Source organism: Schistocerca gregaria, chromosome 9 (genome assembly GCF_023897955.1).
Source record: "Schistocerca gregaria isolate iqSchGreg1 chromosome 9, iqSchGreg1.2, whole genome shotgun sequence".
NCBI classification, from domain to species: domain Eukaryota; kingdom Metazoa; phylum Arthropoda; class Insecta; order Orthoptera; family Acrididae; genus Schistocerca; species Schistocerca gregaria.
The window spans coordinates 220,463,190-220,535,278 of record NC_064928.1 but is presented as its reverse complement, the minus strand read 5'-3'; the positions used below and the strand labels follow the sequence as shown (position 1 = coordinate 220,535,278).

Genomic DNA, 72,089 nt, shown 5'->3' with positions numbered 1-72,089 from the left:
ACAATGAATCCTGAAACATCCTGGCAGATTAAAACTGTGTGCCCGACCGAGACTCGAACTCGGGACCTTTGCCTTTCGCGGGCAAGTGCTCTACCAACTGAGCTGTGGCTAAGCCATGTCTCCACAGTATCCTTTCTTTCAGGAGTGCTAGTTCTGCATGTTTCGCAGAAGAGCTTCTGTAAAGTTTGGAAGGTAGGAGACGGATACTGGCAGAAGTAAAGCTGTGAGTACCGGGCGTGAGTCGTGCTTCGGTAGCTCAGTTGGTAGAGCACTTGCCCGCGAAAGGCAAAGGTCCCGAGTTCGAGTCTCAGTCGGGCACACAGTTTTAATCTGCCAGGAAGTTTCATATCGGCGCACACTCCGCTGCAGAGTGAAAATCTCATTCTGGAAAGAATCCTGTATTATCATGCATTGGAAATATGTCTAATGTTTGTCTTTAAAATGAACGATTGTATATTAATGAACTTTATAGTGAGCTGTCACTTGAAAAAGTCACAATAGGCCAATAGGTATATTTAATAAAATTCAAAGTGAGAAACTTCATTTCTAAAATACTGTAGGGTTGTAGATGCAATCAAACAGAAAATATTGAGGAACTATTTGGGGCTTTATTAAGTGTGTGGCTGTTTTCCAAATGTGTGTCAGACAAGATTCACCAAAACCAATCTGGACTGTGCTAGTGGATGAGCTACGCGATGCCAATTTCCTTGTGTGCCAGTGCATATTCAAGGAGACAAAGGTGCATGCATGAAAATCAGTGGAAATGGTCCACATGTTGCCCTATTTTTCGGTCAATCTTCCATGCATCCATGTTTGTGCTCAGCAATTTATGCTACAACTATTGTGACAAAGCATGAGGTGAAGAAGAAAACCTGAAGATGACTATCAGTAAAAGCATCTCTGAATGGCATAGGTACTGCATGCAAGATCAAGAAACAGAAAGTGATTGCAATGACTTAGTTCATAACAAGATTTTGGTTTTCTGCTTGGAGAAACTGCAAATCTGTCTTTCTTGGCAAGATATTGTTATACACAATGCATTTTCCGCAGCAGTTAGGCTGGCAATAACATTTGTCACCAACACATATACCAATTAGAGCTGTTTATTCCCTATTTTACTAATCATCCCTGAAATTGGGAAATAATCAAGGGATTGTTTTGGTGCTTATGTGAAGAAGAAAGTACACAGGTTCCTTGGCATGCTACATTTTTTACCACTGCCACTTACCATGAGCTGCTGAATTAAAAGAACCATTAACAGCTGCATTGGCTGGTCCCAAGGCGAAAGTCATTGTTGCAATGGTCACAGCCAATGATCAGTGTGTAAGAGGCAGCCAAGAAGACTCTAGCTGAAGTTGCTCTTCTTACACACCCCACAAAAGATGTGCCCCTGGCACTGGTGGTGGATGCTAAGCAGGTCACGCTCAGTGCAGCACTTCAGCAATATGTCAGTGAGATGTGGCAGCCACTTGCCTTCTTTATGCACAAACTAATGCTGGTGCAACAAAGGTGGAGTGCATACAATCAGGAATTCTTGGCCACTTATACAGTGGTGAAGTTCTTCCGCACACAGCTAGAAGTACGGATCTACGCAATATACACTGATCACAAGCCTCTCATTCATGCCTTCCATCAAAACGATGATAATTGCTTGTCAACACAACTTAACCAGTTCAAGTAAATCGCTCAATTCACCACAGGTATACAACACATCTTTGGGTCGGCTGATGAGCCGACCAGTGGAGATTGCACGCTCAACGGGCATGATCAGCTGATTGTCCGAAATGTCGAGGAGGATCACGTGCCGTCCATTCAGAGGGCTGTCTCACACGCTTACTCCTTGCTGCGACAGCAGTGTGTTCTTTGAACTTACTGTGTTATAGTTGAAAATTATTATTGTCTTGTTTGCCTTAGTCAAGGTGTCCATTGCTGTTGAGACTCCAATAAATATTACTCTCTTTCCATTTATTTGTATGGTAATTCAGAGAGAGTACAGCAGCATAATGAGAAGATTGTTGTAGATGACAAATTCATGTAATATATGAAAGCAAGTGGTGGTCTTGTAGTCCTACAATACTCAGCTTCAGTAGTGAGCGCAACATGATAAGTGCTCAAAGAATACAATTTTTGACAGAAGATATCATGTCACATCTCTAAAATAACAGATAATGACCGTCACATATGTCAAGACGCACAGATCCCTCTTCTGTCACCACATTCCATGCCAAAGATTTCAAACATGTGACCATGTGCTGTTCCACAATGACATGGTAAATCCCACATTGCAACCTCCTAATTCGGGGCCATGCACTCAAAATAGAACCCATAACTTTCACATTTTGCGTAATGAGAAACCTACCACTGTCTCCCTTAACCACCTCAAACCAGCATAGATACTGCAAGACGAATCTCCTCCAGTGTCGTTGGATGATGACGACGTCCACCTCGACAACCCTAACACTGACACATGCTACGGAACACTTTAGTTGCCACAACAACTGTGCAATACTGCCACATCTCCACATGCCTGTCTGACCTCCCAGACCCGTAACACAGCAACAGCTGCACCAGACAACTACCACAGCACCTTGCCCCCTACCATGTGTACAGGATTTGCCATGCCGCTTCTTCCTATGCCAGAAATGGCCTGATCATACCTCGTGCAAGCTCTGGCCGTGATGTGACTGGCCATAAATGCTCTCACATGCTCAGCGAGAAATGATCCAGTCGGTCCCTCTGCAGTGGTCCAGCTGGTCACACACTCCTGCACCACCACAAATAGTGATGCTGCCTGGTACTCCCACATCTGTTGACACAGACTGGTTACCACCCCCACAGCTCTTTACACTGCTGGCTGCAGTTCTGTGAGGACATTCATTCTAGAGTGACCAAATGTTTTTGACACAAGTGGTGTGGAAGCTCTTTGGCTTAGTACAATGCGGCTTGAGTGTAAGCTGGATAATGCACCTTTTGTTTCCTGAGAACCGTTTTGATTTGTAGAATATTTCCCCAGAAAATGCTACTGTACCTCAGTAATCAATGTGCATGAGTATAGTATACCTCCTAACCATTTCAGAATTAGTTTTACTGCAAAGAATTTTTAGTTTGAAGTTCATTTTTGTACTGTTGAATTTTGGGATGTTCTCATTACCCATACATTGTCTGTGCTGCATTTTTATTTTTTATTTATGGAAATTAATGGGTATTGTTTTGTGGGGATTTACTATTAATCTGTTTATGGTAAATCATTCAAACACTTATTCTCTTTTATATATTTTGTAGACACAGTAAGATCACAGATAATGATAAATGTGATAGATCATGATCTAAAAGAATTTTTCTAATCCTCAAGTCACTGAACCAGAGCAGAGCCTGTCCCTGTATTTCCTGTCAAGATGAAAGTGTCGGCCATGAGACGAGAGAGATACTCCACCAAAGTCCGACTGCTTTCATGCAAAATAGGGATCGAGAGGCCCTAGCAATGAGGATTATGAGAGTAACATTCTGAAAACAGAAATGATTAGGCTTTCTAGTGTAATTACTCTAAGTTTGTACAAAAGTAGAATCTTAAATTCTTCATCTTGATAGCAGAGAAAAATAGGTAAGCTGCCCACAAACCTTAATTATTGCGAGTTTCTTTTTACTTATTTACAAGATATAGATTAAGTCTGGGAACACTTTCAATTATTTATTGCACAAGAACTAAACATTGTACAGATGTCATACATATTGCATTTTGAAGGGAAACTCTGAAAGTAGTTTTTTTTTATGAACATTTGATATGTGAACCATGAGTGACCCAGCAGACATCAATACAGTAATTGAATTCTTGCCGTACCCATCTCAGCATGGCATCATCGACTGTGGCCAGTCGCTCCCTGTATTCTCTCCCGAAGCTCTGCTACATCATGTGGTAGAAGCAGTACATACACCGGATCTTCAATGTGTCTCCACGGAAAAAAGTTATACAGAGTGAAATCTGGTGATGGGGGAGGCTATTTCATGAAACTGCTGTCCCTTTCTGTAGCACGGCCAATCCATCAATGCGGCTGCTCCGTGTTCAGGTACCCACAAGCTTCATGATGAAAATGAGGTAGAGCCCAATCCTGCTGAAAGATGAACGGAGAGTCAGATTGCATTTGAGGCATTAGCCTTTGCTGCAACATGTCCAAGTAGGAATATCCAGTGACAGTGCTCCCGGCGAAAAAGAATGGCCCATACAGTTTTCAACGTGACAAGGCACAAAAAACATTTACCTTTGGGAAATAACGCTCAAATTCAATGCATTAATGTGGATGCTTTGTACCCCATGTTCGACAATTTCACCTGTTCACTTTCCCAGTAGTGTGAAAATTGGCTTCATCACTAAAAATTAAGTAATCAACAATGTCGTCCCCATCCTCATTCACTCGTTGCAAATGCAAACAAAACTCAAAATGCTTGTCTTTGTTGTCATCATTGAGCTTCTGCACTAGCTCCAATTTGAATGGTTTCATAGACAGCTTCTGTCACAGGACTTCCCACTCTGTCACTAGAGCCATTTCGAGTTCACAGGATGCACAATGCATCGATTTCTTTGGACTCCTTATGAAATTCTCTCGTTTGTGCTCCACATTCACTTCACTCGCAATGGGACATCTGCTTCTCTTTGCTGAATGCAAGCAACCCGTCACAACGAATTTGATGCGCCTGTGGTAAAAGGCCTTCCTTGTTGGTGGCTTCTTACTGTATTTGGTTCTAAACATCTGTTGAACAGCTGTGGCACACTTCTTTGTGTCGAACTCCCAACACACAGAAAGCTCACTCTGCACCTGAACGCGCCACGTTTGCGACGACCGCTGACTGTCTGCAATTTGCCAAACTACGCTGTGGTGGTATACATGGAAAAAGAACTATCAGGGTTTCTCTTCAAAATGACATACGTGTGATATTTGTAAAGTTTGGTTCTTGTGCAATAAATAATTGAAAGTGTTCCCGAACTTTATGTACAACCTGTATTCTACATCTGTATCGTCTACTGCAGAATCTTATAAGCCTTCTGATAGTCAGGACGTACAGGATGTTAACTAACATGACATCATCCTTTGTGGAATGGATAGAAGACTTAAGAAGCAGCAACAGAGTTCGTTCATACATATGATCAATTTTTTTAGTTTCTTATTTACAGATTCGTCTCTTTTTTTTCTGGTATGACATAAGCTCACTGGCAGTTGTATACATTTAAAGCAAAATGATAAAGCAGGTAGAATTCGAGGTATAAGCACGCACTCACCTGTACCATGTCCCATCAGAATTTCTGCTTCTGTGATGTTATATTGGAGACTAGTAGCATTAAGCATCTGTGAGTGAAGCATTCCTGAGGAGTGAGAAAATGCATACCACTCTGTCAGAGTTATGCTGTGCCTCACTTTCGGAAGAGTTTCCAAAGAACAAAATAAAGCCTGATGTTCTCCAGTTGCAGCAAGTCTCACCTCACGATCTCCATCGGATTCTTGAGACCACGTAGTTATCAGTCCTTTAAATGTAATTGTGTATTCAGAAAGACACAATCATTTTCTACGTGTTTTTAAACAAAATCAAAATGTAATTAGTAGGCAGCCAAATCACAAAGTAAACTTGATAAATCCATTTTGTTCTATTAAAGAATATAAATCAAACCTTTCAAAAGTGGCAAAGAAATGTCCTTAATTGTTTAATACACAAAATGAAATGTTGGTTTGTATTCGCAAAGGTAAGATTGCACAGCTTTATTCTGCGCACTGATGTAAACTTCACATCTGTCACCAAGTTAAAGAAAAAACAGCTAACAGTGCATCACCTATTGGTTCTCTGACGTACTACACTGCGCTGATTAAACATCTGAACCACTAAGCTGAACAGACAACTTTAGATAAAACTTTAAACTACCATATGTTTTTTTTTCTTTCTTTTCTTTTCTTTTCTTTTCTTTTCTTTTCTTTTCTTTTTTCTTTTCTTCTCCATACTCTGATTTTGATGAAATAAAGCCTATATGAGTATGTTGCCCCACGGTATGCTGAAATTATCTGTGAAAACCCTATGAGTATTCATCTATCTGTTTTGGAGACTAACATGTTCAACAGACAAATCCAATGGTTTAACTGATTTATTATGGGTCTAATAATTTCTATGTTGTGAATGTATATTGTGAGAGTCTGGCTCTGAATAGTGCCATTTCTATTCCTAGATTGAGGGATTTGATGTGCTCTGCTTCATGAGTAGCCACTATTGCCTGCATCACCTTCTCTCTTCTGTGTTTTATAAAACATTTTGCACTTGTTTGTAACACAACAACTTGGTATTTGAAGTGTGGTATGATTTTTCTCTCCCATATTAAGATATCTATCTCAGCACCATAATTCTGGTTTTGCCACGTGTATTTCAAAGTCATGTTTTTCCATATTGTTAATTGTTTCTTGCAGCTGTCTTTAGTAGTAGTTTTGAACGTATTACAATTTTGTCTGCATGTGTGTGTGAGATTACACTCTCCCTTTGGGATATTTTTACAGTTTATTTTGCTGATAGAATAAACAGTAATGGACCTAGCAGGGCTACATGACATACTTCATTTGATAGGAGTACTGTCTGTGATCGGGAAAGATTGTTTAAAATTCTTATTTCATTCCACTGCATTATTGTTTGTATGATTTGTTTCCATATGTTATTTTTGCTTAGGTTTTGTTTTATTTTTTGTCACTATTATTTTGTTTTTAAAGGCAAAGGCTTTTGTGAAGTCTTATAAATACTACTTTAAGCTTTTCTCCCTATTCAAGGGCTTTCAACACTGTCTTTAGTAGCAGTTGTATTGCAGTCAGAGTTGATCTTCCTCTCCTGAACCTCATTTTGTTTTGGGTAGGTGTTCATGTTTTTTTTATTTTTGTGAGTATTTTCAAAGATAAGTTTTCTAATGCTGTGCCTCTGTATTAGCTGTCATCTGTGATGTGTCTGTTCCATTTACATAGCACATTTATTATTAATTGTCTCCAATGTTTTGGAATGGAGGCTGCCTCTGTGCACTTATTGTAAAATTTGTATTATTTGGGTTTGTCTTTTACATATTCATACTCATATACAGTCTGTCAGTACCTACAGCCTTTTTGTTCTTGATGTTGTTATGGAAACTTTAACCTCTCTATAGTCAGTGGAGACCATTCCACAGTTGTCTGTGCTGGTGTTTCGTGTCTGCCCTCAGATCTATCTTTCTGTCCCTCGTTATAAAGCATATTACCAAAGTGTATCTCCCATTCTTTCATATCAATGTAGTGTGATTACATGTCTTTCCTGGAATGTAGTAAAAGGTACAGGACAAAAATATGGAAACCCGGTGAGAAATATATACTTGAACATTAATGCAGGTGCTGGCCAATGCTTGTAGGTTGCGTTGTATTTGACCACTAACGGCACCTGCACAACATCCTCAATTTATTTGCATGTGTCAGTCATGCTCAGTACAATGTTGTGTGTAACTGTGAGAGCATTGTATCAGAGCTAAGTGAATTTCAAAGGGGGGGATTGTTGTCACTCATGTGATGGGTGATTCTGTACCAAGGCACCCAAAGTGTTTGATACTTCAAGAGGCACCATATTGAAGATTGAAACTGCATACAGGGAAATTAGAAGAATGCCATCCGCACAGTCGCAACATGGACAAAAGTGTGCACTGGGTGATCGTAACAGACTGTCAATGAAGAGGATTGTGATGAAAAATAAGAATATGACAGCTGCAAAAGTCACTGTAGAACTGAATGTCACACTCACAGACTTTGTCAGCACCAAGAGAACATAAAGTGAGCTCCAGAAGTAGGGAACTGCAGGGCAAGCTGGAATTCCAAAACCACTTATCAGTGCTGCAAATGGTTGACAACAGGAAAAGTGGTGCCAAAGCCATAAGACCTTGAGTATGGATCAATAGAAGAAACTCATTTGATTGGATGAGTCTTGTTGCACACTTCTGGCCAGATTTACGTCTCAAGAGTGAAACATGATAGGGTTTTGGTGATGATTTGGCAGCCATATTGTGGTATTCCATAGGCCCCATGGTTACTCTGCAAGGTCGCATTACTGTCAAGGATTATGTGGCTATTTGGTTGATCAGGTCGATCCCATGGTAGTGTCTGTTCTCCAACAATGATGCTGTGTTCTGAGATGACAGGGCCCTAGTTCACACAACTCACATCGTACAGGACTGGTTTTGTGAGTGTGAAGATGAATTCTTGCATCTCTCCTGCCTGCCATAGTCACAAGATCTTAATCTTATTGAGCCTTTATGATCTACCTTCTGTTATCATTACCTGAAGCTGCACCTATTTTGCAAGAAAAATATTATGAGAGTTCCATGAAAACCATGTATGGTCTGCATTCATACATCCTGAGATGACTAGAAGCTGTTTTGAATAGTAATAATCAATATACATTCTCTGTGAAGTGCTTGGCAGAGGGTACTTCCCATTTGCACCAGTCAATTGGCGTAAGAAGCATGGTAATAATAATTGTTTAAACGTCTCTGTGGATGCTGTAATTTGCTAATATTACACTCGCAATCCTTACGGGGTGATATGTAGGGGTTATAGCAAACTGCTGCCTGGCACTGCGATTTTCTTTGCTCAAATTGTCAATAAAATCCTTTTCCATGCTATACTCAACAAAATGCGAGGTTCTGCATTTCACGTCTAGTTAGCAATAATTTTTTGCTAACTAGGCAATATACAGGGTGCTCATACACAATCTGAAAAGCTTGTAAGGGCATTGCAGGGTAGAATGCACTGAGAAATAATTGTTGAGAAAAAGAATGTGATACTTTACACTGTTTCAGGGTTATATGCATTGAAGTGAGCCAATCGCGATGTTGCACGTGCAAATTCACCAGGTAACAAATACAAATGTTTTATTCCACCTTTGAGCATATTTACGTGCAATTAGTGTCATCAGTGTTAACATAATAATAATAATAATAACAATAACAACAATAACAATAATAACAATATTAATAATAATATAAACTTGGACAAATGTCATTAACTACAATATAATAACATCCAAGGTGGATACAATATATATTTATGCAAATGTCAATAACAGTAATAAGTTTCCTAACATCAATTACAAGATAAATGAACTGCCTACTTCAGCGAATGACAAACAAATAATCAAACATAATTAACAATAAGTACATGAAACAGTAATAAAATAGTTGCACAGTGTGGCATATGTATAGTCTGGTTAATTTATTGCTCATTCTCATAAGGAAAGTGGGTAATTTGTCACATACTCAAGAAACTCTTGAGCAGAATAAATTACTTTACCTTTCATCCACCTCGAAATACTAGTTTTAATCCATCTCGAAAGACTAGTTTTTTCTACTGGCACTGTGTAGGCATTTTCAGGTAATTTGTTGAAGTAAACAGAACCAAGATATTTGTAACTGTTTTGTATCTTTGCAAGCCTAGCATATGGCATATTAATTATACATCCACTTCTTATGTTATGGTCATGAACTGCCCTCCTTTAGTCAAATCTATTCAGATTCTCTTTAACTAATACAAGGAAGTTGTAAATATACAGGCCAGGCACTGTCATTACACTTAGTTTCTTAAAATAATCTCGATATGGTTCGTATGGACTAAGTCCTGCTATGCACATTTTGGTTTTCTTTTGCCATGTAAACACTAATTTTGAGCCTACAGAATTGCTCATAATAATATTCCATAACTCAGGTGGGAATAGAAGAATGCAAAATATGCATATAACAGAAGTTCTTTACTGACACTGCCCTTCAGCTTGTACAGCAGATAGATGAAACATGCCAGTTTGCCACACAAGTTCCCTGTATAGGTATCCCAGCTGAGCTTTTGGATCTATGTAAAAAATTCATAATTTAACTATTTTGTTATCGTGAGTGGGAGCATTCAGATTGAATACAATAGCTACAGTTTTACTATCATTCTTCTGCAGTACCAAGTAGTGCATATCTCCATTGTCACTGCCATGATGTGTCGCACATCTTCAACGTTGGTATCACACGTGATGAATGTTGTGTCATCGGCATATGGCACTGCATCACATGATACAACTGCGGGTAAATCATTTATACAAATAATGAAAAGGAAAGGTCCAAGAACAGATACTTTAGGTACACCCATTACAACTTGGAGACATTCTGACATTTGATTATTTACTTTAAATGTTTACCATTGTCCAGGTAAGACTTCATTAGACATAGAGCATTCTCTCTCACTCTGTAATGGTAGAGCTTTTTTATGAGAGTATTGTGGGAGACCATATCGAAAGCTTTCCTGAGGTCCAACAGTGTTGCACACATAATATCTTTATTTCCAAAACAATTGTATATTTTTGCAACCATACTCTCAACTGCTTTGACTGTATAAGAGGTTGAATCTGAAACCATAATGTGAGGAGGTAAGTACATCATTATGTTCAAAATATTGACTCACCTGTTTATACATGCAGTATTCTATTATTTTTGATATTATGGGTGTAAGTGACATTGGTCTCGTGTAACAATGAACTATGCAACAACATAAGGAGTCACTCTTAGAGCTAACAAGTACAGACCTCATTTCAAAAGTGAGACAAATGCCAAAGGGAAAATCTTGAAGCGTGGGAATTGACTGTATTTGTTTTAAGTGGCACATTATAAAGTTTATAATGTAAACTGGTATATGAAGCAACGATCTATACCCGGTTTAACGTAAGATGTGATTCTGATACAGCAAAGGTCCCTCCCTCTCTTCTACTCAAAAATATGAATTGGCGTCACCATTACTTTTAACGTGTCATAATATGTAAAAAGTTAAAATTGTTCATTTCCATAATTATAAATTGATTAATTACCTAAAGATATATGAAATATTTTAGTTTCAGAATACAGTTCAGTTAAGCCCCTTCAAATGAGCACGTCATCGTGCAAGCAACTGAAAAGTCACCTGTGCTAAAGCATACTTTTAGTTCTACTTTATCGGTCTCAACAAATTACTTTGTCATCTCTAGATGCCCACAAAATTAAGGATATTATACAATAAATCATTAGATCTTGGCCATGCATCTATGCAAATGATGAAATGATGACTGAAATTTTTCCTTAAATATATACTACAGTTGTTGTTACAACTGCTATGAATAAATAATAAATATTTTAATTTAATAATAAGAATTTGTTTACACCAGTGAACAGCACACTGCTTTGGAATAACATCCAACAAAATGTAATTCAGAAAAATATTGTTTTTGAAAAGTATATGTCCAAAACTTTGAGAATTACACCTGTCACGCAGTTACTTTTAGAACTACACAGAAGTGCCAAAGAAACTGGTGTAGACATGTGTATTCAAATGCAAAGATATGTAAACAGGCAGAACACGGCATTGCATTCGGCAACACCTATATAAGACAATGAGTGTCTAGTGTAGCGTTGATGACTGCACGACACAATGCTTTACGCCTCGTCTGGGTCTCTCCACACCAACATTGGACTGTTGATGACTGGAAACACGTTGCCTGGTCAGACGAGTCTAGTTTCAAATTGTATCGAGCAGATGGACGTGTACGGGTACAGAGACAACCTCATGAATCCAAGGACCCTGCATGTCAGCAGGGGACGGTTCAAGCTTGTGGAGAGCTGGAGGCTCTGTAATGTTGTAGGGCTTGTGCAGTTAGTCTTCCCGTGATATGAATCTCACAGATGGCATGTACGTAAGTATCCTGTGTGATCACCTGCACTTATTCATGTCCGTTGTGCATTATGACAGATTTGGGTAATTCCAACAGGACAATGCGACACCCCATATGTCCAGAATTGCAACAGAATGGCTCCAGGAACACTCTCCTGAGTTTAAACACTTCTGCTGTCCACCAAACTCCCCAGGCATGAACATTATTGAGCATATCCGGGATGCCTTGCAACGTGCTGTTCAGAAGAGATCTCCACACTTTCCTATTCTACGGATTTATGGACAGCTATGCAGGATACATGGTTTCAGTACCTTCCAGCACTACTTCAGACATTAGACGAGTCCATGCCACGTCGTGTTGCGGCACTTCTGCGTGCTCGCGTCAGCCCTACCCGATATTAGGCCGTTACACAGTATGAAATCTGGCGGTGCACTCACTACGGTATTTGAACAGCGTTTAACTTAGTACTGTGATGCAAACTCTGCTATGCGGATGTGTAAATGAAGCGACTGCTGATTATTTTAATCGGCTTCGCCGACGTTCGGGAAGTCTGACTTCCTTCTCCTTCTTTCCCTCTCTGTCTTGCCTCACTGAAGATGCTGTGGTTTGCCGGAGCGACCTGTACACTCATGATTTATTTTTAACCTCAAGCCCCCTTCAAATGAGCACGTCATCATGCAAGCAACTGAAAAGTCACCTGTGCTAAACATAAGTTGTAGGTTCTGTAATTGGTAAACAAGGTGTCTTCAAAAAGTAACGGGAACATTGTTATTTCGCCTGTTATATTAGACAGATTGGCGCGATTTTTTCGTTGTTACGTTAATAAACATATCTGAAAAGAGCTTCCTTTATCGCATATTTAGTCTGTTGTGAGCATCAAAAAGGTTATAAGTCTTTTAGTAGCATTGGCGATTATTTATTTTTGTATAAACATGGATCGGAGAATTTGTATTAAATTTATGTATAAAAACGGATTACAGTGTATCAAAGAGTCTGTTACAAGTAAAACGAGGGTTTACGAGTGATATAAACGACTCGAAGAAGGCCGTGAAAACGTTAAAGATAATCAGAGCCCTGGACGTCCCAGTACGATGAAATCGTGGGAAAAGTGAAAGTAAAGTTTACGAACGATCGTCGAAAGGCAGTCTGAGAAGTTGCTGATGACGTTGGAATATCCTTCACAGCCCTGAATCTTTTTTCGTTTTAATTTGATTTATAGACTACAATTAAGTCTGCGACAATTAAAAAAAAAGGACACACATGTTCGCGCAGCATTATCCTGCTGTTCACCACAGCTAAGTTGAGAAAAAAATGGAGAATGACACTCAAAATCAATTTCCTTGTTCTAAACCAAGTACTGTGACACTCCATTTGTTCATCACCGATCTGCACACCACTCACTGATTGGTTATATAAACACATTCTTCCTTTTGGGGCTAGTACTCCACCTCGTGTTCTGAGTGAATTCCAGAACATGGGTACACCATTAGAACCCAACTGCTTTATTTCCATTGCACTAAAACTGTTTTGTCAGTACTTCGAAAAAGTTGTAATGATTCTCGGATCATGCCTGTTATCAAACTGCAACCAGAGAAATGCTTAAGTTGCAGGTGTTTCAGAAGTCTTGATTTGCATTTTTTGCTGCGGAATACGTATTTGTCAATTCTGATGTACAGGTACAGAATATTTCAGAGACATACTGACGCCAGCAAGGCATAGTGCTTTTCTGTATCACTGGAACCTGAAAGAAAAATATCGTATCACCAACTTGTGATGTACGCCAAAATTTTAAAAACGTCGTAGAATAAATAAACATGCACATACCCTCAGTACCGTAAGTTTCTGCATAAAAAGACAGTTCTCATCAAAACGCTTCTCTCTCCACAACCGGCTCCGCTACGTCATCGATTCAGAAAGTCTGAGGAACTCTTTTGGTATTACATACTGTTGTGAACTTGCATCATGCGATAGCTTCATTGACAGTAATTTGGCAAAGCAAGAAACATTTCAGATTCATTACGGCTTGCCAGGCATCTTTCTTTATCGCTGCTTTCTGTTGAAGATATTTTTCTATCACATTTCTTAACGTAAAAATGGTTCAAATAGCTCTGAGCACTATGGGAACTTCTGAGGTCATCAGTCCCCTAGAACTTAGAACTACTTAAACCTAACTAACCTAAGGACATCACACACATGCATGCCAGAGCCAGGATTCGAACCTGCGACGTTCTTCGCGATTCCAGACTGTAGCGCCTGGAACCGCTTGGCCACTCCGGCCGGCTTTCTTAACGCAGATTTAATACTCACACGACTCTGCGGGTGAATGATAAAATGTAAACGAAGTGCTAACCTCCACACTATCGATAGTTCTCATTTATTCCACAATAAACAGCGTAACTTGAAAAGGAATACAAAGGACGGTATTCACTTGTAGTTATTACACCTCTTTGGATAAAAAAATCTGCAATATCGCCGTTCGCTTAAACGCTATAACGAAAAACAACGAGATATCTTACTTTGCTTTTGCGACAACACTCGCCCGACAAGTGACTTTGTTTGTACGTAAGTCCGGCTGAAAAGACATGCCATTTTGTTTTTAGGTCACTATTGCTTCGTAAACCATGCTATTAAATAAAATTTGTATCAGGACCGTGTCTCATTCACTTGCGGGTTTCGCCATCTTGGTGCCATATTTTTAAATTAACGTAAACCATACGGTTTAACATTCTTGTAAACAGTGCATAACATGTCACTGTAGACCGACGTCAGGGTAGAATGACATAGGAGTAAAGTTAAAAATGAGGTATATTGATATATTTAATAGATCGGTACTTAATAAAAAACTGTTCCTGAAACAATCTTCAACAGTCTCTATTACAGTTTCTCAGCTCAGTCGCACAAAGGGCGAAGACTGGAAGTAGAGTTACGAATGTGAGCTCATGAAGCAACAAAAGTATTTACCCTTAAGGAAAATAATATTTCTCGTCAATACTATCACAAAGAGACCTTCATTTATTCTGTGATACTTCAGTGCGTGCAATCAAAGTACGCTTCTGACACCTTAAACAGTGTTCTCCGTATTTTGACTGTGAGTGTAGTTCCAAGCAGTACAATAGTGTCACTCTTCGGAAGCATCACTGTTGTCGCCAAAAAGGTCTTTTTCGTACGATATTTCTTTCCCAAAACTAACTTACTTCTTTATTTTTCTCGGCTATTAGGAATGCAAGTTGTCTCATCTCCTTCACAGTCACACCAACAGGCGCGACTCCAATAGTTTCAGGTGGTGTACCAGTTCACGCTCCAATACTGTGTTGTAAGTTGGCTGGAATCGATCTTCTCAAACCTTTCTGAACACCTCTGTAGATTTTGTTCGTATTCCTAGTTCGTCTTCCAAGCGGAGCCTGGGGAACTCTGCGGTCACTCCATCTCGCCGCTGGTAGCACCAACTACGGCCTGCTGCATCTGCACCGCATCCAAAGACTGTCTTGACGATTTTCTTACTTTATTGTCCACCAACGGAAAAGGGAAATTCATTTCCTTATATCTGGCCTACGTAAATGTATTGCATTTGTGTATGGTCGCACTCAGTTCATGTTAAATGTTTCGTTTAATTTGTGTTATTATAGAATGACCTACTGCTATTGTTGTTAAATTTAAAAAGATACTTAAAGTAAATAGCTTAATAATATCAGAGATCACACAGAATAGCACTAGACACCACATCAGGATAAAATGACAGTCTATATCGTTTTACCGTGACACACCGTATGTCACTGCAGCATGAAACGCCTTCTTTGATTCATTCGAGAAACGTTCAACTACTGCGTGCTCTAGCAGAATCTTCCACCTCTCAAAACATAGCTAAAAGTATGCTTGCTTTACATAATGACTTATACTTTTCTCAAACATATAATTACCTACAATACTAATGAATGAATATACGCGAATAAAAGTAAAAAGTTGGAGACTTACCTACAAGTTTTTCGTTCACAGTACCAAGACGAAAGTTGGTAGCACGTCGCCATTATTCGTAGAAACGGGGTTGAACATCGGCCTTCCTACACAGCTTAGTGCAGTTGGCACCACTGAACTGGATGCACGGCTGACGAGAGTCGGTATGAGAACAGAGAAGTGGAACCAAGCAAAGAAAATAAATTTACAAACTGATCCGCACATTCCTCCAGATCGGGCTTAAAAGGGACATCAACTGGCTCCTGTTACGACATTTTCCCCCTTAAACTTGTAACAACAAACTTTCTTCCAGATTGTTTAATTACGACCCAAACCGGGGCGAATGCAAGTGGCTCAGGAGTCGCTAGACGATAACAATGTTGCAGAATTATTGAAACGTGTTACAACAGGTGATTAAACTGGGCGTACAAGTATGACGTTGAATCTAAGACTCAATGGTCCCATTGTAAAAGCCTTCTGTTTCGCCAAAAACGAAAACAGCTCGACCTAATGTGAAGGCTAGGCACACTGTATTCTTCGATGTTAACACTATACAGCACCACGAATTTTTGCCATAAGGTGGAACGAGCAAGAAGAAGTTCAGCACCCAGATTTTTGGCGAAAAAACCATGGTTTTGCATCACGATAATGCATCTAATCACACTTCGTTGCCTATTCGTGAATTTTTGGCCAAAACAATAACGATGCCTCAGCATCCATATTTCTAGGCACGGAACCATTTAAAGCTTTTTTCTGGTTGCAAGAAAACCCTTAAAGGATCGTCTTTTGATAAGCACAGACGAGATTAAAAACACATCGTGGAGAGAAATAAAAGCCATCAGGGAGAACGAGTACCAGTAGCGTTACAGTGATTGGAAAAAGCGTTGGCATAAGCGAATGACATCTAATGGGGCATATCCTGAAGGGTTCAACATTCATGTAGAGGAACAAATTTATTTTTTTACAATTCCCCTTTATTTATTCAACAAACCTCGTATGTAAAAATATAAACGCTTTTAGTTTTTGGGGGTGGTGGGTCATGACCCCTTCACTAGTGGTTCCCAACCCAGGGCTAATTAGCCACTGAGGAGTAAAATGAAATTTTCTGAGGAGTGCCCGCATCTCGTGGTCGTGCGGTAGCGTTCTCGCTTCCCGCGCCCGGGTTCCCTGGTTCGATTCGCGGCTGGGTCAGGTATTTTCTCTGCCTCGTGACGACTGGGTTAGGTTAGGTTTAAGTCTTTCTAAGTTCTAGGAGACTGATGACCATAGATGTTAAGTCCCATAATGCTCAGAGCCATTTGAACCATTTCTGAGGAGTAAAAACAAAGGGGTTACATTGTGTTCCAAGTGTGAAACAAAGTTTTTATTAAGTGATCATAACTATTGTCATTATACATAAGACTGTTAACACCGATTATACAAGTCGTCAAACATACACTGAAGAGCTATAGAAGCTGGTACACCTGCCTACTATCGTGTAGGGCCCGCACAACCACACGTAAGTGGAGCAACACGACATGCTATGAACTCGACTAATGTCTGAAGTAGTGCTGGAGGGAACTGACACCACGAATCCTACGTGGCTGTCCATAAATCTGTAAGAGTACGAGAGTGTGGAGATATCTTCTGAACAGCACGTTGCAAGACATACAAGGTGTGCTCAATATTGATCATATCTGGGGAGTTTGGTGGCCAGCGGAGGTGTTTAAATTCAGAAGAGTGTTCCTGGAGCCAGTCTGTAGCAATTGTGGATGTGTGGGGTGTCACATTGTCCTGCTGGAATAGCCCAAGTCCGTCGAAATGCACAATGGACATGAATGGACGCAGGTGATCAGACAGGATGCTTATGTACGTGTCACCTGTCAGAATCTTATCTACACGTATCAGGGCTCCCATATCACTATAACTGCACACGCCCCACACCATTACAAAGCGTCCACCAGCATCAACAGTCCCCTGCTGACATTCAGGGCCCACGGATTCATGAGGTTTTCTCCATATCCGTACTTATTCATCCGCTCAATGCAATTTGAAACTAGACTCGTCTAACCAAGCAACATGTTTCCAGTCATCAACAGTCCGATGTCGGTGTTGACGGGTCCAGGTGAGGCGTAAAGCTTCGTGTCGTGCAGTCATCAAGAGTACACGAGTAAGTTTTTGGCTCCGAAATCCCGTATCAATGATGTTTAGTTGAATGTTCACACGCTGACACTTGTTGATGGCCCAGCGTTGAAATCTGCAACAATTTGCGTAAGTGTTGCACGTCTATCACGTTGAATGATTCACTTCAGTCGCCGTTGGTCTCTTTCTTGCAGGATCTTTTTCCGGCCGCAGTAATGTCGGCAATTTAATGTTTTACCGCGTTCCTGATATTCACGGTACACTCGTGAAATGGTCGCACGGGAAAATCGCTACTGCGAAGATGGTGTGTCCCATTACTCGTGCGCCGTCTATAAAACCACGTGGTAACTCACTTAAATCTTGATAACCTGCCATTGCAGGAGCAGTAACCGATCTAACAACTGCGCGATACTTGTTTTAAATGGGCGTTGCCGACCGCACACGCACTCCGCTGCTCGACTCGCTGCGGCTCGCACCGTTTGCGTTGTGCTTTTCTTTCTCGCTTCTTTCCAAACTAGCCCATCGCCATGTCCGGACGCGGAAAGGGAGGCAAACTTGCTGCTGTGGCAAAGCTTCTGCTCACGCTGGCAGGAGACGGCCGCGGCAGCAACAAGAAGAAGAATCGCAGCCGACCGCAGCACAAGAGGCAGTGCTACCGCTGCCAGAAGATGGGTCACGTCGCCAGGTCGTGCAGGGAAGCAGTTGCGTGTTTGAAATGTGCAAAGGCACACGACACACGTGACTGCGACAAGCCTTCAGAAGTCGCGCCGACGTGCGTAAACTGCGGCGGCTCGCACGCCGCAAACGCACGCAGGTGCGCATATCTGAAGCAGCGGAGACCACCAACAACAACCGCCAAGAAAGCGGTACACGAAGAAGAGGCGGCCGTTCCGCCACCCCCACCCAAGGGGGGCAACGGGGCGGCCGCAATCGCGCCCAGCGCCGCTACCGACGACGCCGTGGCAGCCCTCAAAACCGCGATGGCGGCAGAGAGAGCGGCCATGCAGAAGGAGATCGTCGGTCTCCACCGGCAGCTGCAAGAGTTGCGAGAGGAGCTGCGACTTTTCAAGAAGGCGCCGCCTGTCCCTGCGCCCGCCGCCCCCGTGAGGAGGCCAGTGGGGGTAGACGCCGCCACACAGACGTCCACTGACTCGCCTCCTGCAACGATGCAGGCGGCTTCGAGCATGGAAGTCGACGTCTGGACGCCTGCGCTGTCCACTCCCTCGGAGACAGACGTGGAAGAAGCAGCACAATCCGAGGAAGAGATACGCCGGCTTCTTCGCAAGTCGAAGAAGAGGAAACCGTCGAAGAACTGCCCCTTCCGCTTCCGGACGAGCGGAGCGTGCAGCCCTTCCTGAAAAAGATCGTGGCGTCGCTGAAGGACGGGTCGTATCCTCATGGGGACAACCCGTACCCCTTCACGCCGGCACACGCAAAACCATCACTGCCTCACCAACCGTGCGATCTTCGCCACACGCGAGGCATGTTGCGTGAGGTGGTAACAAGGAAGGAGCTAATACTGCTCAACAGCCGCCCCATCTTCACCCCCTCCGACTGGGAACACATCTACCAGGTCGCAGAGAAGTGGGTGAAAGAGGAGTGGCGCTCCGGCAGGCGTAAACCTGCCCCAGAGGACATGCCAGCCACCAACTACTTCGCTGCTTTAAATTCAGCGGGGTAGCCAGAGGCCCTTTCAAATCGTGAGGCCATCCACACCACAACACAGAGGAGAAAGGAGGAACAGCAGCACCGCTGCTTAGCCTCCATCATCTCCGGACAGAGGATGTCCGAGAATTAAGCGAGACGAGACGCAGCCTCGTATTCTGCCTGTTTACAGATTCCTGTATTTGAATACGCATGCCTCTACCAGTTTTTTTTGGCGCTTCAGCGTATGTAATGGCTATTAAACTGCTGTGAGGCCTAGACAGTATAATAATAATAATAATAATAATAATTATTATTATTATTATTATTATTATTATTATTATTATTATTATTACTGCTACTGCTACTGCTATTACTTGTGGCAGTGCTCAGACACACTTAATTGCCAGCCTGAAGTCTTCCAATGTCTGCCACTGTAGAAGCATGGAGTTCAGCACTAGGCGATTTGGGAACAATACGTGCAGCCGAAACAAGGCCCCGGGAGTAGACAACATTCCATTAGAAGTACTGACGGCCTTGGGAGAGCCAGTCCTGTCAAAACTCTACCATCTGGTGAGCAAGATGTATGAGACAGGCGAAATACCCTCAGACTTCAAGAAGAATATAATAATTCCAATCCCAAAGAAAACAGGTGTTAGAAGATGTGAAAATTACCGAACTATCAGTTTAATAAGTCACAGCTACAAAATACAAACACCAATTCTTTACAGACGAATGGAAAAACTGTCAGGAGCCGACCTCGGGGAAGATCAGTTTGGATTCCGTAGAAATATTGGAACTGGAACACATGAGGCAATACTGACCTTACGACTTATCTTAGAAGAAAGATTAAGGAAAGGCAAACCTTCGTTTCTAGCATTTGTAGACTTAGAGAAAGCTTTTGACAATGTTGACTGGAATACTCTCTTTCAAATTCTAAAGGTGTCAGGGGTAAAATACAGGGAGCGAAAGGCTATTTACTATTTGTACAGAAACCAGATGGCAGTTATAAGAGTCGAGGGGCACGAAAAGGAAGCAGTGGTTGGGAAGGGAGTGAGACAGGATTGTAGCCTCTCCCCGATGTTATTCAATATGTATATTGAGCAAGCAGTGAAAGAAACAAAAGAAAAATTCGGAGTAGGTATTAAAATCCATGGAGAAGAAATAAAAACATTGAGGTTCGCCGATGACATTGTAATTCTGTCAGAGACAGCAAAGGACCTGGACGAGCAGTTGGACGGAATGGACAGTGTCATGAAAGGAGGGTATAAGATGAACAAAACAAAAGCAAAACGTGGATAATGGAATGTAGTCGAACTAAGTCGGGTGATGCTGAGGGAATTAGATTAGGAAATGAGACACTTAAAGTAGTAAATGAGTTTTGCTATTTTGGGAGCAAAATAACTGATGATGCTCGAAGTGAGAAGATATAAAATGTAGACTGGCAATGGCAAGGAAAGCGTTTCTTAAGAAGAGAAATTTGTTAACATCGAGTATAGATTTAAGTGTAAGGAAGTCGTTTCTGAAAGAATTTGTATGGAGTGTAGCTATGTATGGAAGTGAAACATGGACGATAAATAGTTTGGACAGGAAGAGAATAGAAGCTTTTGAAATGTTGTGCTACAGAAGAATGCTGAAGATTAGATGGGTAGATCACATAACTTATGAGGAGGTATTGAATAGAATTGAAGAGAAGAAGAGTTTGTGGCACAAGTTGACTAGAAGAAGGGATCGGTAGGTAGGACACGCTGTGAGGCATCAAGGGATCACAAATTTAGCATTGAAAGGCAGCGTGGAGGGTAAAAATCGTAGAGGAAGACCAAGAGATGAATACACTAAGCAGATTCATAAGGATGTAGGTTGAAGTAGGTAATGGGAGGTAAAGAAACTTGCACAGGATAGGGTAACATGGAGAGCTGCATCAAATCAGTCTCAGGACTGAAGACCACAACAACAACAAGTGCAGCGTTAGGAAGAGGAATGTTGCAGAGGAAGGATGTTTTGTAATAGGTGTCTTGTTGGGCGCAAATGTTCACGATGGTGGGGATACCAATCAATAATATCTGATTACACTTAGGGTAATGGTTTCAGAAAGGTTGGGAACCACTACCCTAGACCTGTACCTTCTCTCCCCCTTCTTCCCCCCTCCCACCCCCTCCTCCATCAATTGGATATGCGCCTGGCAGAGTTTGGGATTTACTTTATGGAGATCTATGTCCATCACCTGCTTTGCTGGGGCCGTTGGCACAGTCTGTATGCCGGCGTGTTGAACACGAACATGCAGAGTGACTCTCATCTTAAAATACGTATGTCTGCAGGAAACTGACGTAAAGCGATTCGATAAAGCTCTGTTTGCAAATGGCTCTGAGCACTGCTGTAGTCATCAGTCCCCTAGAACTCAGAACTACTTAAACCTAACTAACCTAAAGACATCACACACATCCATGCCCGAGGCAGGATTCGAACCTGCGACCGTAGCGGTCGTGCGGTTCCAGACTGTAGCGCCTAGAACCGCTCGGCCACACTGGCCGGCTCTGTTTGCAGTTATGCCTTTTTTTATACAAATGGTTTGACTGGTTTATAGTGTTTGTGAAGGCAAAATGCACCCACAACGTGAACGACGTTTGTCCTAGGAATAAATCCAGGGCATCAATGAACAAGACTTGATCACTGAGAACGATTTGTAGCTGGCTCAAGTGTACTCCATCTAATACTATAGAGGGGACTGCTGCTACACATTGGAAGTGGGAACACTTGCATCAACAGATATTTACACCCATGTGTCGATTCCCGTGAAAACTGAATGTGGAAGCACCGGACAAAGTGTGCTTAAATCAATGCCGATCGCTCACAGTTTCCAGTAAATGCGGAAAATGGCTATAAGAAGTAAGGGGTTGTCTTCCGGCATTGAAATATGTAAACACTGGCACAAGGCCATACATACCGAATCAGATTCGTGCCGCCTTGACGGAACGAAGCGGCTGGCTCGCCTCAAAAGTATCGGTGTTTGCTACGGATATCTATACAGCTAAGAAACTAGAAGTTCTCGAATTTCACACCACCTCCTTAAGACCAACCTTAGCTGTAGTCCGCGGCCAGAACAATACATCACTCACGTAAAACTCAAATACATGGGAAAACAGTGGAGACTGAAATTGAAACAACTTTATTGTTATCAGTCACTCTTTATTTATTTCCACAGCGCGCTTCCAAGGTTGAAACATCCATCAGATGGATTTACTTGGATTGATATGACATGTCTGTGTCGTCTTATGACTTTAGAGTAACATGTGGCACTGTCTAGTAAAGGAAAACAAATACTGTTTTAAAATTTCATGGCATACTAAAATTGTCCACTCGAACACGGGGCCCTTAAATTCTGCGGGCAAGCGCTCTACCAACTTAAAGAAGAAAAGGCTACATACATCAATCGATAAAAACCAGCCTCTATAGGGTCACTTTGTCGTATACACGTATCAAGATGAAATTTATGCCACATACTTTGCGGTGCAAAATGTACAACCCTCTAAGTCAATGAAACCAAAAGATACGACCATTTATGTTACATATTTTGCTAACTCGCTCATCAAAACCTATAGGGTAGGCTACTAAGTCTTGGAATTCGCAGGAACGATATATTGCCAGTACCAGTACCGATAACAGGCAAAAATCGTCGAGATTTTAGACTCCCGGAACGGATGAACTGTCTGTACACATAAATAAGTTTGCACCGAAACTTCACGGTGTTAAGTCCTACTCGCAGCTAGTTTTTTTGTTGTTGTTTTTAAAAACTTTGTGCGAACATGACGTCATTTTGACATCACACGCATTAATCGAAGACTTCCAAAAGTGATATCGACTTTCATTAGCGTACGATGCTGGATGCTTGGGAAACACAATGTTGCATTCCTGCATTCCGTTATTTCGTATCGCAACTTGACGTGTTATGAAAGTATGCTGTTTCAAGGCAATGGCATATTGAATATTTTTAAATACACGCCATTTTTGGTGCGATTTGTTGTAATTAAACTCCATATAATGGCTTATTGGCGGTTAAAGCTTCCATTCCATGAGATCTTAAAGTTACAATAAACAAAGAAAGCTATCGCTAGTTCATCGCAGTGCAGTGGTAATACGCGCTGAGTTACGGAATGTAATGTAACTACACGGAAGCACCAAAAACAGTGATATGTAGACATTCACAATGCGGCGCTGCGGTCGGCAACGCCGTCATAAGACAGGTGTCTGTCGCAGTTGTTAGATCGGTTACTGCTGCTACAATCACAGGTCATCAAAATTTAAGTGAGGTTGAACGTGGTATTATAGTGGGCACAAGAGCGATGGGACACGACATCTTCGAGGTAGTGATGAAGTGGCGGTTTTCCCGAACGACCATTTCACGAGTGTACCGTGAATATCACGAATCCAGTAAAACATCAAATGTCCGACAGCACTGCGGCCGGAAAAAGATTCTGCGAGAACGGGACCAACCATGACTGAAGATACTTGGTCAACGTTACAGAAGTGCAACCCTTCCGCAAATTGCTGCAGATTTCAATGCCAGGACATCAGCAGCTGTTAACGTGCGAACCATTCAACGAAACATCATCGAACGCCCACTCGTTTACCCTTGATGACTGCACGACACACTTTACGCCTCGCCTGGGCCCGTCAACACCGACATTGGACAGTTGATGACTGGAAACATGTTGCCTGTCGGACGAGTAGATGGAGACAACCTCGAGAATCCATGGACCCTGCATGTCAGCAGGGGACTGTTCAAGTTGGTGGAGGTTCTGTAATGGCGTGGGGTGTGTGCAGTTGGAGTGATATGAGACCCTTGATACGTTTAGATACGATTCTGACAGGTGACACGTACGTATTCATCCTGTCTGATCACCTGCGTCCATTCATGTCCATTGTGTGTTGCGACGGATTTGGGCAATTCCAGCAGGAAAGTGCGACACCCCAAACGGCCAGTATTGCTACAGAGTGGCTCCAGGAACACTTCTGCTGGCCAACAAACTCACAGACATGAACATTATTGAGGTTATCTGGGGTGCCTTGTAACGTGCTGTTTGGAAGAGATTTCCTCTCGTACTCTTACGGATTTATGGACAGCACTGCAGGATTCATGGTCTCAGTTCTCCCCAGCACTACTTCAGACATTAGTCGAGTACATGCCACGTCGTGTTGCGGCACTTCTGCATGCTCGCGAGAGCCCTACACCATATTAGGTACGTCTGAGACTACAGTCGACAGACAGCTCTTTTCGATTCAGCGTGTTACGTGAATATGACGTCACGTTTGCACGACGTCTTGTGAACTGTTGGTTACCACGCTTTGCAGGCTGTGACATCAGACGCCAAACTGGATCACTCCACAGTAGCCGGTGCATTCAGAGAAGCCAACAGGAAAAGACTAGCGGAAGACGGCCGCCTTCTAAACGGAAGAGATGCGAAATTCCCAGCAGGGAAGCCGAGCCAGCTGCTTACGCAGCTTACTCCCTGTAAGACAGGCTCATAGCTCGGCTGTCAAGCATTTCGTTGCCACGCAAAAAGTGGTCAGTTAGTAATTAGGCTCGTACATGTGATTTATTGTGTAACAGAGTTAAAGAAAATAGCTACAGAAAAGCGATATGTCAACGGTGGTCGTGTAAGCTGTAAAAATGGGGGTCATCGAAAGCGATGCCAGTGAAACAAGAGATCCGTCTGCTTCAAGACTGGCCGATACAGACCCAGAGTCGGAATCTGACTATGTTACAAAGCATTGTCGCATTACGTATCTAGCAATGCTACTACCGATGGTTTCCATAATAACTCACATTGCTGACGTTGCGCTGGATGCTAACCTGGCATATTCTTATTACGTCAGCGCCGAGTATGTTCACTTCCTGTTAACACTTCTGTTTATATTGTTTCCAGCATTCGTCAACACCGTGGTTAGCGCAAGAATGTAAGTACCTTTATTATTTGTTTCGTTCTCATAAGGTTAATTATCCCTGGCGTCAGCCAAACCAAAATTATGATAGACGATATTTGCAACCTACATGACAAACAAATGCTAGGAATTGTGGTTTTTGTACCTTTCACTTTTAAGTTGCCCTAAGTTTGTCATAACTGAATTTGTGAAGTTATCTTCTTTTTCACCACAATTAGCAGTGTTGCCGTACTTCCCGATGACAGATTCTTATTCTATAACACTACACCAAAAGAATCTATTTGTTAATGCAGCCGTTGATTTTTCAAATAATACTGGTTCTTAAATTTTTATAATTCAGGTGGGTAATGATTGTTGTCCTCAGTGTTCCTCATCTGCTTCCGTAAACTTGCTATGTTCCCTACTATGTTTCTATGTCATTCAATGAAGTGGCAACGTGTAATATAAGGCACTCTACGGTATAACATTAAGTTGGAAGGCATTTTTTAAATCTCATGTAAACAAGAGAGGTGTAACTGAGTTGAGAACTAAAGGAAGCCGGCCGAGGTGGCCGAGCGGTTCTAGGCGCTTCAGTATGGAACCGCGCGACCGCTACGGTCACAGGTTCGAATCCTGCATCGGGCATGGATGTGTGTGATGTCCTTAGGTTGGTTAGGTTTCAGTAGTTCTAAGTTCTAGGTGACTGATGACCTCAGATGTTAAGTCCCATAGTGCTCAGAGCCATTTGAATCATTTTGAACTAAAGGAAGTGTAATGGAATGGTTGCTGGAACAATCACTGAAGAATCTTCTATTTGATGCCGTATGTAGAACAGGGTGATGTAATAAATGAATGACCACTATTCTTGAAGGTGGTTACAATTTTGCAGATGTGTGCAGCTATCTAGGAGAATTGGTACTGATAACATGTAATTCCTTTTTCGATGATGCAATATTTTTACGAAGGCGGCGGCTGTTACGTTGCGTGCCGATGTTGGTAACTGTACGTCGTTGTATTGTATGGTCTATGTTGGTGACCTTTCGCGTGAATTACTGAATTACAGCGGATCGTATGTCGATTGGCGATAGGAGTCAGATTGCTCGTTCGTAATTTCCAATGGTTCGTAAGTAAAGATCGCTGGTATAATGTTCGTATCAAGACAGTCTAACTATACTGTGGTATCAAGTTCGAATGTAATCGCGGGTGTAGAGTTACTGTGTATTTGACAAGTCTCGTCGGCTACGACCAATGACGTAATGACAGCAGTGGCGTCACGTTTTGGCGCATATTTTGAATTGCACAACTTTATAGTGCTTGTTCAGCAGAAGACCATTAAGAATATTATGTAAAGTATATAATGGTGCATCTTGCAGACGTCTTTTCAATGATCTTGGAATTCAGACACGCAAAGGAATAAATCTTTTGCAGCAAGATGGCGTGATTAATTGTGTCAAATGACTTTCTCAGACCAAGAAAAATACAAATGACTGGTCACATCTCGTCAACAAAAGCTGGAGTAAAATCTAGAAATTTCTATATTGCATCAGATTAGGGACTTAAGGAATGACATTAGTCTGATGGGCATGGTATATTCAAACATTTTGCTGAATACTGAAAGTACTGCAGCAGGTCTGTATCTGCTAGTATCTTCTGTACTTCCCTTTTTGTGCACTGGTTTGACTTTTGCGGTTTTGAGTTTGTTTCTGTGAAGTAGGAGTTGAATTCATCAGCTATATCCTTTTTATTGGAAACTAGTCTCATTTACTATTAGGTTGATGTTACTTGACAACTGTTTGTTTTAGCAGTTACTTTTCTTTGATGATTTGAGCAGATTACCATTTTGTAGATTTTGGCTGCACTAACTATATTCCCAAAGACCTTTCTATGTGTAGTGAAGTACTTCATAAATTCTTCATCATTGCCACATTTGTCTTTGCTGAGAGATAATAGCTCTCTGTTTCTTTTAGCTGATATGAAGATACCTGTGATGATCCACTTGGGAACTTACCTACTGGTACAATACTTGTTTTTAAAGTGAAGGAGGAGTTAAAGTAATAGCAGAAAGTATTTAAGATTCTGTTTATGGTTTGGAGCTGGTACACAGTCTGACATTTTTCTGTGTGTCTAGAGGACAGAAAATAGTGCACATTGCTTTCAAATATGTCATTGCTTTGTGATACAAATTTTAGTGTTAGGACTTCCTCATTGGTATATGTATCTCTATAATTAGTGCATTGCAGTGAGAGAATCTTGTGTTTACAGAATGTACAATGCATTCCATGCCACTAACTACTTGAGCAAGACAACTTATACAATGATTTGTTAGTTAGCATGAAGTGTGTGGCAATGTGTACTTCCTGTTGTACCCAGCTGCTTTTCCCATTCCACTCACATAATGAGCATGGAACAATGATTGCTTAAACACCTCTGTGTGCACTGCAATTTGTCTAATCTTCTACTTGCTGTCCCTTTGGGATCAACAAATAGGAGGGTCATCATTTAAGTTTTATCATTTAAAGTTGGTTCTTGAAACGTGTGAAGTAGGCTTTCATGGGATAGTATCTGTCTCTCTTCAAGCATCTGCCAGTTAAGTTTGTTCAGAATCTCTGCAGACAAATATGTGACCATTCATGCTACTCTTCTATGTATGTGTTCAATATCCGTGTTAGTTTGGTACAGGTCCCACCTACTTGAGCCACATTCTAGGATGGGCCACACAAGTGTTTTTAAGCAGTCTCATTTGTAGATGAATTGCATTTCTCTAAACCTGCCAATGGACCAAAGTCTGCCAACTGCTTTATCTTTGAATGAGCATATATGATTGTTTCATTTAAACCCAGATATATACAGGAGTTGACTGATTAAAATTGCGACTCATTGATATTGCAGTCATAGAATGCTACATTTAAATTTCTGAACATTTAGAGCAAATTACCATTCTTTGCATCTCACTGTTATCTTATCAAGATAGCACAGAATATTTGAGCTACTTTTTCTGACAGGTCCTGATTATACACACATCGAAAGAAGTTTTGCACATCACCCCAGTTCCCAGAACTGCTGCAGATAGATGTTGACTGTGGATATAGTATCACAGACAGATACCCTTTGACTGTTCAGAGATATCATTAAACCTGCCCAAAGACATAAATAACCACCCATGAGCACCACCTATTAGATGGAGGGGGTGTGACAGCCAGTCAGTTCCAATCACTCCACCAGGAAGGCAGCACACAGCTCGTGTTGTCTGTAGTTCAACAATGCCTAGGCGGTCAATAACCACAGTTTGTTCTTGTCCACAGTTACTTTGTGCCAGGAAGGGCTCTCAACAAGCGAAGTGTCCAGGTGTCTCGGAGAGAACCAAAGCAATGTTATTCGGACATGGAGGAGATACAGAGAGACAGGAACTGTCGATGACATGCCTCACTCAGGCCGCTCAAGGGTTACTACTACAGTAGATGACTGCTACCTAGGGATTATGGCTTGGAGGAACCCTAACAGCAATGCCACCATGTTGAATAATGCTTTTCGTGCAGCCACAGGACATCATGTTCCAACTCAAACTGCGCGCAGTAGGCTGCATGATGCACAACTTCACTTGTAATGTCCCTGGCGAGGTCCATTTTGCAACCACAACACCATGCAGTGCAGTATAGATGGGCCCAACAACATACCAAAAGGACCACACAGGATTGGCATCATGTTCTCTTCACCAATGAGTGTCACATATGCCTTCAACCAGGCAATCCTCAGAAACGTGTTTGGAGGCAACCTGTTCAGGCTGAACGCCTTAGACACACTGTCCAGTGGATGCAGCAAGGTGGAGGTTTCCTGCTGTTTTGGTGTGGCATTATGTGGGGCTGACATATGCCACTGGTGGTCATGGAAGGCGCTGTAATGGCTGTACGATACAGGAATGCCATCCTCTGACCTATAGTGCAACCGTATCAGCAGCATACTGGGGAGGCATTCATCTTCATGGACGACAATTTGCGCCCCTATTGTACACATCTTGTGAATGACTTCCTTCAGGATAACGACATTGCTCGGCTAGAGTGGACGGCATGTTCTCCAAACATTATCCCTATCAAACATGCCTGTAATAGGCTGAAAAGGGGTGTTTATGGATGACAAGACCCACCAACGACTCTGAGGGATATACGCTGAATTGCCGTTGAGGAGTGGGACAATCTGGGCCAACAGTGGCTTCATGAACTGGTGGACAGTATGCCACGATGAATACAGGCTTGCATCAATGCAAGAGGACGCACTACTGGATATTAGAGGTACCGGTGTGTACAGGAATCTGGATCACCACCTCTGAAGGACTCGCTGTATGGTGGTACAACATGTCATGTGTGGTATTCATGAGCAGTAAAAAGGGCGGAAATGATGTTTACATTGATCTCTATTCCACTTTTCTGTACAGGTTCCAGAACTCTTTGAACCAAGGTGATGCAAAACTTTTTTTGATGTGTGTAGATGACTGTGTCATCTCTGAGTAATCTGGGATTACTGTTACATAATATACGGTCTGTTAAGTAAGAGTGTGGTCACTATTACACAGAGATGTTAAAAGATATCACACAGCCCAATAGAGGGAACCTTTGTCCTTTATGCAATGTTCATAAAGCATTAGTTTACTCTGAATTCTTGGTTAAGAACTACAAGAAGAGACATGAGTATAGCACATTGTCAAAGTCATCCACGTTTTTAACCAATTTATAGTGAGTTACCTTCTTTTGTGCAAATGACTTTGAATTCCCTATATATTTAGATGTGTCGGCATGACTCATTTTCAGGTCTCTGGGGTGGCTACAGATAAACACAGCATCAAAACGCAACACGTAAGCTGCACTGACGTTTCTTCTTATGTATCTCAGTCAAGAATTCAGAGTAAACTAATGCTTTATTGACACTGCATGAAGGACAAAGCAACCCTCCACTGGGCTGTGAAAGAAAGAAGGTGATATCTTTTACCACCTATGTCAATCAATCAATCAATCTCTTTATTCATCCATTACCAATATACATTGTATGGATGTAGTCAATTACAATACAGTTCATGTGTAATTCAAACCATGCTCATACTTAACAGACTGTAGTCTGCAATGTCATGTACACCAAGGGACCCAACACACTCCCCAGTGGCACATTTGAAGTTACTTATACACCTGTACATGACTCTCCATCTAAGATAACACACTGTGTCCTTCTTAGCAAGAAATCCATTCACAAATTTTGTTTGATTGCCTGATATCATACTTTCAATAATAAGCATGCATGTGGTATTGAGCCGTATGCTTTTCAGAAGTCCAGAAATACTGCAACAGCCAGACTGCTGTGATCCATGGCTTTCAGGATGTCATGTGAGAAAAGCACAACAAGTTGGGTTTAACCTGAACGATGTTACTGATACCTTTAGTGACTGAGATGGAGGTGGTCATTCTATTTGAGATATTTCATTATGTATCAGCTTAGAATATATTCTAAGATTCTACAAAAAATTGACATCAAAGATATTGGATGATTGTTTTATGGATCACTTCTGCTGCCCTTTAACATTTAACAATGTCTCAGTTTTACATAGTTGTTAATATTAACATAAGGGCTTTTAATATTGTCTGTTAATTCATTCTTAACTCCCTCCCCCCCCCCCCAACACACACACACACACACACACACACACACACACACAAATAAACACACCTAAACTGTTCTAGAAGTCCACACACTAACACATTCTGCTGTTCCTAGCAGATTTGAACTTACTGTTTGGCATTCTGTAGGTGAGTGCTTTCCTTCATAACCACAGACATCACTAGTTCGACAATGAACATACTTTGATTTTACATCATTACCTAGAACTTATGTCAGACCATCTTCTCATTTTGGGCAGTTTTCCAGTTGTGTTTATTTGGAGCAGTGATGTCTGTGAGGAAGACATTATGTTTAACTTAACTGGTCATTGTTATATTAGGCCAACTAATTAAGATATTAACATCATGTTATTTCAGTCAATTAAATATTTTTGATGTTTACAGGTATGTTGTGGATGAATATAATATGACACTTTCTAAGATAGCCACAAAGAGATGGCTACTCAGAATTTTTATGCTGTTTTTCCAGATGGCGCCAATTTTAAGGCAAGTTTTATCATGAAAAAAGAGTGTCATGCTATATTTTATTAAAATCATAATAGTTTGCTTGATGTAATCCTTGATAGCTTAACATCAATATGCTACAAAACTATTGTGTTAAGTTATAGGGTACATAGCAAAAAGAGCTGATAGTTGTCTATGCGATGCAATATTGGCAGCCATGGATCCCTTGTTGTGTAAACACACTGAATTTGTAGTTGATATTTTTTTCCACAAACACTGCTAGTATGTGTTGAGGGGGATGTGATCCATCCAGTAACACTATTTTCTAATAGGGGAAACATTTCAAAGAAATGAGCGCAGCTCTAAAATGAACATCAAAAGGTCATCCATTGATAATAGAAGGCAGAGAGTCATTACAGCTGCATATTGCACCCAAGGACTGTGTGCTTAATACTCTGGAGGAGTTCGACATATTTGCACACAGAGAAACACACGGAATGGGTGCTAAAAAAGTGGACTGACTTCCGTAGGAATTGTTTCATAGGAATGCAGAGGAGAATTGGTGAAACCTCTGACCCATCTAATAAACATCTCCATCTGCCGTAGACAATTCCCTGATCTTTTGAAAATCACTGAAATCCTATCTGTGTATAAGAAGGAAATAAAACCTGACATGAAAAATTATAGGCCAATATAATTAAATTCTGAGCTTGCAAAACTATTAGAGAAAGTAACATTAAATCAATTTGAGGTATATTTCATGAAACATAATCTACTTAACAATCTACAACATGGTTTTAGAAAAGGATGATCTACTGTAACAGCAGTAGCCATTTTTATACATGAAATATTAAAGAAGCTAGAGGAAGGAGACAAGGTAACAGGCACCTTCCTCGATATGAGTAAAGCTTCTGATACTGTGAATCATACACTTCGACCGCATAAATTAGAAGCATGTGGGATGAGAGGGCTAGCCTTACAACTACTTACCTCCTATCTGAAATACAGGAAACAGTGTGTCAAGTTAACTTATAAAAGGAATGAACAGTTGGTAACAATCGAATCATCCCACAAGATACTTCAATGTGGTGTGCCCCAAGGAAATATATTGGGGCCTTTTCTGTTTCTCATGTGCTTTGTTGGTTTAGTTGAACCCTAAAACTACAAGGTAGGTGATGATACATCTTTTGTCAGCTGGGGCCGTGATGTGCAAACTACTACAAACAGTAGTGAAATCTGTTATAATTTCCTGTCAGTTTATCTTACTGCAAATGAGCTACTCACAAATAAATAGAAGGGAGTAACAATGCAATTTATGCTTAGTAAGAGAGGTAGGTAAGATAAACAGGAGGGATCCCTGCAGAGAAATCTTCAGAAAATATAAAATACCAACAATCTACTCAATGTAAATCCCACAGGCAATAGTGTTTGTGAAACAAAATCGAGAATATAATGTAATAAACACTAATGTACATAGGTACAATACATGGCAAAGAGAAAATGTTCACAGAATTGTAAGTGAAAAAAGAAGGCTGCAGACCATAGTCCACATACAATAGGAACCATTTTTTACAATAGACTTCCACCTAACCTCAAGACAGCTAATTTAAACACTTTAAAGAATAAACTTCAGCATTTATTAATAGATCAAAGATGTTATTCAGTACAAGATTTCAAGTTGTAATGTCCCTTTGTGAAACAGTGTATATAGTGTAAGTTTGCTTTTGCAACACAAAAATGATAATTTCTGACTTTCACATACTATATCAACACAAGAATTTATATTTTTTAAGTTATAAAGTCTGTCTGTAAAACAGTTTATATAGCATACGTTTGTTTTAGCAAGAAAAAATGATAATTCTGATCTCCGCTATTTATATCAATGTGTGCACTTTTGTCTGTTAACTAGATCTTTGTATATGTGAACTAAAATCTATGAAAATGTCCAAAAACTGATTGTTATATGGACAGCAAACAAAAAATAACAAATAAACAAAGATATCTTTTATGACTTGATATGATGCCTTGACACTGTCTTTTGGCACCCACAGCAAGAACAGGAAACATGTGGCATTCTCTCTTTCACTTTTAACTATATTATTGATACTATCCATTAAGTATGTGTTTTACTATTGAGTCATTTCCTGATTGTTAAAGAAACCAGAAAGCTGGATAGTTCTTCAACAGTATAAAAACAAAAAAGCAAACATACCATGATGAAACAGGAGAATTTATTCTACTCTCAGTTTTAATTTACATTTTTTCTATGAATATTTCTGCAAATATTCCTCCACCTTAGACTAACTCATGGTGGTTCTGTGATGAATGTCTAGATACTTTTAAAATTTCATGATAAGCTGCTCAGTATACCCTTTCTACTTGTCAACTTACGAAGCTTTCAACAAGGTCACTATGGTACACTAGTATGTCCAGAGCTGCAAATTATGCTCTTATTGGAAGTCTTATGACACTGCTAGAGTCATATTTAACAATATTCTACAATGCACTGAAATCGTGCAAGAGAATGGGAACAGGAAATGGTCCAGAATGAGAATCATAAAATTTGATGTGCTACAGGGCTTACAGGGGGACAATTTCTTTATTTAAGATATGTACATGGCCTTCTAAGTACTCAGGATAATGAACCATTCATTACCGTGCATTCTGCTGATAAATGGGAGCTTTGCTGAACAAAAAATCCAGCTAATCTTAGTAAGGAAGTTCAAAAAATTATTTCATAAAGAAGTGGATGTATAATGTTATAAGTTAATATAATGCATGTATTGTCATGTCACAAGATGGAAGATTATGAAATAAATAAATAAGTACATTACATCTTGTAACTTTCCTTAAGGGGGTAGGATATCCAACAGGCCGACTTGGAGCAGGAGAGGCATTACAGGACATTTTAATTTCCAGTGTCTATAATTTTACAAATAAATTTATAAAACTTTGTCAACAACACCAGGAGGGATTCTGCATTCACACTCATTGCAATGGAAATTCGAAAACATAACAAAATAAATTTTTTTTATGTGCAAAATTTCATCATTTTTTCACTTACTAATTGCTGCATTTGTTGCTATAGGTACACTTTTCTTCATAAGTTAGAGAGATTCTTTGATGAATTTTGCACAGCATACATACTATACTCACTGGTGTATGAAACTCTAGAATTTATTTAATTTATGAAAAAACAAATGAACTGTTATATTTTAAACTTCATGTTTAGAAAAACACAAATTTTATAGTTAATTACCACAATTTTTACCACAATTTTAATAGATTTCTTACACGTTTAAGTATGGTTTGTATGCTGTGTAAAATTCATTGAAGAATCTCTCTTACTTATGAAGAAAAGTGTACCTATAGCAACAAATACTGCCACTAGTAAGTGAAAAAAAAGATGAAATTTCACATGTAAAAAAAATCATTTCGTTATGTTTTCGAACTTCCACTCCTGTGACTGTGAATTCTGAATCTTTCCTGGTCACGCTGACAAAGTTTTATGAATTTATTTGTAAAAGTATAGACAGTGGGAAAAAAAACGTCCTGTGGTGCCTCTCCTGCTCCAAGTCGGCCCGTTTGACGTCCTACCCCCCTTAAAGTGATACAGAATTCTGTAAGCTGTCTGTTGGCGTAGGATACAAGTTTGATTTGCAAAGTTTTTTCCCTGGGAATGGAGACTGGGGGAGGGAGAGGTGGGGGGGGGAATAAGGATGGAGCAGATGTTCTGTCCTCTTCTGCCTCTTACTGGGTATGCACTTGCTGTCATCCCATTTTATTACAGTGTTCTGTTCTCTCTCTCTCTCTCTGTCTAAGTCTACTTGCAGTGTTGGTGGGTTCAGTCTACACATTTTGATATACCTTTTTATGTTAGTGAACTAAAGTATATAAAATAAAGTATCCTTTAAACTTCACTACACCCTTCATAGAAATTGATATGTTGGCTAGCATTTTTAATATTTGCAGACATTGTGAAGTTCTGGTGTATGCTTGGAAATCATGGAAAGCAGCGAAAGAGAAAGACTTCACAAACCAGCGTCAATATTATGAACTGATGGTGAAAGAGGATGCTGATGCAGCACTTTTGCGTCTCTTTGAATGTTTCCTGGAAGCAGCACCTCAACAGGTTTTACAGGGAACCATTATATTAACAAGAACGAAAGAGGTTTCAACTTTTACATGTAAGATTTTGTGGAACACATACTTTTCTTCATATCTTAAACAGTATCTAATTGAGCCAACTATGATAACTGAATAAAAGCATATATGATGTAAGGTGTTTTTAGTAGTAGTAGTAGTAGTAGCTTTATTCATCCGTAGATCTCTTTTTATAAGGATATAGGACATGTCAAAGTATTTATAAGTTTATAATAAAGGGAAACATTCCACGTGGGAAAAATATATCTAAAAACAAAGATGATGTGACTTTCCAACGAAAGCGCTGGCAGATCGATAGACACACTAACAAACACAAACACACACACAAAATTCAAGCTTTCGCAACCAGCGGTTGCTTCGTCAGGAAAGAGGGAAGGAGAGGGAAAGACAAAAGGATGTCACCTTCTCCTTCCCTCTTTCCTGACGAAGCAACCGTTGGTTGCAAAAGCTTGAATTTTGTGTGTATGTTTGTGTTTGTTTGTGTGTCTATCGATCTGCCAGCGCTTTCGTTTGGTAAGACACATCATCTTTGTTTTTAGTTATATTTACAAGTTTAGATCAATTTAAAATAAGCTAATTCATATACACATATATTTACAGAATTCTAGTTAGAGACAATCATTAGATTTACTCCTAGTATACAATACTTTTCTTACAAATAACTTAATAAAAAATGTAATGCCACACCGTTCACTCACATCTCACTATCAGTCACTGCACACACTATACGCACATTGTTTCATAACACTTCACACACACACACACACACACACACACACACACACACACACACACACACTGGTGATCTCTGGGCCATTTTCTATACCGCAACTTCCCATTTGCATCCCTCCATAATGAGTGAGATGTTGAGCTCAGAAGGAGGAAGAGGTATTAGTATTGTGCTATGCATAGCTTGGGGGTAAGTATTTCTAGAAAGGAAAGAAAGTAGAAAAAAGCATAAATTGAATGTGTTATGTGGAATGTTGGATGTTTTATAATCATTATTATTTATTTGTATAACATTTTTTTTATCAATGCCCTACTCTGTTTTATCTAAGTAATCTGTCAATGTATAGAATGTATTGCTTAACAGGTACTTTTTAGCTGCCTTTTTAAATAAGTGTATTTTTGCAATTTCTTTAATCTCTTTTGGTAACTTATTGTACAGTTTTATTCCTTGGTAGAAAATGCTGTTTTGAGTTTTATGTTTATTTTTTCTTGGTAAATATAAGTTGATTCTAGCTCTGTTGCATGGTCATGAACAGAGCTGTTCATGCAGTAATTACCAATGTTATTTTTGATGTGTACAACTGACTGGTAAATGTATTCACATGGAGCCCTTAAAATCCCCAGTGTTTTGAACAGATCTTTACGATGAGCTCGACTAGTATTTTTGGTTATTATTCTTATGGCTCTTTTCTGGAGTTTGAAAATTTTGTTCATATTTTGTGCATTTGTTCCCCAAAAAAGAATGCCGTAGCTAAGGATTGAGTGTACATATGAATAGTATGTAACTAAAAGACGCTGCATGTTACACACTGATGATAGGTTTATAAGGGCATAACATGCTGATGACATTCTGTTCGCAATTACCTTTGTGTGTTCACACCACTTCAACTTAGAATCAATATTCATTCCTGGAAATTTTGCATTTGTTACACAGTCTATAGAGGTGCCATCTACATTTAATTTAACATGGTCATTTTTTCTCTTCAAACTGAAATTCATGGCATTAGTTTTCTTTACATTCAATGTCACTTTATTGCTTATTGACCAAACATAAACTTCCCTGAGAGTTTCATTTCAGTTCTCAGCAAAGAATTCTCTTGTTTACTCAGAGACTATAATATTGCTGTCATCAGCGAAGAGAATTTTTTCACCATGATTAACACTACCGAAAAATTCATTGACGTATATCAGGAACAGTACTGCTCCTAATATGCTACCTTGTGGAACCCCTATATTCATGTATTTTGAGTCTGGTAAGTGTTTCACTAAATGTTTGGATCTGTTTGAAGTATGTGTTATCTCTACTCTTTGTACCCTATGTGTTAGGTATGATTGAAACCAGTCATTAGCTACCCCTCTTATTCCTAATGCCTCTAATTTATTTAATAGAATCTTGTGGTTGACTGTATCAAACACCTTAGAAAGATCCAAAAATATACCCATGACACACTCATCTTCATCAAGAGCATCAAGTACAACTTTTGTGAATTCTACTATGGTTGACTCCATATTTTTGTAGCATGTTGACTGTCTAGTAAGTCTACTTGCAATTTAAAAATTCTGTTGCTTCAAAATTTGTGATTAATGTTTGAATTAATGACTCACCACATCTTTACCTCTGCCAGTACCTCTCTTCCAGTTTCCAACAATCACAGTAGCTCTCCTGTGTATGTAGCACTAACAGCACTCCTAAAAGAACTTTCCAGCCATCACAGTAGCACTACTAATACTGAATTCAAACATTGCAGTTTTTTATCCTAATCATCTGCCTTAACTTATATTTTTCTACATTTCGAGTAAATATCCATTCATAACACAAACTACAAATTTTGCCAAGTAATCCTGTATCCTTCTGGTGTCACACAATGATGATGCTTTCCCATATACTAGATTGTTTCAGCAATCAGTTGCAGAATGCTGGCAACTCTGTTATCATTTGTGTATACAGCAAACATGAGCAGTCCTACCACACTTCTCTGGAGCATTCCTGATAATTCCCTTGCACAAGCAATGCTTTCTAATGCTGATTTGTGGACAGAAGCTTTTTTGTCTCAATGAAATTTATGATATTTTACCTTAGAGTATGCTCAAGAATTCTGCAACAAACTGATGTTCAGGGTATTGGTCTGTGGTGTTGTAGATCCATTCTTTTTACCCATCTTATATAGGTGCCAATGCCTTTACCGACTGATCTATCTGGGAATGATTCATGACCCATCGGAAAGAGTGTGAATGGCATGATTGGTGTCTAAGTTCCCAGTTCAACATCCAGTTTTAAGCTACCAGGAAGTTCCAAACCACACATACTCCACTGCAGAGTGAAAGATTAATTCTGCAGGTTAGATACTGACTCCATTGCTTGCATGAGAATCTCTTAAACAAAAGTGTTCCTGAAATGCATGCAATGGTGAAAATCAATTAAAACCAGGCCTAAAACATGACCACATTTTTAATGTGGGTACTTGTTTGTATGTATGTGAAGTAGTGGTTTCTAGAAGGTATGTTCAGAAATCAAGTGTACTGTGACCATAATGGGCTGTGGGTTTTTGCATTTCGAGAGTTGACAACACTGAGTGGTAAAGAAGGATCCCCTAACCAGAACGAACAATCACAGGAACACTGTAGTACACAAATTCACATTGTCGCATCCAGTTGTGTGAAATATGTTGGTAAGAAACCCCGCCAAGTGCGAGCCACATGCCGCAGTCCGCGTTCTACTCGCAGAAGGAATAACACCTATCAAAATTTGTTTGGAAATCAAATGTTTTATGGCAAAGGTATTATGAACAGACTGAGTGTGTTTAATTCGTGTAAGAAGTTTAGTGGATGCAGAAAAAATGTCCATGGAAAACAGAGGAGTGGAAGACCTTCCATTCTTACCTATGAGTTGGTACAAAAAATTGAGGAAACTGTTCGTGCAGACTGCCGATTGACAGTGGATGAAATTTCTGCGATGTTTCTACAACTCTCCAGACCTGTCTAATATGAGACACTCACAGAAATGCTGGGACACAAGAAACTGTGCAAAAGATGGGTCCCAAAACAGGTCAACAATAAAAATTGAGTTAACAGCACCAGCAAGTTTCTTGAGTGACTTGAATTGGAAGGTGAGGATTTTCTGAGCTCTTCATGTGAGATGAACTGGGTGTGGCTCATTATACACCTGAGACAAAAAGACAGTCATCACACTGGTGTTACACCAGTTCCCCATCTGCCAAAAAATTCAAAACCAACATTTCTTTAAAAAAAATCACAGTCTAAGTGTTTTGGGATTGAAAAGGCATCATTTTGGTCGAATTTCTGCCTCAGGTGGAGGCCATCAATGCACAATAATATTGTGAGACCTAATTAAACTCAAAAGAAGCATTCAAAACAAAAGAAGGGGTATGATGATGAGAGAAATGTGCTTGTTGTACAACACCTGTCCTCACATAGCCCTAGCCACTGAGGCATGCTTGAACTCAATTTGATTGGGATGTTTTGAACCCCTCTCTATATTCCCCTGGCTTGGTGCCTCAGACTGTCATCTTTCATCTCCCTGAAGGCACACATGAGTGGCCTTAAGTTTTTAACTGTTGTGCAATTGCAGAAACAGTTTCTAAGGTTTGGGGGGGGGGGGGGGAGGGTGAGAGCTTGTGGGAGAGTTCTTAGAATAAAAGCTTGTGCCACAGCTCATTCACATGCAGTGAATGGGATCACGATTATGTAGACAAATGGACAAACAGTCAACAAGATCCCCTAATTTCTTTTAAATACTCTTTTTCTTAAAAAAAAAATCTAGAAAACTTGGTTTCTGAACATGCCTTGTATAATCATTGTAGTTTACTAGCATTCAATGCACTTCTCACCATTGCTCACAAAGCACAGAATATCTAGAGATTTGAGACTCTTATCATTACACTGCCAGTGTTAAAATCATCTCACATTGCTGTGTTTTGTGAACATTAGTGTACGGTGTACTGAATGCTACTAAGCTAGAATAACTGATACCAATCGTTTTTTCCTCACTAGTGCAATCCAACATTTCTTCCCTGGTAGTGGAGTTGCATGGTTCTGCTGTACCCAATTGCCACATTCTCAGAGCTTACTGCAAAAATGATGGCAGTATTATGCTATGGGAAGTCCAGCTTTGGCATTTATATCTCTCAGAACTAATTAACAATCATTAACATCCATTTCCTTTTTCTCAGCACTCATTTTTTTAGAGTGGCTTGTACATAGTAACCCTGTTTTGATTTGTTGTTGCAGGACATTTGGCCTTTTTTTATACCACCACACCAACATAAGCAAATTTTCAGTGACCACAATGACATCTCCATATTCAGGTCACATGCAATTTTTATGGTTGCTACACCACACAACTGGAGGAAGTCCCACCTCCAAAAGGCAAAGATTTACACTGAAGAGCCTAAGAACTGGTACATTTGCCTAATATTGTGTAGGGTCCCTGTGAGCATGCAGAAGTGTTGCAACATGACATGGCATGGACTCGACTAATGTCTAAAGTAGTGCTGGAGGGAATTGACACCATGAATCTCGCAGTGCTGTTCATTAATCCATATAAGTGTATGAGGGGGTGGAGATCTCTTCTGAATGGTACGTTGCAATGCATCCCAGATATGTTCAATAATGTTCATGTCTAGGCAGTCTGGTGGCCAGCAGAAATGTTTAAACTCAGAAGACTGTTCCTGGAGCCACATTGCAGCAATTCTGGATGTGTGGGGTGTCACATTATCCTGTTGGACTTGCCCAAGTCCATCAGAATGCACAATGGAGATCAGACAGGATGCTTATGTATGTGTCACCTGTCAGGGTCATATCTAGATGTATCAGTGGTCCCATATTACTCCAACTGCACATGCCCCACACCGTTACAGAGCCTCCACCAGCTTGAACAGTCCCCTGCTGATGTGCAGGGTCTATGGATTCATGAGGTTGTCTCCATATCCGTACATGTCTATCCCCTCAATACAATTTGAAAAGACACTCAGCCAGGCAACATGTTTCCAGTCATCAACAGTCCAATATCAGTGTTGATGGGCCCAGGTAAGGCATAAACCTTTGTGTCAAGCAATCATCAAGGGTACACGAGTTGGTCTTCGGTTTGAAAGCACATACCATTGATGTTTTGTTGAATGGTTCACACACTGACACTTGTTGATGGCCCAGCATTAAATGTGCAGCAATTTTCAGAAGGGTTGCATTGCTGTCACATTGAACAATTTTCTTCAATTGTCATTGGCCCTGTTCTTGCAGAACCTTTTTCCGGCTGCAGCAATGTCAGAGATTTGATGTTTTACTGGATTCCTGATATTCACAGTACACTCGTGAAATGGTCGTATGGGAAAATCCTCATTTCATCACCAACTTGGAGATGCTGTGTTCCATCGTTTATGCACTGACTATAACACCACATTCAAACTCACTTAAATCTTAATAACCTGCCATTGTAGCAGCAGTTACTGATCTGACAACTGCGCCTGACACTTATTGTCTTATGCATTTGTTGCTGACCACAGCACCATATTCCACCTGTTTACATATCTCTGTATTTGAATATGCCTGCCTATACCAGTTTCTTTGGTGCTTTGGTGTATATTTTCCTTATCCACATCCTTCCATTCTCTGGTTCATTTACAATCCTTTTGAGCAATGCTAACCTGTATTTTGTCTGTTAGTAATCCATTATTTGTCAGTATCTTAATGTATATATTGCCAGATTTGAGAAAATTTTGATTCATCGTGTACCTTTAGAATCATGCGCAAATAGCAATATGTTTATGTGCTTCAAACATGCTCTTTATTTTACTTATGGATAATATGATGAGATATTTCCTCAAGAAAATAGAATACCTGTTTCTGTTTCTAGATGACAGTCAGATGGCATCTTTTGGAAGCTCCATGTTAAATATCGGCTGGTCTGTGGCCTCCTATCAAAGAGTAATACGGTTAGCACAACAAGACAAAGAAAACATCACATGGAAAGGAACAATTATACAGTTCCTCTGGCACTTCATGGTTACAGGTAAGATTTGTTTTCTTTCTTTCATTATTATTATTTTATTTTCGTTCATAGGATTCAGACTAAAAAATGTTTACAGTACGCAACTACTCATGAAAGCAAATTAATGAGTGTATTTGGCTCATCAGTTGGTTTGTTGCATTGGGGAGGTAACCAAACAGAAAGGTCATCAGTCTCACGGATTAGGAAAGGATGGGGAAAAAAATCAGCTGTGCCCTTTCAGAGGAATTATCCCAGCATTTGCCCAAAGCAATTTATGGAAATCACGGAAAACCTAAATCAGGATCGCCGGATGCGGGTTTGAACCATCATCCTCCCAAATGTGAGTGTAGTTTGCTAACCACTGTGCCACCTCATTCGGTGAGCATATTTTCAAAGCTCGTTGTTGTAGACATCTTCATCTGATACTGATTTAAACTCTGTTTTCTGTGAATAACTGATAATTTCAGAATATAATTTACACTTCGCTTTGCAAAGGCAGAAAATTATTTATGGAATTAAAAATACAAACTACTATAGTACAGCTGTAATTGTCTTATTCAACAGTCATAAATGTTACAGCATACCTGGCACTGACAGTCAATGTGACTAAATTTTAACTGCACAGGATTGGTATATTCTTTTATGGCAAAAGAGACAACGGAGGCAGTGAGTGCATAGACAAGAATAAGACACCCTGAAAATCATTGAGGACTGAACATACAAAGTTACGTAGCCATGTCTTCATTTGAGACTGCTCTACTTTATTGCTTAATTCTTCACTGCATTTTGGAGATTTAAGTGCTGTTACTTGTCCATCTGCTTTAAATGCTTTTTGTCATTTAGTTCACAAAGAAAGGATTTTGGCTACATAACCAAAGGACACCAAGTCCACATTCACCACAGCAGTACAAGTGTATATGTCAACTAGCTCCACAGATGAAGAAGAGACTGAGAAAATGTATGAAGAGGTAATAAATTATTCAGGTAGTTAAAGGAAATGAAAATTTACACTGATGTGGCAAAAGTCATAGGATAGTGATATGCACATATAAACATCGCAGTAATATCACATACAAAAGATAAAAAGGCAGTACATCGGTGGAGCTGTCATTTGTATTCTGGTTATTCATGTGAAAAGGTTTCAGATGTCATTATGGCCCATACCGTGGGGATTACCAGACTTTGAATGCAGAATGGTAGTTGGAGCTACACACATGGGACATTCCCTTTTGGAAATCGTTAGCGGTTACAATATTCTGAGATCCACAGTGTCAAGAGTGTGCTGAAAATGCCAAATTTCAGGCAGTGCAGTGGGCAATGGCCTTTATTTAACAAACGAGAGCAGTGGTGTTTGCATACAATTGTCAGATCTAACAGATAAGCAACACCGCATGAAATTACCACAGAAATCAATGTGGAATTTATGACAAATATATCCATTAGGACAGTGTGGCAAAATTTGGCATTAATGGGATATGGCTGAAGACAACCAACATGAGTGCATTTGCTAACAGCTTGACATCACTGGCAGCACCTCTCCTGGGCTTGTGGACATATTGGTTGGGCCCTAGACAAATGGAAAACAGTTACCTGATCATATGAGTCACAATTTCAGTTGGTAAGAGTGGATGCTGGGTTCAAGTGTGGTGCAGATACCAGAAAACCAAGAACTCACGTTATCAACAAGGTACTGTGCAAGCTGGTGGTGGCTCCATAATGGTGTGGCTGTGTTTTTATGGAATGGACTTGGTCCTCCATTCCAACTGAACTGATCATTGGCTACTTGGAGGCCATTTGCAGCCATTAATGGACTCCATGTTCCCAAACAATATTGGAATTTTTATGGATGACAATGCTGCATATCTCCAGGCCACAATTGTTCCCAATTAGTCTAAAGAGCATCCTGGACAATTCGATGAATGGTTTGCACACCCAGATTGCCTGACATGAATCCCTTTAACATTTATGGAACATAATTGAGTGGTCAGTTCAATATTTCTTGCAGGGGACTGCCAACAACTTGTTGAGTCCATGCTACATCACTTCTCTTGCTCTATTTTTATTATTATTAGTTTTTTTTTTAATCAGTTATCTGATGGTTTTAATGCAGCCTGCCATGAGGCTCCTCTCCTGTGCTAACCTCCAACCTCTTCATCTCAGAGTAGTACACACAGCCTACATCCTCTGTTATTTGCTGGATGTATTCCTATCTCTGTTTTCCTCTACAGTTTTTACACCCTCTTCAGCTCCATCTACTACCATGGAAGTTATTCCCTGATGTCTTAACCGATGCCCTACCATCCTCGCCTCCTTCTTGTCAGTGTTTTCCACACAACCCTTCAATCACAGATTCTGCGAAGAATCTCGCCGTTCCTTACCTTATCAATCCAAGTTTCAACATTCTTCTGTAGCACTACATATCAAATGCTTCAGTTCTCTTCTTTTCCCATTTTCCCCTCAGTCCACCTTTAACTACCATACAATGCTATGCTTCAAATGTACATTCTTAGAAATTTATTACTTAGATTAAGGGCTGTGTTTTATACTTGTAGACTTCTCCTGGCCAGGAATGCTTTCTAGCCAGTGATGGTCTGCTTTTTATGTCCTTCTTGCTCTGTGCATCACAGGTTATTTTGCCACCTAGGTAGCAGAATTTCTTAACTTCATTCACTTGGTGATCACCAATACAGATGTTAAGTTCCTCACTGTTCTTATTTCTGATATTTCTCATTACTTTTGTCTTTCTTCAATCTACTCTCAACCCATATTCTGTGCTCATTAGACTATTCATTTCATTCAGCATATCCTGTAATTCTTCTTCCCTTTGTCTGAGGATAGCAATGTGATCAACAAATCATATTATTGATATCCTTTCACATTGAATTTCCGTCCCACTCTTGAAAATTCCTTGTATTTCTGTCATTGTTTCTTCAATGTACAGATTCAACAGCAAGGACAAAAGACTATATCCCTGTCTTATACACTCTTTAATTTGAGCACTTTGTTCTTGGTGTTCCAGTCTCATTGTTCTCTCTTGGCTCTTATACATATTGTATATTATCCATCTTTCCCTATATCTTACTCTATTTACCTCAGAATTTCAAACATCTTGCACCATTTGACACCGTCGAACACTTTTTCCAGGTTGACAAATACTATGAATCTGTCTAGATTTTTCTTTATTCTTGCTTCCATTATCAACCACAACATTAGAATTGCCTCTCTAGTGCCCTTACCTTTCCCAAAGCCAAGCTGATCATCATCTAACACATTCTCTATTTTCTTTTCCATTCTTCTGTATATTATTCTCAAAGCAACTTGGATGCATGTGCTGTTAAGCTGATTGTACAATAATTCTCACACTTTTTGGCTTTTGCAATCTTCAGAATTGTGTGAATGATGTTTTTTTGGAAGTCCGATGGTATATTGCCAGTCTCAAACATTCTATACACTAACGTGAATAGTCACTTTGTTGCCACATCCCCCAATGATTTCAGAAATTCTCATGGAATATTATGTATCCCTTCTGACTTATTCAGTCTAAAGTCTTTGAAGCCTCTCTTAAATTCCAATTCTAATACTGGATCCCCTGTCTCTTCTACAACAGCTCCTGTTTCTTCTATTATCATGCCTTCAGACAAGTCTTACCCTTCACAGAGGCCTTCAAAGTGCTGTTTCCACCTATCTGCTCCCTACTCTGTGTTTAACAGTGGAATTCCTCTTGCACTCTCAGTGTTACCACCATTGCTTTTAGTTTCACCTAAATCTACTTTAACTTTTCCATATGCTGAGACAGTCCTTATGATGATCTTTCTTTTTGTCCCCTGATTTCTTCACTTTTTTTCTGCAGCCATTATGTCTTAGCTTCCCTGCACTTCTTATTTATTTCATTCCTTTGTACCTATGTTTTTTTTTTTTTTCAACTTCTGTGATTGCCCTTTTTAGAAATGTCTATTTCTCTCCAACTGTACTGCCTACTAAGCTATTCCTTATTGCTGTATCTATAGCCTACATCTACATTTATAGAGAAGTTTAGAGAACTTCAAGCATATTTCATCATTCCATAGTACTTCCATATCACTCTCCTTTGTGTATTGATTCTTCCTGACCAATCTCTTAAACTTCAGCCAACTCTCCATCACTACTGAATTGTGATCTTTTTATCTATATCTGCCTCTGGTTATGCATTACAATCTAGTATCTGATTTTGTTATCTCTGCCTGACAATGATGTAATCTAACTGAAATCTTCCTATATCTCCTGACCTTTTCCAAGCATACCACCTCCTCTTGTCATTCTTGATTAGAGTATTTGCTATGGCTAGCTGAAATTTATTGCAGAACTCAGTTAGCCTTTCTCCTCTCTAATCCCTATTCCAAAGTCTGTATTCTCCAGTAAAACTTTCTTGTACTTCTTTTCATACAACCACATTCCAATCCTCCAAGACTATTAGATTTTCATCTTGCTTTATATATTGAATTACCCATTCAATATCCTCATATTTTTCTCTAGCTCTTCATCTTTGGCTTACGTCAGTTTGTGTACTTTAACTATTGGTGTTAGTGTTGGTTTGCTGTTGATTCTGATGAGAACAGCCCTATCACTGAACTGTTCACAATAACACACTTTCTGCTCTATCTTCCTGTTCTTAATTAATCCTACTCCTGTTATACTATTTTCTGCTGTTACTATTACCCTACACTCATATGACCAGAAATTCTTATCTTCTTTCCATTTCACTTCTCTGATCCCCACTATATCTAGTCTGAACCTTAGCATTTACCTTTTCAGATTTTCTAGCTTCCCTAGAAACATTTCGCACTGTGGCTTAAAAACATTACTCTTTCGTTGCTTATTCAGTCTTTTTCCTCCAGTCACCTCCCCATTGTCAGTCCCCTCCTAAGGATTTGAATGGTTTGACTATTGTACAATCTTTGCCAATTGAGAGATCATAATGACTTTTTTTTCTATTGCTGCACTACAACGAGCAAAAGGAGGTCAGACACAATATTAAAAGATGTCCCAAGACTTTTGTCACCACAGTGTAATTGTGATGAGTGATGAATTTGATAGTAGGAAAACCAAGAGAATAAAAAATAAGAGGAAGCCACCTGGTAGAACTTTTGCTGAGGCCATAATTTAATCATCACTAACTCTTGGTTTAAGAATCATGAAAGAAGGTTGTATATGTGGAAGAGACATGGAGTCACTGGTAGATTTCACATTGACTATATAATGGTAAAATAGAGATTTAGGAACCAGATTGTAAGACATTTCCAGGAGCAAATGTGGACTCTAACCACAATTTATTGGTTATGAACTGTAAATTAAAACTGAAGAAATTGCACAAAGGTAGAAAGTTAGGGAGACAGGACCTAGATAAGTTGAAAGAACCAGAGGATGTTGAGAGTTTCAGAGAGAACATTAGACAACAATTGACTAGAACAGGGAAAAGGAAAACAGTAGAAGATGAATAGGTGGTTTTGAAATATTGAAATAGTGAAGGCAGCAGAGGATCAAATAGGTGCAAAGACAAGGCCTAGTAGACATACAAGGATTTCACAAGAGATATTGAATTTAACTGATGAAAGGAGAAAATATAAAAATGCAACAGATGAAGCAGGCAAAAGGGAATCCAAATTGCCAAAAAATGGGATTGACAAAAAGTGCAAAATGACTAAGCAGGAATGGCCAGAGGACAAATGTAAGGATATAGAAGCGTATGTCACCAGAGGACACATAAATACTGCCTAGAGGATAATCAAGCAGGCCTTTGGAGAAAAGAGAAGTAGCTTCATGAATATCAAGAGCTAAGATGGAAAATCAGTTCTCAGCAATGAAGGTAAAGCTGACAGGTGCAAGGAGTGTATATAGCATGCATACAAGGGAGATGAGCTTGAAGGCAATATTACATGGAAGAGGCCACAGATGAAGACGATATCACAAATATGCTATCGTGCGAAGAATCTGACAGAAAACTGCAAGACCTAAACCAAAACCAGGCCACTCGTGTAGTTGACATTCTATCAGAACAGCCATGAGAAGAGTATTGCATCTGGTGTGCAAGATGTATAAGACTGTCAAAATACCCTCATACTTCAAGAAGAATGTGCTGACAGGGGTGAATATTACCAAACTAAATGAATTCTGTACAGAAGAATGGAGAAACTGGTAGGAGCTGGCCTTGTGGAAGATCAGCTTGGACTCTGGAGAAATGCAGGAACACGAGAGGCAATACTGGCACTATGAGGGGAGTGCTTATGTCGGATCGGCAGTCTCTATGACCTGGTTTGAGTCTTATTCATGTGTCTGTGAGTGTTAGAGCAACAGAGTCAACTACATGTTTGCAGAATATGCCAACATGGTCCTTCTATGTGGTGAAGTTCACAGTAATGCAAGAGCTGCTTGTCATCTTTATGAAAATTGTTATCCACAGTATCTGCCTGCATTGTGTACCCTTTTTGTCACAATTATGTAATGGGTTCAAGAAAGAGATACCTTCATTGTACTTAGATGTGACTGGTGCTTCCTGGAGATACCACACACCCATTCTGGAAGAGGCCACAGTGCATCATGTTGAGGAGAACCTGTCAACGATTATATGAGCTATTGTGCATGCAGTGGATGTTGCTCCCAGCACCACCTGGTATGTTCTGCATTACCAATAACTACATCCATACCATCTTCAAAAGATAAAGTCACTTATAGCTACCAACTTTGCACCTGTGGAGTTCTGTATGCAGTTTCTGTGCCACTGCATCAAAGAGCCTGTAGTATTTCCATGGCACATTCTCTTCGTAGACAATTGTAAAATTACTAGGGATTGTGTTCTCAATTCTCAAAACAGCCATGTCTGGGCAAATGAAAACCCACATGCCAAACATGTCCAGGGATGCTCTCCTCCCCCCTGCTCTCCAAGCCCATGGGTCCCATCTACTTGACCTTCCTATAACAAGTATTTGGCATGTTGGTGGATGCTGTGACACTGAACATGTGGTTTCATCGTGATGGCGCATCTCCCCACTTTTCATGTCATGTTCAGGACCAGCAATTCAGACACCAACAGATAGGCCAAGGTCGCCCAATCATGTGGCCTCCACGATGACCAGATTTTTCATTGGACTTTTTCCTCTGGGGTAGAATGAAGAATTTGGTTTATGAGACACCTGCAGAGACAGAAGACTTGGTGGAAAAAATTGTGATCGCTGCAGGACAGATTGCAGACACACCACGTGTGATAGAGCATCTATACCACATCATCACTCATAGGTACAACGTGTACACTTAACTTGGTGGTCGTCACTTCTAACCTTACTTGTAGTGGATCAGAATGCTAACCCTTCTCTGAAAAGGACAAAAACAATTTAAGTTTAACTGTAAACAACAGTGTCTCTGAAAACTGATTTAGTTTCCTTTTTGTCTCTTTGGTTATTAATAAGTAGAATTGCAAAACTAGTGATGTACTGGGTCACACCTAATAAACTGCTTGTAAAAGTGGTCACGTTACCAATATTTTGTCAGATGGTTGTAGCACAGAAATGTTTCATTTCTTGATCTGGGTTCCAGTCCAAAATATTATCTACTCAGACCCTCTGCAAATCTTAGGAGTTCGTAAGGAGAATTTTAGACCATTCTGTATACAGTGTAGTTATTATACAATTCCTGCATGATGTTGTTGGCAGAGAGAATCAAGACTGGAAATACCATTAGACGCACTGATTTTGGAACAAAAACAGAAGCATGTTCGAAGGATGACTACAGACAGTCTCAATCCTAGTGGAGAAGGTGGATGATGCATCCATTCCTTCCCTCATCCCACCCCCCACCCCCCTCCCCTCCCAAATTGGTGTTCCAACTTTCCAACTGGTTTGATTTGGCCCACCATGATTTCCTCGAATGTATCACTCACTTCATCTCAGAGTAGCACCCACATTCAATGTCCTCAATTGTTTGTTGTATATGATCTGATCTCTACTTACCCATGAAGGTTTTGCCATCACCCTCTGTAACTTCCTCTACAACTGTGCATGTTGCTCCCTACCAATGCCTTAAAATATCTCCTATCATCATTCCCATTCATCTGTGTACTGTTTTCCTCATATTCCTTTCTTAGTCAAGTCTGTGAAGAACCTTCTCATTTTTTATGTCTTCAGTGCATTTCATCTTCAGAATCCTTCTAAACACCATCTTAAAAACTTTGAATCTTACCCTTTCCATTTTTTCCTCAGTCCATGGTTCACCCCTACACACTGCTGTGTTACAAATGCACATCCAAAATTTTTCAATAACATGAAGGCCTATATGTGTGATGCTAGTTGACTTCTTCCTGTTCTAGTCTGATTCTTGTCTACTCTTTGCTTAATCTATGATACATTGTTTTGCTTCCAAGGTTCCAGAACTACTTTACTTTGTCAGCTACAGGATCCACACTTTTTATGTTTATGGCTAATCTCATTACTTTTAGTTCATATTACCTCCTCAAAAGGTCATTCATTCCATCCAATAAGTCTTGTAATACTTTCCTTGTTTCATATGTTTCCTCAAACATACTGGAAGGAAAACTTGCAACATTACACGGAAGAGAATGAAATGATCGCTCACCTCAAATTCTAATGGTGGACTTTTAGAGTTTATTTAAACAAAATGCAATGTGAAGTTGACCATTTTGAATTCTTAGTACTGAGGGTAGATGGAAGGCATTCTTAGAAGAATCATGTTCAAGATGTGCAGAAACTGAATGCTGCTTTCTGTGCTACAGGTACAATCTCCACTGTGTCCAACACTGAAGCTGAAGGCTTGTTCACTTTGTTGTCCTACAAGCAGTTATATGTTGGGGAACTGTGCACTTACTACCATAATGTCTATGTTTGATACAGACTGGATTCTTCTGGCAGAGAAGGCCCCACTTTTTTCCCTGTTTTCATCTGTCTCCTATTTCTCCTTGCTTCATCTATCATGCAATGTTTTGCTTCCAAGATACCAGAATAGGCCTTTCTTCAGGTGCTGGAATTCGAAATCTGCTCACCCTGTACATAGAGTGCACCACGGAACATGCTGACATTCAGAAGAAATTGCAACATACATTCAGTAAACACTACAGAGAAAAAAATATAACTCAAATAACACTTCCTTAAACAGTGGATGGAAAGGAGTGCACTGTTCAGCAGATTTAATTTTCAAGAGGCTTCCAATAGAACTGAATAAAATTTAGTGATAAACCCCAAGTATTCAGATTCATGTTGAAGTGCTTTCCCTTGTCACACATTCCTATTATTCTATGCTGCAGAACTTCCTCTAATTAATGTAGAGCTTTTGTCTTTCTTCATTTGTATACACTTTCACAGTTTATTTCCTGTTTCGTTAACTCTTTAGTTTACAATTTTTTAATCAGTATTCGGTAAACTATGTATTGACTTGTACCATAACCAAGTAGCTCAAGCTTGCATGGTACTACCAGACCTGACAGATAATAAAATAAAAGTAATCCATCTGGTTTCTGAAAAGGTTTTTTTTTTTTTTGTTTTACTGTATGAGGTGCTCTTTCAGTTGATGCAGTACGTGTATCAATTTGTTTCAGTTTCGAGAATTCTGTCGATTTCTGTGGCTTCGGTGACGTTTCCTACAGAGACCGCTGTGGTGTGTGGTGTGCACTGGTTAATCGTGACAGTCTGGCTGTCACTGTGGGAACACACAAACTTCTGCTTGTCACAGAAAGTATCTGCAACGAAACAGCGAGCTGCGGAGATACTCTTCTGCTCCGTCCTTGGCCTCGTCTACATTTTTACGTACATCACACCAAAGGATGGGCAGAACAGGATTCGGTACTCCATCTACTACACGATCTGCTTTGCAGAGAACGTCATGGCGGCGGTGACAGTGTGGGCCACAGCAGACACAGCAATTCAAAACGAGTGGTACTTCTATCCACTTTTGTTAGGGTGTGTTGTGCCTTTTGTGACAGGTATAGGTTTTATGCTTCTCTATTACTCATGTTTTCACCCAGTACTGCAAAGGGTGAAGTGTTGTGGTAAATCTGACAACAGGGACCAAACAGGAGATAGGGGGCTGCGCTTCACTAGGACTGGCAGTTTGGGAAGGAATTTACTGACACAGGAACCTAGCAATGAGTGTGTCAATGAAGCTGGTGACACTTAGTGAACTGGCAGCTGTGCCGAAGTGCTAAGAATTGAGGCATAATCTCATGAGGAGTCACAGCAAGATAATGGTGAAGAAAATGTGCAAAACAGTAGAAATGCTGTACCTCGTCTACCCTATGTTGAAGTACACCAGTGTAAAAATGAGCTACAAAGTACTGTTGTAAGGTTTGTTACTGAAGCATTCTTTCTTCTATTCATATAGCAGGTGAAATACATATACTCATTATTTGTTTACAAAATTTGTTTTCTGTGCTGCTCAAATGATCACCTGGGATTTTTTAAATTTTGTAATGTACATGTTGAGCAGTAAGTGCCAAGCACTCAGCTGTTGACCAGCAATTTGGAAAATGTTACACTTTTGTTTTGTAAAACACAATAGAAATGTTTCTTGGCCATTGATTTCTAATACAGCCACATGATTATGTCTTGTCCTCACCACCTCTCCAAAAATACACTCTCCAAAACGTCATTTTTAAAGAAAAGACTCGCGGTAGGGACCACTTCACACTCACAAGGGAACTGCACCTACTCGTCATCACTGACTTCTTTGAAATTCATGGTGTATGCAGTGCTTGGTGTGAAATGAAAGTGACAATCATGTAGAAAAGCTTACAGTTTTGGTACAAGTCAGGCTGTGTATGAGACATTTATGTTAGCGTAGCCTGCAGGCAGTGGTTGGTGCAGCAGGAAGAGCACAGAATGCTAATTTGAGGGCTGTGGAATCGAGTCCCTAAATGGAAACTTTTTTTATTTCTCAATTTTTACATTACTTGCCCTGAGAAAAAAAATGTTATACACTTTGTATTTATTAATATTTCCATAAAAATCACCAAAAAAAGAAACAAAATAAATTTCCAGGAATGGACTGTGCTTGGATGTTAGTTAGTTAGTTAGTTAGTTATATTACTTGTTCCATGGATCATGAACACGATTCTTTCGTAATGATGTGGAACGTGTCAAAGTACAAAAGATTCATTTATCCCAAATAATCTTTGTTAGTCTTATATACGGTACAATTGTTAATACTTACTGTATTTCTTTAGCCTATGTCTAAAAATTCATCTATGGAGTAGAAGGAGTTGTCATTCAGGAATTCCCTCAACTTACTTTTGAATGCCGATTGGTTGTCTGTCAGACTTTTGATATTGTTTGGCAAGTGACCAAAAATCTTTGTGGCAGTATAATTCACCCCCTTTTGTGCCAATGTCAAATTCAATGAGCGGTAGTGAAGGTCACCCTGTCTCCTAGTATTGTAGCTGTGGACTGTGCTATTAATTCTGAAGTGATCTGGGTTACTAACAACAAATTTCATTAGGCTGTATATATATTGTGAAGCTACTGGCAATACCCCTAATTCTTTAAATAATTGTCTACAAGATGATCTTGGATGAGCCCCAGACATTATTCTGATAACACGTTTTTGTGCAATAAATACATTCTTTCTTAGTGATGAATTGCCCCAAAAGATGATTCCGTAAGAGAGCAACGAATGAAAATATGCATGGTAAGCTAACTTACTGATATGCTTGTCTCCAAAATTTGCAATGACACTAATAGCATAGGTAGCTGAGCTCAATCGTTTCAGTAGATTGTCAATGTGTGTCTTCCAGTTTAAATTCTGATCAATACAGACACCCAGAAATTTTGAACAATCTGCTTTAGCTAAAGATTTTCCCCCACACTCTATATTTATTTCCGGTGTTATGCCTTTCCCTGTACTGAACTGTATGTACAGTGTTTTTTCAAAGTTCAATGAAAGTCCATTTGCGGAAAACCACCTGATAACTCTTTGAAAAACATTATTTGCATTTTCCTCAGCTGATTCTTGCTTTTTAGGCTTGATTACAATACTTGTGTCATCTGCAAAGAGAACCAAGTTTGCATCTTCATGAATATAATTAGGCAAGTCATTAACATATATTAAAAACAATAAAGGCCCCAAGACAGAACCCTGTGGTACCCCATTCTTGATACATCCCCAGTCTGAATAATCTGATGCCCTTTGTGTACTATGTGGGTTTACTGTTTCAACCTTCTGCATTCTACCAGTTAAATATGAAGTGAACTATCTGTGTACTGAACCATTCATTCCATAGTACTTCAGCTTATCTAAGAGGATTTCATGATCCACACAATCAAAAGCCTTAGAGAGATCACAGAAAATCCCAATTGGTGATGTTCTACTATCCAGAGCATTTAAAATTTGATCAGTGAAAGCATGTATAGCACTATCTGTTGAAACACCTTTCTGAAAACCGAACTGACATTTTGTTAAAACGTTATTCCCACTGATGTGTAAAGTTACTCTTGAGTACATTACTTTTTCAAACACTTTTGAGAAGGATGTCAGAAGTGAAATAGGACGATAATTGTTGATGTCTGTCTTGTCACCTTTTTTATACAAAGGTTTAACTATGGCATATTTCAATCTGTCAGGAAATATTCCCTGATTCAATGAGCTATTACATATGTGGCTAAGAACTCGACTTATCAGGTGTGGACAAGATTTTAGTATTCTACTGGAGATACCATCAGTTCCATGTGAGTTTTTATTCTTAAGTGAATTTATTATTTTCTTAATTTCAGACGGTGAGGTGGGTAGGATTTCAATTTCATTTGTTTGCACCGGGAATGCCTCTTTCATATAGAGTTCTGCCCTATCTGGTGAGCAGCTAGTGCCTATATTTTCCACTACATTTATAAAATGATTATTAAAAATATTTTCAACCTGTGATTTTTCATTTATAAGCTTTTCATTGTGCTTAACAGTAATACTGTTGTCCTGTGACCTTGGTTGCCCTGTTTCCCTTTTAACGATATTCCATATTGTTTTAACTTTGTCATCAGAGGTGCTAATCTCAGACTTGATACACATACTTCTGGATTTTTTTATAACTTTCCTTAGTATATTACAATATTTCTTATAATGGTTGAGCTTTTCTTCATCTCGACTTATTCTAGTGTCTTGGTATAGTTCCCATTTCCGGCTACAAGAAATTTTAATCCCTTCAGTCAGCCATGTTTTTTTATCAAGTTTATTTGAATTATGATTCACTAATTTCTTAGGAAAACTGCTTTCAAATATACCCACAAGTTTATCATGGAATAAGTTAAATTTAACATTTGCATCAGGTTCCCGATAAACATCCTCCCAGTCTACCCGTTTCAAGCTTTCCTTAAATTGTTGAATTGTTATATGGTTAATTGGGCGTATTATTTTGTTTGTTTTTTCCACATTACTGTATGGAGCAAAGTCATGAATTGAAAGTAGCTGTGCATCGTGATCAGAAAGCCCGTTCTTAATAGGATAGGTGCTTACTTCTTTTAATTTATCTTGGTCTATGAAAATGTTATCTATCAGGGTGCTACTGTCTTGTACAATACGAGTAGGAAAATCAATGACTGATGTCAGATTGTAAGAGCAAAGTAATAGTTCAAGGTCGTTCTTCTTGCTTGAGTGTTTAAGAAAATCTACGTTAAAATCTCCACAAATGATAATGTGTTTTCCTTTTTCTGACAGATAACGCAGCAAGAGATCTAGGTTTTTAAGAAACATTTGAAAATTTCCAAGTGGGGACCTATATACAGTCACAATTATGAATTTACTACTGTCCAATTCAAGCTCACAAGCGCATACTTCAATGTGCTGTTCTACACAGAATTTTACGGTTTCTATGTTTTTAAAACCATGTTCCCCCTTAACATAAATGGCAGCTCCTCCTTTCTCCATATTGTCTCTACAAAAATAAGTTGCTAGTTTATACCCATTAATATTTACATTTTCTATTTGTGTAGTTATATGATGTTCAGACAGGCACAGTACATCAACTTCTGTTGTATTTTTAATATTCTCAAAACAAATTATTAGTTCGTCTATTTTGTTCCTTAATCCCCTGATATTTTGGTGAAATATATTAACACAACTGTTTCCTCTACCTTTATTCGAACCATTTATTTTTTTACCTTTAAGAGCTGCCTGTCTGGACATCTTGTTCAACCTAAAAAAGGTGCCCCTATGGCCTTTCGGGTCACAGGGGTTTTGCCTTGAGTGCTAGTGGCCCCCTTTAGACGACCTACAATTAAATCAGCTAATCTATCCTTCCCTAGACTATTTAGGTGCAGGCCATGTCGAGTGTATCCCTATCTCCCAATGCTACCAACAGGCACTGTATAAATGTGTGTCTTTGCACAGTCCAGCAGCTGCTCGCTCAACTCTCTGTTAACTCGCCACACAGAAGGGTTAAGCGAGGGCTGATCGTAACGCTGCAATACCTCAACAAAACCCACATTCGTACATCCTGTTGCAGCTCCTATTTTATCCAGGTCACTCTTAATATCATAATTCCTATCCTTATTCAATGTAAAAACAGGGGAAACTTTTTTGCATCTTGCACAAAGTTAAAAATGCGGCACCTTTACAGTTACAGGATTATTTGAAAATTTCTATAGAAAAACAGACTCGGTTTAGTTTCTCAAAACATTCTCTCTCGTCGCACAGTTCGGCAGCAAACACACGTAACGCATCGTTTCAGCACATACTGGTGAGGATAAGTGGAGATGTACAACGGAGTGTATTTTTATGAATTTTTTTGTGGGGATGGGTCATGATTTCGTTTTCTCTTCAAATAAGAGCAGTTCTTAAGTTTTTTGATCAATTTTTTTTCCTGGAGACATCGCAGGGTTGCACTGGCAGAGTGCATTTGGAGGGGAGGGAGATTATTTTAATAATGAACTATAGCAGTGCTCCTCCATCTTGAAAAATGTTGTCATATAATTGTAGATTTGTTTGTCTTCCCCAGAAGTAAATTAATGGAAGAAATTTGTACTTCTGCACATGGGGCTGCATCACATCAGCCAAACAATTTTTGTACAAGGCTGCTGTAAGTCTCCTATATTTTGATGTAGTGATGACATTCTTAAATTTTGTAGCATAATCATCCACCATTTTTTGAATCCTCTGTCCACAAATGCCAGTGCTTTCTTGTAGGTGTACATAGAACATTGACAATAATTTTCCGGAAAGGGTCCTAGCATACTCAGATATATGCAAGTGAGTGACTTCATTCATTTTCGGTTTATTTGTAGCGTAAGTAACACAAAAATTAAAAATTAAAAAAGAGATCCGGAAAAGGGTCAACCCCATGGACTTCAGATTAATGTTCTGCACTCTTTCCACTGCACCAACTGATGCATCAAAACAGTGCTAACATAAATGGCTCGTGCTCACCCTATTCTATTTTCTTCTAAATATTTGGTCATCTGGAGCTCCCACTTCTCTCTCTTTTATTTCTGTCCGAGACCTGCATATACCATAAAATTGGACAAAATCAGTGATGATGAGTAGGTGTGGTTCCCCCTGTCAGTTAATGTGAATAAATGTGTTAAAATTCAGGATGTGAAAGGGAGACTGTACTTTACCATTTGGTAAATGAGGAACTAGGGCAGAAAACATGAAATATTTAAATCTTAGGAATGGCAGCACTTAATAAATCTGCTAATAGTACATAGGGCTAGTGTATTCCTTTGTGTTAGCAGAAGAGCCAACACCGTGTTACAAGTGGAGGCCGAAATGCATGCGTTTTAGCTCACACAGTCTGTCATGAGAAGGGAAGAACTATACTGACGTGAGGTCTGGAACATGGCAAGAAATGACAATTCAGAAAGCGGACATAATTAGTTTGATACTTAACTTTAATCCATTAATGATGAATGTCACTCTTGACGGTAGTTGAGTCACAATATTATCTGTTCAGAATACATTCTTGAAGATACTAAGTATAGTAACTGAATATGGCACCTTGCTAGGTCGTAGCAAATGAGGTAGTTGAAGGCTATGCTAAACTGTCATCTCTGGAAATGAGAGCGTATGTAGACAGTGAACCATCGCTACCAAAGTCGACTGTACAACTGGGTCGAGTGCTATGGAGTCTCTCTAGACTAGACCTGCCGTGGGGTCTGCAATCACTGATAGTGGTGACACGCAGGTCTGACATATACTAACGGTCCACGGGCGATTTAAAAGCTACCACCTAGCAAGTGTGGTGTCTGGCGGTGACTCCACATAGTGTGTACCTAAGATTGCAGCTGTTCTTTCACTCTACATTTTGTTTCATAAATCTTATCATGACAGGAAGCCTTCAAGCCTGTGGAACGATTCAAGTCACAAATCAAAAGGTAGAAGCAACTACTGCCGGCTATTTCTGTAAAGTGTACTTGCGACAAATTATGATTATTGCTAATTATCTTGTGCTGATAATTATGGGAATTACCTCTAAAAAAATGGTATCCTATGGCTATAATATCAATGAGTCACACATGGAATCGACCAGCTCATAAAAATACCTCAGTGTAACACTCTGTAGAGATTAGAAATAGAATGATCACATAGGTTCAGTCATGTGCAAAGCAGCTGGTAAACTTAAGTTTATTGGTAGAATACTGGGGAAGTGCAATCAGTCTACAAAAGGGACTGCTTACAAATCACTCATGTGAACCATCCTAGTATATTGCTCAAGCTTGTGGGACCCATAGCAGATAGGACTAGTCGGGGGATATTGAATGCATACAGAGAAGGGAAGTTCTAAGGAATGACGAGATACGTTTGAAGTTCTCTAACGCTATAGATACAGCAATAAGGAATAGCGCAGTAGGCAGCACAGTTGAAGAGGAATGGACATCTCTAAAAAGGGCCATCACAGAAGTTGGGAAGGAAAAAATAGGTACAAAGAAGGTAGCTGCGAAGAAACCATGGGTAACAGAAGAAATACTTCAGTTGATTGATGAAAGGAGGAAGTACAAACATGTTCCGGGAAAATCAGGAATACAGAAATACAAGTCGCTGAGGAATGAAAGAAATAGGAAGTGCAGGGAAGCTAAGACGAAGTGGCTGCAGGAAAAATGTGAAGACATCGAAAAAGATATGATTGTCGGAAGGACAGACTCAACATACAGGAAAGTCAAAACAACCTTTGGTGACACTAAAAGCAACAGTGGTAATATTAAGAGTGCAACGGGAATTCCACTGTTAAATGCAGAGGAGAGAGCAGATAGGTGGAAAGAATACATTGAAAGCCTCTATGAGGGTGAAGATTTGTCTGATGTGATAGAAGAAGAAACAGGAGGCGATTTAGAAGAGATAGGGGATCCAGTATTAGAATTGGAATTTAAAAGAGCTTTGGAGGGCTTACGGTCAGATAAGGCAGAAGGGATAGATAACATTCCATCAGAATTTCTAAAATCATTAGGGGAAGTGGCAACAAAATGACTATTCATGTTGGTGTGTAGAATATATGAGTCTGGCGACATACCATCTGACTTTCGGAAAAGCATCATCCACACAATTCCGAAGACGGCAACAGCTGACAAGTGCGAGAATTATCGCACAATCAGCTTAACAGCTCATGCATCGAAGCTGCTTACAAGAATAATATACAGAAGAATGGAAAAGAAAATTCAGAATGCACTAGGTGACGATCAGTTTGGCTTTAGGAAAAGTAAAGGCATGAGAGAGGCAATTCTGACATTATGGCTAATAATGGAAGCAAGGCTAAAGAAAAATCAAGACACGTTCATAGGATTTGTCGACCTGGAAAAAAGCGTTCGACAATATAAAATGGTGCAAGCTGTTCAAGATTCTGAAAAAAGTAGGGGTAAGCTATAGGGAGAGACGGGTTATATACAATATGTACAACAACCAAGAGGGAATAATAAGAGTGGACGATCAAGAACGAAGTGCTCGTATTAAGAAGGGAGTAAGACAAGGCTGTAGCCTTTCGCCCCTACTCTTCAATCTGTACATCAAGGAAGCAATGAGGAAAATAAAAGAAAGGTTCAGGAGTGGAATTAAAATACAAGGTGAAAGGATATCAATGATACGATTCGCTGATGACATTGCTATCCTGAGTGAAAGTGAAAAAGAATTAAATGATCTGCTGAACAGAATGAACAGTCTAATGAGTACACAGTATGGTTTGAGAGTAAATCGGAGAAAGACAAAGGTAATGAGAAGTAGTAGAAATGAGAACAGCGAGAAACTTAACATCAGGATTGATGGTCACGAAGTCAATGAAGTTAAGGAATTCTGCTACCTAGGCAGTAAAATAACCAATGATGGACGGAGCAAGGAGGACATCAAAAGCAGACTCGCTATGGCAAAAAAGGCATTTCTGGCCAAGAGAAGTCTACTAATATGAAATACCGGCCTTAATTTGAGGAAGAAATTTCTGAGAATGTACGTCATGGAGTACAGCATTGTATGGTATTGAAACATGGACTGTGGGAAAACCGGAACAGAAGAGAATCGAAGCATTTGAGATGTGGTGCTATAGACGAATGTTGAAAATTAGGTGGACTGATAAGGTAAGGAATGAGGAGGTTCTACGCAGAATCAGAGAGGAAAGGAATATGTGGAAAACACTGATAAGGAGAAGGGACAGGATGATAGGACATCTGCTAAGACATGAGGGAATGACTTCCATGGTACTAGAGGGAGCTGTAGAGGGCAAAAACTGTAGAGGAAGACAGAGATTGGAATACGTCAAGCAAATAACTGAGGACGTAGGTTGAAAGTGCTACTCTGAGATGAAGAGGTTAGCACAGGAAAGGAATTCGTGGCGGGCCGCATCAAACCAGTCAGTAGACTGATGACCAAAAAAAAAAACAGAGAAGGGCAGCATGAATGGTCACAGGTTTGTTTAATCCATGGAAGAGCATCACAGAATACTGAAGGAACTGAAATATCAGACTTTTCGTACATTTATATTAGGAGAAAAATGGCTATTGTGTACGAAGCGACTACTCTGCTCAGATACAGTTGTCATCTAATACTTTAAACAAAGCCTTTACGTAATTTTACATACACCAATGCCAGTTGTAATTGTAGTGACAAGTCAGGATCTATCTAATACAAACGTTAGAGTTACAACAATAACAAGATAATAAATTGTCACTCATCACATTGGCATTGAGTATCAGAAAGGCACGCTGAAAAGAGCGCTAAGCTTTCGGAGAAAGTTCTTCTTCAAAAATTGAAAACATACACATTCACATAAGCACAACACACACACACATATTCACATAAGAACAAGTCCACACACACACATGGCCGCTGCCTCTGGTTGTTGGGGCCCCTGGCACCTGGAGATAGTGGCCATATGTGTGAGTTGTGCTTGTGTGAATGTATGTGTCTTTTATATTTTTGAAGAAGAACTTTGTCCAATAGCTTAGCACTCTTTTCCAGTGTGCCTGCCTGAGACTCAGTGCCAATGGCCTTTCCACAGTAGTAACACTGGCTCCCGTCAGATCACCGAAGTTAAGCGTTGTCGGGCTGGGCTAACACTTGGATGGGTGACCATCTGGTCTGCTGAATGCTGTTGGCAACTGGGGTGCACTCAGCCCTTGTGGGGCAAACTGAGGAGCCACGTGATTGAGAAGTAGCGGTTCTGGTCTCATAAACTGACATACGGCCGGTAGAGCGATGTGCTGACCACGCACCCCTCCTTATCCAGTGATGCCTATAGTCTGAGGGTGACACAGCGGCCGGTTGGTACCGTTGGGCCTTCATGGCATGTTTGTGAGGAGTTTTTTTTTTTCTTTTTTTGTTTTTAGACTCAGTGGCTCCTCTATGTGATGAGTAGCAGTCTATCCTTTCCATATTATTGTTACTCAATCCTGGACTTCCCAGTCTTTAAATATTAGATTACAAAGTCCAAATTTCTGATAAATTATACGAACAGCAACTAATGATGTATTCTTTTACATTGTGTTTTAATATCTTGATATTTTGAGTTGCCCCGGTGTTTACTGGTGACTGTTATTGACTTCTGCAGCAGAGTACAAAACTCTGATCTATACTCTAGATGTGGATGTGTAATCTATATGATTTTTTTTTTAAATCATAACATTGCCATTGTTAATTGCAGAGTTCTTCTTGTTATCAAACACAAATACACAGCATTATGCTTACTCCCTCAAGATGAGAGTAAGAATCCCTTGTTCCCTGAGAAGGCTTCTGCAAGAAGTTCGGTTGTAAACCACAATATTCTTATTCCACACTTATGTAGACTAAACACCGTTTTGACCTGGGTTGCACTGCTCTAGAACAGATTTTCTTTCTGCAGGACCCTGGGGTTTCATGGAGTACACTCGAGAGTTCTTCAAAGCTTAGATGCATTTCTTCAAAACATTCAATAAAGCAACTTAAAAAAACTTATGACTCTATAAAATTAAAAATAAAATAACTGTTATTCTAGCTTCCATTTACTAATTTGGATAGTAGGTTCAAATGTGACATCAGCATGAATAAGGCTGTATTTATCGGAGATAAGACATAACTTCGCAGAGAGTAACCTCAACAATGAGTGAATGACTACAGAAGCTGTGACTGTAGCAGTTCATTCAAACCGCCACCATCGTCTGACTCGCAGTGCATTCCCATCCACATCAATCCCTATCGCTGTGTAATCTATCATCAGGAAGCTGTGTTACCTTTGATATACTTATAAAGAAGAGTGTCTCTATGGTTGTTATAGAAAACTAGAGGTTTTTTCCCTAGCTTGATAAAATGTTGTTCACAGGAACTTCAACAACCAAAACATGATTAATTTACAGAATGTTACATTCAAAACAAACATCTATGTATATACTCTGCAAATGACCATGAAGCACGTGGCTGAATACTTTCTGTTGTACCAGTTATTAAGGTTTCTTACCATTCCATTGACATATGGATTGCGGGCAGAATGAGTGTTTGGATGCCTCTGGACATGCCGTAATTATTCTAATCTTATTCTCATTATGCATATGTGAATGATATGTATGGCATTGTAGTATATTCCAAGAGTAACAATTTAAAGCCGGTTCTTGAAACTTCGTTAATAGATTTTCTCAGAGTAGTTTATGTCTACCATTAACAGTCTGCCACTTCAGTTCCTTCAGTATTCTGTGATGCTCTTCCATAGATTAAACAAACCTGTGACCGTTCATGCTGCCATTCTCTGTATGTGTTCAATATCCCCCATTAGTCCTAAGCTATATGGGTCCCACAAACTTGAGCAATATTCTAGGATGGTTCACACGAGTGATTTGTAAGCAATCCCTTTTGTAGGCTGATTGCACTTCCCCAGTATTTTACTAATTAACTGAAGTGTACCAGCTGCTTTACACATGACTGAACCTATGTGATCATTCTATTTCTATTCCCTACAGAGTATTACACCCAGGTATTTTTACGAGCCAGCTGATTCCATCTGTGACTTGTTGATGTTATAGTCATACCATGTTTTTTTTTTTTCATTTTTTGAAGTGCACACTTTTACATTTCTGAACAGTTAGAGCAAGTTGTCAGTCTCTGCACCACACTGAAATCTTATGAGGATCTGACTAAATATTTATGCAGCTGCTTTCAGTCAATACTTCAGTATAGGTAACTGCAACATTTGTAAAAAGTCTAAGGGTTCCATAATGTCATTAATATACAACTCAAAACTACAAACCGGGAGTTCAACAATGAAATTGGACATTAAAAAGTGTTACACTTATCGAAAAGATTATAAAATCCTAGAAGATTATGCTACATGATAATACTAGGTTGAAGAATGTTGTAAGTCTTGTCAGTTGGTCAATGCAAAGTAAAAGATTCCTAAGTAGAAAGCAGGTGGAAGTAATATTTTTGGTTAGTTATAAATGTGCTGGAACTTCACATCTGGAACATATCATTTGGAACATTGTGTTCCCACTAGTATTATTTCTGGTGCCTATGTTGTTGTTGTGGTCTTCAGTCCTGAGACTGGTTTGATGCAGCTCTCTATGCTACTCTATCCTGTGCAAGGTTCTTCATCTCCCAGTACCTACTGCAACCTACATCCTTCTGAATCTGCTCAGTGTATTTATCTATTGTTCTCCCTCTATGATTTTTACCCTCCACGCTGCCCTCCAATGCTAAATTTGTGATCCCTTGATGCCTCAAAACATGTCCTACCAACCAGTCCCTTCTTTTTGTCAAATTGTGCCACAAACTCCTCTTCTCCCCAATTCTATTCAATACCTCCTCATTAGTTATGTGATCTACCCATCTAATCTTCAGCATTCTTCTGTAGCACCACATTTCGAAAGCTTCTATTCTCTTCTTGTCTAAACTATTTATCATCCATGTTTCACTTCCATACATGGCTACACTCCACACAAATACTTTCAGAAACGACTTCCTGACACTTAAATCTATACTCGATGTAAACAAATTTCTCTTCTTCAGAAATGATGTCCATGCCATTGCCAGTCTGCATTTTATATCCTCTCTACTTCGACCATCATCAGTTATTTTACTACCTAAATAGGAAAACTCCTTTACTACTTTAAGTGTCTGATTTCCTAATCTAATTCCCTCAGCATCACCCGATTTAATTCGACTACATTCCATTATCCTCGTTTTGCTTTTGTTGATGTTCATCTTATACCCTCCTTTCAAGACACTGTCCATTCCATTCAACTGCTCTTCCAAGTCCTTTGCTGTCTCTGACAGAATTACAATGTCATCGGCGAACCTCAAAGTTTTTATTTCTTCTCCATGGATTTTGATACCTACTCCGAATTTTTCTTTTGTTTGCTTTACTGCTTGCTCAATATACATATTGAATAACATTGGGGAGAGGCTACAACCCTGTCTCACTCCTTTCCCAACCACTGCTTCCCTTTCATGGCCCTCGACTCTTATAACTGCCATCTGGTTTCTGTACAAATTGTAAATAGCCTTTCGCTCCCTGTATTTTACCTCTGCCTATAACTAAACTAAAAGAAGCAAGTGACTCAATAACTGCAATATCAAGCTGTCAATAGTCAGATGAATAAGACGGAGAACTTGAATAGTTCAGGGCTACAGAGTACACATACCACACACAGACAGCTGCCAGGAAAATTTTACTGTACAGAGGTGTGGTGTGTTTTGGGGTGGGGAGGGGTGAGGCATGCACACCTCCACTCTCACAGATCTGAAGAAGGGGTCATATTAAATATAGAAATGATCTCTGATCTTGTTTGTATGCTAATCGACAACTCAGCCTCTCAGCAAGACAACATGGATATCTTGCTGTAGCTGGACCTATACTTGATCGCAGTACCAGGTATAGTCATGTTCCAATTCAAAGTAACACATGCTGATACTTTGCAATACAAGTGCAAAAAGTGATCAGGAAAACACCTTCATTGTCAGCTGCAACAACCTGCTGTTAATGCCAATAGTTTCACATAGGGAGGATGAGAAAGATGTGGTTAGTGCTGACAGGGAGGTTGATGGAATGTGCAAACAATGCTGAGAAACAAAAGTCAACTCTGTGAAAATTAATGAAGGTGGAACAAAATGCAACAAAGCAGAATTAGTAAAATCACATAATTAAGTATTTCATCGATGATAGTGATAAGTTTGTTATTAGACAACAGTTTCTGCAGTATTATCAACAATAAAAGGAAATATTATATTTGCAAAAACTTCACATCTGTTGTGCACAGAAGTTGAGTTCCAAGCTAGTAAAGGAACTCTGAGAAAAACTGGTCTGTTTAGATGAATTGTGGATTCTTACACCATACACCGTGAATAAATGTTGCAAAGTGACAAAGCATGAAGAGTATTGTCAAGCAATAGAGCTAGGCAACATTCCACTGTTTGAATGCAGAGGTTCATTTTGCATTCACTTCTCTGTGACTATAAGCTTGCAGTATAATCTTAAGTGTCTACTTTTACACAATTTCCAACTGTCAAGAAAAAAAAGGTTTAGCAGTAATATTACAAGAGAAAATGCAAAAAGTGTTAAATTGTAATAAAATTTTACAAAAAGTTTCTTTTTTGTCATTTATTTTCTGACTATCACAATCTCTGACCACGACTTAGCCTTCTGCTCAGCACTGAGTACAGGTACACAGTGGGAATTTATGTCAGGTACTAAGGTCTTTGGTCCCTTTGTTTTGTACAAAATAGAAGCCTCCAAGTCAATGTGATAGACAAGTATGGTGATTTATGTCATACATTTTGCTAATCGAAAACTCACTCATTGAACATTAGGTTCCTTTCAGTTGACCCAAGACCGTAATGTTTCTCAAGAGACAAAATTTAGCAGCAATATTACATGAGAAAATGCCAAAATTGTTAAATTGTAATAAAATCTTACAAAAAAGTTCCTTTTTGTTATTTGTTTTCCTAAGGGAGAATGATGACTACAGGATATTGGTGTTTGAAGAAATTTACTAAGCTGAGTTGTCCTAAATATTCTGGTACAAATTAATGCCGAGTACATCACAGTGCTGCAACTGAAAGACTATGGATTCCACGAGATGGAAGACTAGGGTGTTGATGCTTATTATAGGTTCAAGTGGCTTAAATCTAAAAGTGTGTGTAAGCTTTTTCTTGAAAGTTAATTTTGTTTATAAAAATATGGATGACTGCCATAATTTGGACACAGTTAACTATTATTCGTTTCCTAAGCAGCTGCTGTTCTTGTTATGTAATATTTCACTCTGATTCCACAACTTACCTCAAGTGTTTCAGGAAGTTGAATTTATTTCTAAATATGATTATTGTGATAAGCATTTTCGTTTCGATGGAGAACATCAGCCTGATCAACCTCCTCCCATTAATCTGCACTGTGAGGTTTAGTGTAATGCTTTCCAAATGACTTGTATGTGTTCTATTTTGTGAAAAAAGTGCAGTCATTATAGCTTAGGCAGTTGCATTGGAATTACTCAATTTCATTTTAATTCAAGTACCTTAATAACTCAACTATAGTGACTGTGCCTCTTTAGCTATTACGCATGGTCTGCATATTGTAGACCTCCACTGAACATGTATATATAATTTTGGTTGCAATTTGGTGAAATGTAGCATGATTTAGAGACATAAACATTCATTTATTTTCACTTTTTTCAATTTGAGGTATCATTGTGGGGTATACAAATATGAATGTGCATGTAATTCTCTAGCAACTTCAAGTAATGACCATGTTGATGCATCATACATACTGACACTGTGCACTGAAGCACAACCCCATCAAAATTAATAGAAAAAACTTACTCTGAAGGGTTCGTATGAGTTAAGTTTTGTAAGTGTATGGCACACATTTCCAAAAAAAATCCATGAACATTCTCCCACCATCCAAGACATAAACTGTACACTAGATGGCTCAGCTAGCACACATCAAGTTTCTGAATGTAGATTCTCGAAAAAAGGAACATTGTATAGTGTTCTCATTGTTTTATATTTTAATTGTTCTTGGATACCACCCAACACACATATGACAAGCCAATAACACTACAGGTGTTCGAGTGCTCAACATTGCACTTATCTGTTGGGCCTTCTGATGTAATTCATAGCATTGGAAACCTGAAATCACTACTTTCAAGCCACTGTATGGAGGATTTTCAAACATTATCTTTACATTGCACTTATGATCTGAGGCCACACCTACAATTACACATTCACTGCCACTCACATTTAGCTTGAACAACATCACTTTCATAGGTGAGCTATATTGCAGTAACAGCTCAATGAGTGGTGCTGACAATGTTGATAGTGGAAATTCGAAGTCCGGGAACAGTCGTTGTAAGTCCTGCTGCTGTTGCTCTCACGTATCAGGTACACTGTTGGTATACCTTGAGGTTGTGTAGACACTGAAAACTTAAATGGATCTATGTCCTGATACCACAGCAGCTGCTGCACTGCAAACTCAAACAATTGCCATGTGCCCTGTCCCACAGTATCATCAGAGACCCAGTTTGCTGAGGCGAAGATATTAAATGAAAAGAAATATACAAGGTGATTCATGAAAATATGCAAGTATTTCAGTAAGTTCACAAATGTTTAGTTATGGAGTTGCAGCTAATAAGAGATTGTGCCTGAAATTTTGCAAATTCACTAATATGAAGCCATTACAAAACTGTACAAGGTTAAAGTAAAGCATGATTTCCATTTATTTTATTGTTATTGATCTGGCGAATCTAATAAAACATGTCCCAGGTGTGTATCTGCAGTAGCTTTCCAGAACATCCAGAGAAGCAACGATTATTATAGAAGTAAATTTGTTTACTTTCCATTAAAAATGTAGAAACATTTATGTAATTCTTGGCAACAGTCAGTGACCTGTTTCAGTCATTTGTTAATCTTGAAACTAGTTAGTTTTCTGTGTTGTTCAGTGCAAGAACATAATAACAACAGTGTATTTAAGTGAAACCACAAAATTAAGAACAACGCTGTGAAACTGAAACGAGCAAAAAAATCTGTTCATACACATGCAGCTAAAGGCATTAAACTCGGTGGAGACATTTTTGAACATTTATTATGAATGTACTGTGAAATTATATGTACACTGCGCAACTTCCTTAACACTGAGCTTTGTTTTTTCCCATTTAAAATGAATTCATGTGTGCTATGGTATCAATAAAAGCAGATTATCTGACACATTCATACAGTTTCAGTTAACATTATTACCAAGATTTTTCCAAAATTAAACTCTCTACAACCTCTGCTGAAAACTTTGTGCAATTCTCTGTGTCTAACAGTCGTCCTGCAAACCTGTCACACAATTCACTACTTAATGTAACTTCACAACTAAGTCAGCTATGCCTGTCAGTGTAGACTGACCATTTTGCGTTCGTGTGGCAACAGTTCAACACCCGACCTGCTGCCCAGGGGAAAATAAGCATCAGTGGCATGCTCTCGCCACATGGACTTGGGGAACTAACTGACATGAAAATATAAGGCTCCTAATAGTTATAATTATTAGTCTGCAAATGAAGTAAATACTAATGTAGTGCTGTTCAGTATACTGTCATCAGTCAGCAATAAAAGTATATGCCCTGGTTCCCTGACACCCTACACACGAATAGCAGCACTCCCTAGGGGTGAGCCCATAGTTACTTTTGTGTGAAGATATCTCTCTCCATTATGAATGGCATGCAACCTTCTATTTTCTATGACCGTCTCCATCCATTCACATAGCTGGTTAAAAAAATGGCTCTGAGCACTATGGGACTTAACTTCTGAGGTCATCAGTCCCCTAGAACTTAGAACTACTTAAACCTAACTAACCTAAGGACATCACACACATCCCTGCCCAAGGCAGGATTCGAACATGCGATCGTAACGGTTGCGCGGTTCCAGACTGTAGCGCCTAGAACTGCTCGGCCACTGCGGCTGTCGCACATAGCTGGTATGTTGATTAGGCAACAGTGCAGGACTGTATCAGACGGCTTCCAGAAGCCCAATAATAGTGACAACCTAGGCGCCAGTATCTACTTCTTTCTCCGTCTCATTGGCAAACTGACTGAACCAGGTGTCACACAATCTTTGTTTGGGGAATTCGTGCCGATTTTCAGCCTGTACAAGGGACTTAAAACATGAGATATAAAGTGTCCTAAAGTTCTACAACAGAATGATGCCAGCAGTGTAGGCCTATAGTTGCAGGAATGTGTTCCGAGAACCATTTTTGAAAATGTTAATGACTGGCGCATTTTTTAAATGATTCGAAAGGCTTCGCTCCTCCAGTGACGCACCACGGACCGTGTCGGTAATTGTCATACAGTATCTGGTCAAATGTAACTGGACACCCCTGTGTAATGCAGTATTCACCACTAGATGCCACTAGTGTGAGAGAAGATGAGCAGTATTGTGTCGTCAAGCAGAATGGGTTTGCAAGGGGAGCTCAGTGTCTCCGAATGTGGACTAGTCATTCGATGTCACTTGATAACAAATCCATCAGAGACATTTAAGCCCTTTTAGATTTGCCCAAGTCGACGGTTGGAGATGTGATTGTGGAAATGTAGAGGAATGACCACAGCTTAACTGAGACAAGACACAGCTCATCTTCTGATGGACAGGGAGGGTGCACTGCAGAGAGTGGTTATAAAAACTCGCTTTACTCTGGGGAAGGAATCACTCGTGAGTTCCAAAAGGACTACCAGCAGTCCAGCCAGCATAAAAGCTGCGTGTAGCGCGATAAAGATAATGATTTATAATTGTCGAGCAGCTCCTGATGAATCACACATTTCTCTAATCAATGCCAATCTACGTTTATTGTTAAAGAGTGACACTGCTAAGCACTGATGACTGGAAATGAATGATTTGGAGTGATGAATCATGCTTTGAAAACCTGATGCACGGGTTTGGGTTTTGCTGTCATACTGTTCCAGCAGTGAAGTACAGAGGAGGTGGAGTTACAATAAGGTTTTTTTTAAAATTTCATGATTAGGGTGTGGTCCGCCTATTGAGTTTAAGAAAGTGCTAAGTGCATATGGATATGAACACATTTTACTGTGTACTTACTGTACAGGAATAGATAGGAGATGATCATTGATCACATAAGCATGACGTGCATCCTGTCACAAAGCAGCATCTGTTAGACGGACATTTGTGAAATTTACTGGCCTATCCTGAGTCCTGACCTGAACCCAATGGAACGCCTCTGTGGTGAGTTGGAGCGTCTACTTCACTCCAGACCCCGGTATCCGATGTCTCTATCTTCTCTGGTTTCGGCTCTTGAGGAAGGATGGGCTGCCATTCTGCAGACATTGAGGCACCTCACAGAAAGTGTGCCTAACAGAATTCATCCTGTCATAAGAGGGAAGAGTGGACACACCCCATATTAACTTCCACTTGGATCAGATAGGACATGTGTCTGGTGTTATTTTCTTTGGATTACCAGGCTGCTAATTCTACTTTTTCTCATTTCACAGAGAGAGTGCAGCTTGAAGTGGAGGCTATCAAGTTTGAGTGTTGTCTCATCAACAGGGTAAATGTGCACCGAGTGCAGCAAGACCCCTGATCTGGCAGTAGGTCGGCAGCTACTGACACTGTGTCAGTCCTCAGTTTTTGGCATTAAAGTTTCTTTCTGAATCACCTTCGCTGTGGATTTATTACATCCTGCAACACCTGTGTGTGTGTGTGTGTGTGTGTGTGTGTGTGTGTGTGTGTGTGTGTGTGTGAGAGAGAGAGAGAGAGAGAGATAGAGATAGAGAGAGGGAGGGAGGGAGAGAGAGAGAGAGAGAGAGAGAGAGAGAGAGAAAACATAAGATATACAGTAAAGAGAATGTGAGAGACATTCGGAACCAGTGACATCATTCAACATGACACCATGACACCTCACATTGTACTGAACAACAACAAAAGTTTCAGCCAGTCTCCCTTATTGCCCCTTTCATTCTCTACACATGGGTGAGGGGGAAGGTTATTGCAGCAACCATTGTGCTGCACTTCTGCCAAACATACTAAGCAATACACACTTTCTTACAGTGACAATGAAGAGAATGATAGGATTCAAATACAACAGAAGATTTATAGATACAAAGGAGTTGAAAGTGGAAAATTTGTGCCAGACTGGGAGGTGAAGCTGGCTGACGATCCCTTCAGTGTAGGTGCACACCACACTCAAACTCTTACGGGAATAGGCGAAATGCCACGAGTAATGAGAATATTGGAGAGAGTCACTACATCAGCAGTGTGTGGCTCAGTTGAGAATGTGGGTCCGATGGTAGGCCTCCGAGGGCAGTCCGTGCAGTTGCAATGGCTGGCTTAGTGGTCAGAGCATCTGCCTAGTGAGAAGGTGGTCCGGGTTC

The 72,089-nt window shown here is 39.7% G+C and overlaps 1 protein-coding gene across 4 annotated transcripts; it reads left to right on the top strand.

The window, feature by feature from the left end:
- The first annotated feature begins 24,790 nt into the window (after nucleotides 1–24,790).
- LOC126292011 (XK-related protein 7-like) lies at nucleotides 24,791–71,394 on the top strand. Of its 4 annotated transcripts, none has more exons than XM_049985803.1 (5): nucleotides 24,791–25,377; nucleotides 31,386–31,487; nucleotides 35,418–35,632; nucleotides 42,208–42,363; nucleotides 71,211–71,394. In XM_049985803.1, exons 1-5 carry the CDS (start codon nucleotides 25,091–25,093, stop codon nucleotides 71,297–71,299), a joined length of 849 nt encoding a protein of 282 aa, XP_049841760.1. In that variant the 5' UTR covers nucleotides 24,791–25,090; the 3' UTR covers nucleotides 71,300–71,394. The 4 variants fall into 4 exon arrangements, with proteins under 4 accessions (XP_049841760.1, XP_049841757.1, XP_049841758.1 ...); XM_049985800.1 differs by lacking the exon at nucleotides 71,211–71,394 and adding an exon at nucleotides 51,920–52,990 and having other exon boundaries at nucleotides 24,798–25,377; XM_049985801.1 differs by lacking the exons at nucleotides 24,791–25,377; nucleotides 71,211–71,394 and adding exons at nucleotides 26,378–26,460; nucleotides 51,920–53,256.
- The last annotated feature ends 695 nt before the right edge of the window (nucleotides 71,395–72,089 follow it).

Excerpts from the sequence above, each read along its gene's own strand:
- LOC126292011 (XM_049985800.1), top strand. The coding sequence starts at position 25,091 with ATGGGGGTCATCGAAAGCGATGCCAGTGAAACAAGAGATCCGTCTGCT. Across the intron at positions 25,378-31,385 it reads ACCGTGGTTAGCGCAAGAAT|GTATGTTGTGGATGAATATA; the intron begins GTAAGTACCTTT and ends TGATGTTTACAG. Across the intron at positions 31,488-35,417 it reads CAGATGGCGCCAATTTTAAG|ACATTGTGAAGTTCTGGTGT; the intron begins GCAAGTTTTATC and ends TAATATTTGCAG.